We start from the raw sequence: 69804 nt of genomic DNA on the forward strand, positions 1-69804 counted from the left end.
CCCTTAGTCACTGATTCTGTTCATAATTTTTATGGACTGTTAGTAAATGATTTAATAATTGATCAACATATTGCACTATTCTACCTTACGGAAACCTGGTTACAGCAGGATGAATATGTTTGATTATATAAAACAGCCCCCCCCCCCAAGTCACACTGTCAGGATGCTCAAAGCACAGGTCAAGAAGGAGGATTAGCAGCAATCTTCCACACCAGCTTATATATTAATGTATGTGTCATGTGGGAGCGGTGTGGCAGGCAGGGTGGACACAAATCCAGAACTCCAAGGCGAACTTAATTTAAATTGTGGCTTTATTGATGATAACTAGAAACACAGAGGAATGGCACTGTAACACAACTAAAACTAAAACTGACAGAAACCAGAAACTGAACCACACCTCCATGAGGGAGGACACAACAGAGTAGGGCTGCAACCATTCATCGATTAACTCCATTACTTCGATTCTAAAAAATTATCAACTTAAATTTACTGTTTCGATGCTTCATTTAAACTCTGCAGTGCTCAGTTGTCTCCGTGTAAGCGGCGCTCCTCACTAGCATTAGCAGCATTATAGTGCTCCGTCGACTTTTTGTGGGTTTATTGGTGGCTGGCAAACCAACATACAACTGCATTACCGCCATCTACTGGACTGGAGTGTGAATCACGCATGCACACACAAAAAAAAAGCTCTCTGTTGCTGCGATGGATTTCCTTTAACACAGAGTGGATCATCGCTACAGTTGCCACCTGTCTCGTAAAATATCGAACCACATATGTTACGGGACTCCGTGGAATACGGCTCCGTAACATGCGGGGTTCCGTACTTTACGGGACGGGTGGCAACTATCGCTGACGTGCATTTCCACGCCTCCACTGCTCTCTGTGTGTCTGTGTGTGTTGTGCTCTCCGAGAATTTCAGCAGTTATTTTTGTCTTTACTTCAGCTGTAGCTACCAGAACAGGTTTGCTAGTGAGCGCGGGCCATTAGCACTAGCGATGGCTCAGTACTGGAAGACCCGCCCCCCAGGACCGAGGGGCTCCGTCAAAATATTTTTTATACTTTAATCCCTTATTAGTGACTAAATATAGACCTGCAGTAGAAACGTATTTTCGAGAATGCTCGTGAATACAAAGCATTACAACATTACTCACACATGCGCCATGGCTCCCGCAGCCACTAGTTTTTCAAAAACACTCATAGCAGGCAGCGGTTTTAACTGCGCAAGCGCAAAGAGACGAAGCTGTTACAGAGACGGTGAGCTCGAGTAGTGCAAAAGGAAACGTTTTTCCAGCGTCCAAAACAGCAGCGTTTTCTTTTAGTAACACCATTAAAATCTTTACTGGGAAACAGCTGGAGGTCCTTCATCAACCACCTGATCAGCAAGTGTTAAGGTGAAGAGAAGAGAACTTTGTACCCTGCCAGCACTCCTAGGTGGGCCCCATATGGGATAAGCTAGGGCAAACATTATGGGCCCCATAAGATTTTGTCGGCGGTTTCCATGGTGGCCCTACATGGGTTTGCCCAGATAGATTTTAACCGGCCCCGAAAATGTGTTCATTGGGACCCAGACGGCTGACTTACATGAGGCCCATGCAGGGTCCATGCATAGCCCATGCATGCATGGACCCAGGTCATACTCGGCACAGATGTTCCTGTATACTGTGCCGGCCACTTGGTTATGGCGTTCCATGTATGCCCTGCCTGCTAGCATCTTCCACCCTGCTGTTATGTGCTGGATTGTCTCAGGAGCATCTCTGCACAGCCTGCACCTGGGGTCTTGCCTGGTGTGGTAGACCCCAGCCTCTATCGATCTTGTACTCAGAGCTTGCTCTTGTGCTGCCATGATTAGTGCCTCTGTGCTGTCTGTCAGTCCAGCTTTGTCCAGCCGTTGGTAGGATTTCTGTACTTCAGCCACTTCTTGTAATTAATTCAGGGGCTCCAAGTGCAGCCAACAAATGTGTGCTTCTTCTCCTTGGCTCTGAAGGACACATCAGGTCCTTTGTGTATCCTTGGTAATATGGACCAAAATTGCTGAGGAATGTTCCCACCTTGTTGAATCAATGTTGCCAAGAGTTTCTTTCTGTATTGACCCTTTTTTTCATGATGAAAACGAGACGATAACTAAATAAAAACTACCTAAAAGGATAAAAACGATGACGAAATTAATTGATACTTTTGTCAATGAATGAAAACGAGACAAAAATGCTTGGAGGGGACAAAATCCAATCAGAACTTATTTAATTTTGTGACAGGGTGGGACAAGTTAGGAAAACATCCAATCAAATGCACAGTTGCACAAATTTGCTCTAAACCCGGGAAGACCAAACTAGCCTGTGATTGGTCGTTACTTCGATAGAACTAAGTTATGTAACCAATGTCAGCAGGGAGAAAGAGAAGAGCCGAGGGTAAAGTGTTTTTCCCTGTTTGTGTTTAGAGAAAATCTCCACACCGCGGTGGATTAGCCTTTATAGTCTTAGTCCTGAACACTGCCCTGTACCTTTCAGAGCGTCCTGCTGTAAAACGCTCGGATTATCTCAGTAAGGTGGTGTTAATGATCAGGTGTGTGGGAAGCAGGTGAAACGCTCATGTTAATATTATTAATAATATTCCATAACTTTTAATAAATGTTTAATTTTGTGTAAGTGTGTATAATGACTAATTCAAGGGAACTGAAGAAAAAACATTTACATTTTACACCCTTTATATTTTAGTCGACTAAATCGACTGTAGATTTAGTCGACTATATTCTTACCATAATTTGTCGACTAAAACTAAAACTATTCAGATGACCAAATTATGACTAAAACTAAATCAAAATTTGCTGTCAAAATTAACACTGCACTGTAGAAAATGTGTTGAACATCTCATCTGGCAGCACCAGAGTGGCCTGCTTTTACAAAAAAGAATATTCCTGCGAAAACTCCAAGAACTCCAAGACTCAGGCCAAGTCCACAGAAAACAGCCGGACCAATGCTGATCTCATCAATTTCAACCTCTGCAGAGGACAGCAGAAAGAAACAATGAATCTCAAAATCTTAAAATGATTTTACTACATGATGCTACACAATGTGAAGCTGCTTTCTTCTCACCCCAAAGCCTGGTCTGAGGTTCTTCCAGTGCTTCATGATCCACAGTGCAACTGTAGATGTCTCCTTTCTCTGGGACAAAGTCGAGGTAGGAGAAAACATAATAGGTCCCATCAGGATTGGAGAAACATTTGATGAAAGGGTCTTCCACGCTTACTACGACATCATTCTTGGTCCACGTTATATTGATTGAAGGAGGAAAGAAGTAGTTGATGAAGCAGATGAGGGTATTATCTTCCCCGGCTATCTCTTCATCTCTGGGGTAGATGATGATTTTTGGTGGCTCTAATTTAAATAAACACATGATCTGCTTCATTTCAGCTTTCTAGACTTTGAAAAACAACTTTGCTAAACAGAACAAATAATCAAAACTGGAAAGAAAAGTGTAACGGTTTGAGTATCACTAACCTTTTTTCTTTATCACTGACTTGTCTGGCTTCCATCTGCCGATTAAAGCTTTGCACATACTTCGGAAGAAAACTGCAGATTCGTAAGCGTACTCAGGACGAACACTTGTGGGTATTTTGCTGTCCCAAATCAGAAGATCTTTTTTAAAGTCAGCATAGTATATTTCATCACCATCCAGTGTTGCACTGATTTGAGTATCACTTGAGTCAAAGCATCCATAGCTGTGACAAAGTGAATCGCTTCCTACGATAAAGTAACAATGCAGTTAAAAACAGTGCTACTGAGAGTCTAAATTACAAATGAATCATAAATAAGCTTGCTTAAGTGAGCCAGCAGTCATACTTACGTTCTGCCTCGATGCAGGCTGCTGCAGAGAGAATAACAACAATTTTTAGGAACATATTCAGGCTGTACTTCCCAGTGTACTGCACCGTCTCTATTGTGTTTGGTATGAAAGTTGACTTTGTTACTGGGAACCTTCCTCATTCTTAAACAAATGATATCAATGTTGGGGAGAAAGAAGCAGGTGCTGGGAGGAGGGGAAGAGCCATGTAGAACTTGTTGAACCACTTAAACCAAGAAAATACAGAACAGTGAGCAGCAGGTCCAACACAGTTTGTTCCCCATGTAAATAAACCCATTCACTGTGGTCACTAGTTTCAGCCTAAGTAACACTCAGAAATAAAATATATTATAATATATTAAGGACACAACAGTGTTTTCACTGTTGTTGGTGAAGTTCTCTTATGTTACGTGGCCAAAGAGTCATGGGGCAGAAGGAAATAAGGCAAAAATTAAAGGCAAAAGCTGCACAAATTACAGTATTGGGTCTATAATATTGTGAACTGTATTTCATGTGGTTTTGAAAACTGAATTGTTTACAGCTCCAGTGTGATAGCTGTACTGTTGGTTCCAAATACCTGGAGATGGAAACAGCACAGCTCCAACATGCTAAGAATTCAGTGTGGAATTATGTTCCTTGCCTAGAATAAGTCCACAAACTTCTACACATGATTATCTTTACGTGTATGGCACTACGAGCAGACCGTTAACTTGGACTGACACGTGAGAAACTTGAACATAAACAGTACAGGTACCCATCAAATAATTTCTGTAATGAACAGTTAGAAATGATGAATAAATAACAGCATGATAATCTAAATCAGTGGTTACCAAAGTGTGGGCTGGCCTCCTGGTGGTCTGTGAAGATACTGCAGGTGGGCCGTAGTAATAACAGAAATCCAGTTTGAAATGACTCACATGAACAGTTTCATATTTATATAAATGTATTTACATATAAAGTGAATTAAAACTGGTAATATGAGGTGGTTAGTTTGTGATATCACTCATTACTCTGACCTAAATTTACCGCTCTTGGATTGAAGTTGGCAGGTGGTCACATACTGTATTGGCATTAGTACTTAATATATGACTGGATAGCATTAGCAATTTATAGCCAACAGTTTTTGAATACAATTTCCAAGGAAATACATCACTTTCTCTTGTATTTTGATTGGACTGAAGATTTAAGATTGGGTGGGCACTGTGGGATTTCTGGATTTAAGTGGGCCGCAGCACTCCTGACTTTGAGAATGGCTGATTAGACTGAGTATTTAGAGACTTTGCATTTAATTTTCTTCTGAAGTATGCTGCAATATTACATGACAGTAATTGTGTACAGAATAGGGGTTCATTGGTTCATATATTATAGTTTGCAATATGGACCCTGCAGTAAAATGGTCAAACATGCAGGATGAGAAGACAATGCAGCTGAGGCGACTGTTTGATGTGATTTGGTGCTATATAAATAAATTGAAGTGTCTGGCCCCCACACATACCAAAGGACACACTCTGGGCCTTGTTTTTACTCTGGGTTTAAATATTGATTCTGTTTGTTCTCAGGACATTTTTATTTCTGACCATCGCTGTATGCTTTTTATCTTGGTTAGATCTCGTATCTTAAATTCCTCAACAGTGAAGAAATTCTCTGATAGTTTTAATTTGTTTTAATCAGCCTTTAATGGTGTTGATGTTCCAATAAATCTGTTTAATGATCATTGTCTTTTTTCCATTTTAGATGAAGTCTGTCCTGTTAAAATGAGATTAGCGCCTGTTTCAAAATCTTCTGCTTGGATAAATGACAGCATTCCAAGTTTAAAGCGTTTCTGTCGGAAAGCTGAATGCCGTTGGGGAAAAACTTTCATCTGCTTCATTTCACGTCTCTGATTTTCTCTCCAACACAAACTAATCAAATATGCAGTCAGTTCATTTGATGAATATGAATCTTGCTTCGTCAGATTTGACATCAGAGAGCGCGACTCTGTGGTCAGAGAGGGTATTACATCCATACTGATAGGACTACCACAGATAATGAATGGGGAGGATTAAGAGAACTGAAGCACATCAGCAGAGAGTCTGTGCGTAACAGAAACAGATTATAATAAACTAAATATAAAATAAATGTTCAAAAGGAACCTGATGGTCATCTTAACATAACATTCATTTCTGCTTCATCCTCAAACATGTGAACATGTCAGAGAATAACTTTTTTTTTCAGGTTATTTTGTCTTTGTTTCAGTTTTGCTTTTTTTTGAGTTGTGTGTTTTTTTCCCACCTTGTTATTACCCCATACCTTTGTTATTTTGTGTGTAGTAGATTTTTTTAATTAAATCTTTTGTTTTGTTTGTTTTAGTATCTTTTTAATTATTGGTTGTTTAAGATTGTTCCACCATCAATTTTGGAAGTGTGTATGTTTGTGTGCATTTGAATATTTATTGGTTTCCACTGGTGTATTGATGCAGATCTCAGATTTGATGCACCATTGCTCGGTTATTAGTCTGTGTCCTTTTTCAGCCTGATGTGGGTTCAACTCCCACATCGGTCCAGAATTCTTTTGAGTTGAACTCAGGACCTCCTGCTCTCTAAAATGAATCCCCATTAAGCATTAAACCCAGTGAGTGAGCCAGCACTAAAGATGACCAGGCTTACTGAAGGCAGTGAAACTGTAAATGTTATAATGGAGCAACAGCAAAAACTTCAACAACCCATCAAAAGGAGGACGAGGAGCTGTCTCACTTGTGGTCGGCCAAAGCCGTGTTACTTTGGTGATGGTTCCTCCAGTTACTGCTTTTATCAGTCTGGAGAGGTGAAGTACTTCGACTGCTACACAAAAGTACAGCAGGCTTATGCAGAAGGCCTCTCTGATCCTCGAATGCCATTTGTTGGCTGTACTCTGACATTATTCTGGGAACCAGAGGCCTCAGAGCAGGGAAAGAGAAAAACCATGTGAGTTCTGCCACAAGCCATTAAAACAAACCTGATGAGTCCCCATGTTCATAATGATCTTCTTACAGCCTCTGACAGTGGACTCATCTCTGTTCTTGTCCTGTTGGACCTCAGTGCAGCTTTGATACTGTTGACCATAACATTTTATTACAGAGATTAGAGCATACTATAGGTATTAAAGGTACTGCACTGCAGTATCATATTTGTTAAGTGTGACTATTTTATTTTGGTAGCGCCCTTGCTCATTAGATGGGAAATGTTGGTTGATGCTTTTCGGTACGTCAGAGTGTGACGTCATTACATTCATGTGTTTGTTCTCCCCATGGTAACCGTCAACAAAGAGAATCGGACGGAGAAATCTGTGCTGTATGACAGAGGCTGTACAGACGAAGCCTGTTATGTTTAATAAATATGCCTAAAGGCTAAAAGGAAATGGAGTCCATCCACACGCAAGAAGAAGAAGGCTACACAACCAAGCTCAACAATATTTATCTCATAGACTCCAATTTGTTCATGTAAATGGGGAGTCTTCTTCACACACTAAGGTTAATTATGGAGTTCCACAGGGTTCTGTGCTAGGACCAATTCTATTTACATTATACATGCTTCCCTTAGGCAGTATTATTAGAAAGCACTGCATCAGTTTTCATTGTTATACAGATGATACTCAGCTTTACCTATCAATGAAGCCAGATGACACACATCAATTAGTTAAGGCCTGGATGACCTCTAATTTCCTGCTTCTGAATTCAGATCAAACTGAAGTTCTTGTACTCTAAACTCTGTCCTTATTATCACAGTGTTTACATTTTGTTCGCATCACTTAAAAGTCTTGCAGCAAGAGAGACTGAAAATCTGTGCGGGTGATCCACAGGGATGTGCAACCAGCTGCATATTGACTAAAACTCTTGATTTGGTCTGATGGGTGTTTCAATCTCTAAGGAGGCTCAGGTCCTTCCTCAATCACGCTGCCTTCAGAAATACTGCTTATGTAAAAAGTGTGGCTCAGCACTTTCTACAGAGGTTTCTCATGTGACGTCATGCTCGACGGTTGTCCACCATATTGGAGTGATACAACCATTGGTTCCAAGAGAAAAATGTATAATTCCAAACTGGTAGGCGAGCGGTTCCTGGTGGTTGCTATCACTGAAATCAGTTGCAAAGAGGTTTCTGCACCAAAAACCTCCTTGTGACCGCTTTGGTTGCTACCAGATGGTCGACTGTAGGTCGCATGGAAGATCCTGACTTGTCTGTATTCTCACTAAGTGAGTCATAGTAAAAGTTGAAAAAGTAGGCTAAAGGAAAAGTTGTGCCTCAGCACTGCAGCCGTGTTTCAAAAGGTGCAACTTTTATTTTGGAGGCAGATGCGCTTCATTTCCGGTTTGTTTTCACAGTTTTAGTGTGACTGAAATAAAAGAAATTTTCAGCTCTGGGGATTTATTAGAGGTTTTAAAAGACTTTTCTTACTTTTGTGACTGTTTTCAACATTTTTTATTACTATGATGCAAATTATAATAATGTAATAATAAAATTTATTTATGCAGCACTTTTCTCAACAAAGTCACAAAGAGCTTCACAAAAAAAATATATATATTAAAATTCCGAGAAATAAACAGAATTTTAAATGTTATGTTATTTTAATAAAAATAAAAGTGCTATTTTTGCAATAACCCAAACATCTGGAAAATTCAGTGATCAGTTAAATTACAGACAGACAGATGTTCAAACCTCTGGTCACAGCTGTTTGTAACAGCGGATAATTCAGCTTGTTGGTGTCTCCCATGATTTTAACCATGAATGTCAAGATAGGATGGATGGACGGATAACTTCATAGTGATTATAAGCATAATTTCTTACATTAGGAGAGAGTATTGGTACATTCGTTACATCAACGATAAGTATCGGTTCTGATTTGATTTTTGTTTCGTTCACTTCTACCGTAATAACCGAGCAGAGCCTGAGTGAGTCGGAGAGCCTAAACTTTACCTCCAGTCTCCTTTTAGCGCTTTAAAGCTGCGCATCTTGTTTTTAAGCCATCGCTGATAATAAACTTAGAAAAACGAAGATTCTGAAGAACAAAACGGTTAAAATATTAATCATAAAGCATCGAGTTGTTTCCGCTCACGCTTTTTTAAATTTTACCTGTCGCGGCTCCTCTCAGTATTACGATACAGTTTACGTCACACACCAACATATACCGTTCCCTGATTAGATCGCTGCTGTCACGTGATCCGACAATAGCGGAAGAAGAGGGCTCGACCGCAGAGAGACGGTAAGGAAATAAACAAAATAAAAACGCGTTGTTTTACCGGAGAAACCTGCCGGTGGTGTTACTCCTAGTCGACCCGGTACGGAGGGCGGCCCCCTGCTGACGGCGCCGGTGTCCCGGCTCTGTCTGAACGGCCCGTTTGAGCGTGTGACGCGGTTTTTATCGGCAGCTCCGGTCGTGTCGAAAGAAAAGCGAAAATAAGCCGCGAGCTGATCGGAGCTGATCCCGAATCGATACCCGACTGACAGGAGGGCGAACTGCGTGGATCGGCTGCTATTGTGAGGTCTGACAGCGCGCAGGTGGAAGGGTTCACCTGTTTCAGCGTTTAACCGGAAACGGTAAACAACAAACAGAAACGGAATAATTACGTCACCGTCTGTCCGGTAACGGCGAAAATCCGCTGAATCACCTTCGGGTCGCGCGCACTTTTACCTTTTTTCTTGTTTTAGGCCTCGAACGGGAATTTCCCCGGAGCCGCCGTGACGTCACGACGCAACCAGGGAAGCAGCGAGAAAATTTAATTTACTTTTCTTGACAGGCGGGAGTTTTACAGTCAGTCCAGCTTCGATTGATCGATTATTTATTGATATTTGTAGCAGTTTGACTGCATCACCTGTTTATCAGTTATTATTTTTTCCTGCTGTATATCCACTGTTTTTGCTTTGATTGATCAGCTGTTTGTGGTACATAAACCACAAACAGCTGATCAGTATAAACCAGAAATTACTGACCCATATAAACCATAATCAGGCCTGCCCAGTATTGATCAGTTGTGTCTAGTTTATATTGATTAAGTTGTTTGTAGTGTATAGCAACAAATCAATTTAAAGCAAAAACAATGGTCAGTACTCACCAGGAATCATATACCTGATCAGCACAGCGTATGCAAAGTCAGTGCAAACCAGGACCACCTGATATGTATCGATCAGTTTTTTATGCTGTATAATTCTCACCGGGGGAAAAAAAGGTCAACACTGACCAGAAACAATGATCGATATACAACAGACAATTCTTACATAGTGCTCAGTGATTGTTGTTTCTGGTTTATATTGATCACAGTCTCTAGTGTGAATTAACTGTCTGTCTGTGCTGGTTATTGCTCAGTTTGTGCTGCTGTATATTTATATGTAGTTAAAAATTAAAGACCCCGGTTAGCTATAGGGTTTTCAGATTATTTTACATTGCCAGATTGTTAGTGGTTTTGGTGTTAACTGCTATCTGCTAGCTCCTTTTTAGCCAACTTATTTACCTCCAAGTTTTTAAGCAGTAAGCAGCAGACCAGCCTGGTTCATATTGATCAGTTTGTGGTGTATATTGATCATTGATTTCCTTGATACTGACCAGTTTGTGCTGTGTCTGCAGGATCACCCGCAGCCTTCATGATGCAGAGCACGGCCAACTACCTGTGGCTGATCTCAGACCTGCTCGGTCAGGGAGCCACAGCCAATGTTTACCGTGGACGACACAAAGTACGGCAGTCTTTATTCAGTTTTTGTTCTTTTTCATTTCCTCTGTTTATGAACTGTGATCTGTTTTGAAGTGTTTGAACAGTGTTTTAGCTCAGGCGTGATGATGGACAGCAGATACGTATGATCACCGACGTCTGTAAACTGGCTGATATTCTTGAAAAGGGGCAACATCAGGACAGTTTATGGTTTAATTTATCAGAACTGGATTCACAATGAGAGTCGCTTATAGTGAAGAAGCATTTGTTTCCACCTTCTTACACCTGAAGACGTCACCTGGGCAGGTTCCAGAAAGCAGGTTTTAAAGCTCTGAGTTTGAAGCTAAACTGTGATTGATGAGCTCTGAGTGTGTTCTTGTCCGCAGAGTCACCGAATCCACGACTTTTAACTCTAAGCAGCAGGAGGAGAGTCTGTTACCCCGGTAACTGACCCGGGTTTAAGTTATCTCTCATTGTGGAACAGAAAACCCAGATTCCCTCATCTCAGGATGAGCAAAGTCAGTCTTTACTAAACCTGCTTTCTGGATCAGACCCTGCATGTATTTAAGGAGGGGTGAATTATTGATCATGCTTTTAAAAACTGGTCACACCAATATCTCCGTCAGTTATTCGTTCCAGGTTTAATTCATTCATAAAAACTTTGCTGTTGTGCAGGGAGAATGATTTTTCTCCTTTTCAGCTCTGAATAACTGAATCCAGTATTTCCAGCTGATGTTGGGTTGAGCTTCCTGTCTTCCTGCTGCCTTCAGCCTGTAGACTTTGCTGAGGGCAGATTTCCCCATCATGTCTGTGATGCTTTAAAAACAGCATTTAGAAAGTGTTGATTCCTGAGGCTAATGTACACGTCTGTATGTAGAAAACTGGCGACCTGTACGCCGTCAAGGTGTTCAACAACCTGAGTTTCCTGCGGCCGCTCGACGTCCAGATGAGAGAGTTCGAGGTCCTGAAAAAACTCAACCACAAGAACATTGTGAAGCTCTTCGCTGTGGAGGAAGAGGTTGGTACCTTTTTATTCTTATTTAGAATATTTGGAGCTCTCCTGACAGTCGTGGCTCCGTGGTCGACACATTCATCCAACAGAAAAGATCCCTGATTCGATTCCAGGAGGAAACTCGAATCCCTGCGGGGTTGTCTCAGGAAGGGTGTTAAACTCAAATCAAACATGTGGAGCTTCCTGCTGTGGCGATCTGTTGGGAATAACGGAGCAGCTGAAAGCTTTTTAGCACTCTCCTGACATTAAGCTAAGCTAAGCTAAGCTAATGGCTGCTGGGGAACATTCAGGCTGTGGTTGCTGTGGCAACCCTATAATGTATTTACTAGCAGATCATAATCTGTGGTGTCCTGCGCTCTTATTGGTAGTTGCTTTAATTGCTCACCTGGAAGCTGAAAAAAGTCCTGCCCACTTGATGTGACCAGCAGTTTTTTCGCCCGTGTTGTTTGAAATCGCCAAATGTCCTTCGTGTTCTTTGGTCTCTTGTTGCCACGTCGCCTCCAGGCTTAAGAAAACCTTCCAGATCCGTTTAGTTTCTTATGCTGATCCACTTCAGGGCAGCTGGAGCCTATCCCAGCTGTCATAGGGTCAAAGGTGGATGGGCCGCCCGTGGACGGGTCACGAGTCCATCACAGGGTAACACATTCACGCCTACGGCCAGTTTAGACCTGACAGCTAACCTAACGAGCAGGTCTTTGGACTCGGGAGGACCTGCAAGGTAAAAAAAAAAAAAAAAAAAAGTCAAAGCTGCAGGTTAGATGGTCCAGATGTGGTCCAGATGTGGGCTTGGCTGATTCCATTGATTCAGGATGAGTCTGGATGCTTTGGCTCAGTGATTTTCAGATTCTCCTCTGATCCGTGTTTTCAAATAAAATTTGAAAGGTGAATTAAAAGTTTTTCAGATGATTGTTTTGCTTGATAAAGAATCAGCAGAGCCAAACTTTCACTTTGATCTGCTTTTATTTTTCATCTGGGGTAACTTAACTCTTCAATATAGATCTGACATCAAAATTCACATTTCACAGTTTTCAGTTTTTGTTTTTTTACTGTAAAAGTTTTCAGTGAAATTTGTTCCAAAAAGCTGCTTTTAGGTGATTTTAGCCCTGAATTCAGCTTGACAGGCACGTCTTCCTCCTGACACTGAGCTCCGTGTTTAGTTTAGTTTCAGCTTTAATAGAGCAGGTCTTCATGATGCTGCTGTGACACAACTTAAAACTCGCATTCACCTTTCCAAAGCAACGCTAACCAAAGAGGAAAAGGCAGCAGCGTCTCTGTAACATGTTCAGACAGAAACATGCATCCTAACACAGATCGAGGTTCTTCCAGTGAATTCAAACTGAACTCAAATCTAAAGCGAGATGTCAGAAATCCTAAAACTACCTGAAACAATATTCTGTAGTTTTAAAAAAAACAGTAATGTAGCTGTCATAAATGAGAGGAAGAAAGATCTTTCTAACATCTTCCTCCTCCTTCCTCTTCCTCTCAGTCCAACACCCGTCACAAGGTCCTGGTGATGGAGTACTGTCCCTGCGGGAGTCTCTACACGGTCCTGGAGGAGTCATCCAACGCGTACGGACTCCCTGAGGACGAGTTCCTCATCGTTCTCCATGATGTTGGTGAGAGACACATTTAACTGTGACGCTCTGCGCTGATCAGCCAATCAGGCTGTTTTAAATCGAGTTTCAAATATCAGTCCTTGTTTCAGTGTGGAAAGGACTGCGTATAAAATGGTTCGATGTGAGATTGGAACTCCCTGATTGGCTGTTTGCCTCCTTCAGTTGCAGGTATGAATCATCTGAGAGAGTACGGCATTGTTCACCGGGACATCAAACCAGGAAACATCATGAGGGTGATCGGAGAGGACGGACGCTCCGTCTACAAGCTGACCGACTTCGGAGCCGCCAGAGAGCTGGACGACGACGAGCAGTTTGTGTCTCTGTACGGCACTGAGGAGTACCTGGTGAGCAAAACAAACACACCTGCTGAGCACAGACTGTAGATAAAAGATTTCACGCGCTCCTGGAAAATTCTTTAAGCATCAATACAATTTAAATGGGTGAGATATAAAATATTCACCCCTGTGTAGTTACGGAGAGTCCTCGAGGTTGAAAGTTCAGTAACTCTTCTTCACGTGGTTCCTGTGCAGCATCCCGACATGTACGAGCGAGCCGTGCTGAGAAAAGACCACCAGAAGAAGTACGGCGCCACGGTGGATCTGTGGAGCATCGGAGTCACGTTCTACCACGCCGCCACTGGCAGCCTCCCCTTCAGACCGTTCGAAGGGCCGCGCAGGAACAAAGAAGTCATGTAAGAGCTCGATGTGGCTGATTCTGATGAGAGTTAAAGTGAGCGGAAACTGAGCGAGCTGTTTGTCTGTCTCAGGTATAAAATCATCACAGAGAAGCCACCTGGGACCATCTCCGGGCATCAGAAGTGTGAGAATGGGAAGATCGAGTGGAGCACAGAGATGCCGGTGTCCTGCAGTCTGTCCAAGTACGAGACCTGCAGCACACCCTGATCATCAGACTGATGAAGCCACATACTAAAGACTTTGATCGATAATTTATCAGTGAAAATCTGTAGAAGTGTGGCTACACATACGAATCATTACTGATGCTATAACTCGTGTCATCTTTCAGGGGTCTTCAGACCCTCCTGACTCCAGTACTCGCCAACATCCTAGAGGCCGATCAGGAGAAATGTTGGGGCTTCGACCAGTTCTTCGCCGAGACCAACGACATCCTACACCGAATGGTCGTTTACGTCTTCAGCCTGCAGCAGGCCACACTGCACCACATCTACATCCACGAATACAACACGTAAGCACCGAGCGCCCGCCTGCTCTCTGACTCACAGTCTGGGCTGCGTCTGAAAGCTGCTGTTCCTCATGTGTCCACAGGGCGTCACTGTTCCAGGAGCTCTTGAGCCGCAGGACCATCATCTCCGTGCACAACCAGGAGCTGCTTTACGAGGGCCGTCGCCTCGTCCTCGACGCCAACCGCCAGGCCAAGTCCTTCCCCAAGACCTCCAGAGAAAACCCCATCATGGTCGTCAGCCGCGAGTGCGTCGCCACTGTGGGACTCATCTTTGAAGATCGTAAGGGACTTCCTGTTTTTCTTGTTCTTCTCATTATAATGTTTAATAATATCCAGTTTTCATGAACTCTGTTCAAAGATATGTTAGCCCTTAAAATGGCAGAAGTACTTCACTCAGTGTAACCAGCAGAGTTTAGTTGATACGCAGTTTGGATTTAAAGTCCTGAAATCAGGATTGTTTTTGTCCTCACAGCCAGTCCTCCTAAAGTTCAGCCTCGGTACGACCTCGACCTGGACGCCAGCTACGCAAAGGTACTGACCTCACAGTGTGTGAGCCACTGACTCAGCTGATTCATTCACATCTGCCGCTACAGGAACCCACACACACACACACACACACACACACACACACACACACACACACACACACACACACACACACACACACATTCTGCACTCCTCACCGCCTTATATGCAGTTAGCTCGGCCAGCTTTAGTCCACTGCAGCTGCTGCCTGCTCCTCCTCCTCCTCCTCCTCCTCCTCCTCCTCCTCCTCCTCACCCTCTCATCCTCTCCTACGCTCCTGCACAGGAAGAGTTCGCCAGCCTCTCCTGACTCCGCCCCATGAACCCACTGCACCACCCCATCCCCTGCAGCTGTGCCGCCAACCACACCCCACCACTATATTAGACTGAACTTCTTTAACCCATTAACCTCTCTGTGCTTCACTCATCTGTTGGCTTTTAGGCAAAAACACTCAATTTAAACTCTTGCCAAAAGACATGAAACCCTAGCAGAGACCTGACACAAAACTCAAGAAGGGCTTTGGTTACTGAGCCCTTAAACTACTGCAAACAGAGAGACTCAAAACTATTGTATCACCTAGAAACCAGGACACACAGTCTTAAAACTACCACAAAAGATTCTGAACTATTTTGAAAGGATGCAAAAGTACTGCAGAGACCACAAACTACCACAAAAACTGAAAATGTTTGCAAAGGGAGCACTACCACTGCCTCGATGCTCGCTGACCTTCTTCCTGTTTGTTCAGACTTTTGCAGGAGACATCGGACATCTGTGGAAAACTTCAGAGTCTCTGCTGCTGTATCAGGAGCTGGTGCGAAAAGGAGTTCGAGGATTAATGTAAGCTCACCTCACGTGTTTGGACGTGAAAAGTTTCAGATGTGGTGCTCAGCTGCTGCTTCTTATATGATGTCATCTCTGTCATTATGTGTCATCAGTGAGCTGATGAAGGAGGACTACAGCGAGATTATGCGCAAGAAGTCGGAGGTTTTTCATCTGTGTAAATTCTGCACACAGATGTTGGAGAAGACCGAGCAGCTGTGAGTGACACGCAGCGTATTTCACAGCCTGTGAACACACACACACACACACACACACTGCTCCAAAAGGTCCATCACAGACACACAAAAGCCAGCGTTTGATTAGATCACACTAATATATACCTGATCAGGTTTACCCAAAATAAATCTGTCATTTCTTTAAGGTAATTTAATCATCAAAACAATTGCAGTGAACAGCTGGACCAGAGAGACTCCTGCAGAGTCCTAAAACAATGAGACATGAAACTAGCACAAAGACACACTCGTAATTACTACAGAAATACTTGATTAATACAAAAACACAAAAAATTATTGCTAAGAGACTCAAAACTGCCAGAAAGCAACTTTAAACTCTCACAGAGACTGAAATCTTCTTGCAGAGGCTTCAGATTATTGTGCAGTCTACAAACAACACAAAAGGGACTCAAGACTATTGCACAGAGACTTGAGACTAACATATAGACTCTAAACTACCACAGACATGTACCAGGACACTTGAAATTACTGCTAAGAGACTCAAAACTACTGCAAATACTCTCAAAGCAATTGCATGCAAACTTGAGATGTTTAAGAATTTAAATTTAATCATTTAAATTAAACAAAATGACTGAAACTCTTCATAATCATCTTATGTTTCACAGTTTGGCTGTTTTTTGTTTTCTTTGCGTCTGATTTTTGTAATTCATCCTTTAAATAACTGATATAAAAATATAATCCAGGTCTGAGTTTAAATCATAATAAATTCTAGGTGTGATCCCTAATGACTTGTTAATGATGTGACCTGTGAGGTGACCTGACGCTCTCCCCGTGCTTCAGGTTCGAGGTGCTGCTGCAGGCCAGCGTGCTGTCGTCGGAATACGACGAGATCTCAGACATGCACAAGAAAGTTCTCAGAGTGAGTGCTCGCACCTTTCCCCATCTTCGTGGGTCACGTATGTTGGAGGAGGCTCCAGCTTTTTATCAGCGTGTCTTTAAGCTGTTTTTTTAAAAATGGGCGTCAGTTTTTGTTAAAATGCTGATTTTCTTTGTTTCTGGCTGTGAACGCAAATTTCTTTGTGCAGGAAAACCTCTGATAATGTGTTTCTGTGCAGATCTCTGGCTCCCTGGACCCCATTGAACGCACCACACAAGACATCAAGAGCAAATTTATTCCCGGAGGCCTGCTGACCGACACTTGGACGCAACAAGTCGGGACACACCACGAGGACAGGAAGTAAGTCTGCATGTATTTAAAAGAACTGGAAAGTCATAATCCAGATGTGACGTGTTGATGCAGTGTGTGCTGATGCAGTGTGTGCTGATGCAGTGTGTGCTGATGCAGTGTGTGTTGATGCAGTGCATGATGCTGGGCTTTTTCTCTGCAGTGTGGAGAAGATCAAAGTGCTGCTGGATGCGATCACTGCCATCTATCAGCAGTTCAAGAAGGACAAAGCGGAGAGACGTGAGTTCGCAGAAACACCTGGAGGCTCAGCTGTTTATCCAGAGTGGAGGAGTTGTTGTTTAATCTGCTGTTAACCAATCATGTAGCACCTCTAACAGTCGCTGACCTGCGTCAGTTTGAAAACTGTTGAGATTTGCTCAGAGGCTCAGTGACAGAAAGGGTGGACACAGCTGGTCTAATTGCACATGTATCCTGTCCCTTAGAAAGGACCTTTTTGGGTTTCTACAGCTCATATTACCTGTGGCGTTCCACAAGGCTCCATTTTAGGTCCTTTCTTATTTTCTATTTGTTTCCATCTGGTAAAATTTGATAAACTCAGAGTCTCCTTTCATTGTTATGCAGATGACACAGATTTATCTTCCCAGCCAAGCTGCTGTTTTAAACTGTCTCAGGGATGATAAATCTGTTAATTTTCTCAATACCAAAAAACCAGTATCATGATTCAGAAATCCTATTGTTGATTCCACAAATCAGATAAACATCACTGAGGTCTCTTGTCTACAGATTTTAAGCCCTTCATACTCTTGTTTGTTTTTAAGTGCTATATATATATATATATATATATATATATATATATATATATATATATATATATATATATATATAGCGACACTTCTCTCTGCTGTTGGATCTGTTACAGTGTTACTTCATGTAATAGTTACTTTAATTTCTATTTCCATGGCTTTCTTTAACAGGGACAGCTCGTTAATGAAGATCAGTATAAGATGGAAACATGCCAGACTTTAGCAGAACTGCTCATTTACATCTGTAGTGTTGGGGCAGTTCACATAAAACTTTACAATAAACAAAGACAAACAGATACACAACAAACATTTTGTTGTTGCTTTTTAATTTAAGGCGGTTTGAAACTCCTTTTAAACAGAGAGCGTTGCTGTGACATGAGTGAAAGTAAAACTTGTGTTCTTCTGCTCAGGTCTGCCGTACAACGAGGAGCAGATCCACAAGTTTGACAAGTAAGTCCCAGCGTTAGCAGGACGACATCCATCAGGCTCCGCCTTCTTCCTGACACCATGTTTGGTTTCTCTCTCACAGACAGAAGTTGGTCCTTCACGCGAGTAAGGCCAGGACTCTGTTCACAGACGAGTGTGCCATGAAGTACCGCCTCTTCATCTCTAAGTGCGAGGATTGGATGAGGTAATGAAGGGAGAGCGGGCAGCTCGGGCCGCCGCTCTTCCGGCTCGAGTGCTGAACTTCCGTCTGTGCTTGTTTTCAGGAAAGTTCATCATGTGAGGAAGCAGCTGCTGAATCTGTCCGGCCAGCTGATCAGCATCGAGAAGGAGGTGACCATGCTGATGGAGAGAACCTTGAAGGTCAGCAACAAACACAGGCTGGTCCTGAATACGTTTAATCTGCCTAAACATTTACAGCCCAGAATAAAACACATTATAAAGTGATGTCAGTGAAACAAAGAAGTCTCTGTTTGTCTTCCAGCTGCAGGAACTGCTACCTCAGAAAGTTCATCCTCTGGTGTCCAGCGGGCTGAAGCCTCAGACGGCGTACCTGAGCCAGAACACTCTGGTGGAGATGACCCTGGGGTTTGTTTCCTCTTCATCATCATGTTATAGCCCAGTGAGGAGGACGTGTGTGCTGACTGTGTGCTGCTGTTTTTCAGGATGAAGAAGCTGAAGGAGGAGATGGAGGGGGTGGTCAAAGAGCTGGCAGAAAACAACCACTTCTTAGAGAGGTCAGACCTTCGTGCTTTTCATTTAGGAAGGAAGTAGATGCAGTTTCTCTTTTCTAGTGTTTGATTTGGAAATTAAAGATAAACCCGAGGCGGGCTCTCAGAACCTGACGGAGGTTTGAAGATGATGATTATCGTTATCCCCCCAAAGTACCATGAAGTGAGTCAAAGCTGACGCCCTCACAATCACCTGATTTGTTTTTGCTGCAATAACTTGAGTATATTTATTGAAGCAATGCAACATTTTATCCGACCGACCCCCCCCCCCCCCCCCCCCTTTTTGCAGCATTTTTAAACCTCATCATAAGTTCAGCAGGTATCAACATCACATTTTCAGCTCTGTTTAAAAACTGCAACCAGATCAGTTTCACAGCCAGAGTCTGCAGTGTGAATGAAGTGCAGCACAAACCAGCGCAGGAAACTTCACACAGTGCATTCTGGGTAAACTGGTATCATGGAAAACCCCGATCCTGCTGAGTGAGCACAGGAAGGGCAGAGGTGGGGTTTACAGATGGGGTGCTTGTTGGTTACTGGCGGAGCATTTAGAGCCAGAGAAGCCTGTCGTTAGAGTCCTGTTTCACTTTTATTTTAACTTTAGTTTGATTGATGTTAATTTGTGGCACAAATGTGACTCCGTACGTCTGCTCTGTCACCTCCCTGCAGGTTTGGGACTCTAACGCTGGACGGCGGCCTGAGAGGTTGAATGAGGTCGAGTCTGTTTGTACATACTCTGTGTTTACCGTGTAAATAACGTCAGACTGTTGAAGATGAAGCTTTTTGTATGAATCCCAGGAAACTCTCGCTCAGCCGCTTCAGACACTCGGAGAGGTTTTCAGCCGGAGATCGGTGAAGGAATGCTGAGCGGCTTCGTCCAGATCGCACCTGAAACACCTCTGAGTAGAGTTAGCCCGACGCGGCCGCTAACGGGGAGTTTAGGGTGGGTTTGGGTCACGTTTGGGCTCAAATGTTTTCTGCTGCAGGTTCGAATTTATTGAAAACAACCAGTGTGTTAAAGATCAGCCCGAGCATGTTTAAGTTGCTCTCTAGTTTTTCCACATCAAGTGCAAATTCAGATTTAAATCCAGCATTCTGGTGTGTTTGGCTTCTTTAGTAGAATATGAAAACAGTTTTAATGGATTAAAAATAAATTATGCATTAACTACAGTGACTGAAGATTATTTACTGAACCTGCTTTTCAGATAAATCTGATTTTACTCTGTAAAAGCTCTGAAACATGAAGAGTTTAAGATGCTTTAGGCTATAATTCATATCATTTTTATTCAGAACATTTTTACGTTTTCTCATTAACTGTAACTGCAGCCGAAATATGTGAGATTCTAAACAAAGTCACAGCCTTATATGTTAGTTTTTTTAATATGTTCAGTTTTTCAGATTAAAAGACAAATTAAAGGTGTTTTGGGGGTAAATCAGGAACATTTTTTACAGAGTATATTAAGGGTTTTTTTTTTTTTTTTTGGCTGGATTAAGGAACATTTAAGGGTTTAAAATCTATGAAAATGTAAGAAACAGCATAAAGTTTGCAATGGAAACAGTTTTTAGAGTCTAATGGATGGATTTTAATTTAAATTTGAGGGTTTTTCTTTCAAAGTCATCTTGTTACAGTATGCTCGTCTCCCTGTAAGTGGCATTAAAGTACTGTGATTACTGGACAAACCTGTGTCCTCTCATAGAATATTACTGATGATCTCTGCTCCTGTTTGTTGGTCTTTGTCACTCTGTAACCTGCAGGAAGCCTCCATCCTTCAGCTGCTCAGCGCCTTTTACTCCTTTTTTTGTTTTCTGTGTAGTCAGTAATTAAAATGCACAGTGACTGTTTAATTGACCTGTAAATATGCCAATCAATCAATAAACCAATCAGGCATGAAGCTGTGTCAGTGTGACCTGTGAACATGTTTCTGATTTGAAAGGTTGCTTCCAATTATTGTTTCCAATCACTGGATTCACAGCATGTTTCTGATGTTGCAGCTTCATTGTATCCAAGTTAGATTTGGTTACTTTCCCCCCTGAGAGCTTGAAGCTTCAGAAGGAGAGAAACGGCTCAGGATCAGAAGGAAACCACAGCGCCCGTCAGAAGCAGCAGGATGAACTGTGAGGTGATCAGGGCTATACTCTCCGCTCTAGACTCAGAGAGCAGGTGGATAACAAGCCAAAGTAAACTAGTAGTTTCTCAAGGCAAAGAAATGGGATATTTTTCAGTGTCTGAGTCAGTCACCTGATCTCAGGCCAGCAGAGTAGCTTTTCAGTTAGTGAAGGCAGACACACAAGCAGGGCGGCTGCAGTAAAGGCCTGCAGAGGAGGACATGCAACAACTGGTCGTGTCCATGAGTTCTCTGCAAATGTGAGCCTGTCAATAAAAATGTAATTCCTAAACAGTTAATGCAACACTTTAAACCCCTGAATTGAAGCTGAAGTTCTGCACGTCAATCACATCTCAGTGGTTTGATTTAAACACACTTCCGTGTTTTTATTATTTGTGTAAAGCACGTTTCGAGGGTTTTAGAAACGTACAAACCAACCTTCACTGTGCCATTGTCCTGATTGGTCCGTTTGAATTTTCAAACGTCTTCCGTATTGTGACATACGCGCACAGTGGACCAATTAGCATTTGAGCGCCGCCGGCGGTGGGCTATAAAAGGGAATCAGCAGCAAAGCTGCTCATGCTCAAGAAAGATGGCACGAACCAAGCAGACCGCCCGTAAATCCACCGGAGGGAAAGCTCCCAGGAAGCAGCTGGCCACCAAAGCTGCCCGTAAGAGCGCACCAGCCACCGGCGGCGTGAAGAAACCTCACCGCTACAGGCCCGGCACCGTGGCCCTCAGGGAGATCCGTCGCTATCAGAAATCCACTGAGCTGCTCATCCGCAAGCTTCCCTTCCAGCGCCTGGTCAGGGAGATCGCTCAGGACTTCAAGACCGACCTGCGCTTCCAGAGCTCCGCCGTCATGGCTCTGCAGGAGGCCAGCGAGGCTTACCTGGTCGGCCTGTTCGAGGATACCAACCTGTGCGCCATCCACGCCAAGAGGGTCACCATCATGCCCAAAGACATCCAGCTGGCCCGCCGCATCCGCGGAGAGAGGGCTTAAACTGACCTGAGACCAGCGTATAATCAAACGGCTCTTTTAAGAGCCACAAACTGGGTCTGAAGAGCTGCAGTCCTGTTACACTAATAGTCAGGTTTTGAAAGCATTATAAAATGAAGTTATGGTAGATAAATACTGCGCACCCCCAAAAAAAATTCAGATTACCTCATAATACGACAGCACCGCATGTTTCATCCTGGAGTCAAAACTGCGGCACATTAAGAGCAGATCACTTATTTAGAAACTCGGGGGTCAAATTGTTGTGACACGTAAATCAGGTCTTTGTAATGTGTTTAGCCAAACTGATTAGTCGATTACAGCATGAACAAAGGATCACTCTCAGTAAGGTGGGTGGCTCTGAAAAGAGCCGTTGTGTTGGGAGGTCAGAGCAGATTTAGCCTCCGAAGCCGTACAGAGTGCGGCCCTGCCTCTTCAGAGCGTACACCACGTCCATGGCGGTCACGGTCTTCCTCTTGGCGTGCTCGGTGTAGGTGACGGCGTCCCGGATCACGTTCTCCAGGAACACCTTCAGCACACCGCGGGTCTCCTCGTAGATCAGGCCGGAGATACGCTTTACACCGCCACGGCGAGCCAGACGGCGGATGGCGGGTTTGGTGATGCCCTGGATGTTATCGCGGAGAACCTTCCGGTGGCGTTTGGCGCCTCCTTTGCCGAGCCCTTTACCTCCTTTTCCGCGTCCACTCATTTTCTCGAAGCCGTGTAGAAACACTGAAGGCGGACGAACCGGGTGCGTTGAGGTTTAAAGGCGTTCTGCGGACGTAAAAGAGAACACTGTTCTTCCCGCCAATTTTAAAGGACAGACAAGTCAGAAACGTTAGAATCGGTGTTTTGACCGCCTAATTTGTATGAGTACAATAAAATGCTCCATGCCCCTTCTGGAGACCACAAAACAAGGGCTTTCTTTAAATAAAGTGCAGTTTCACATTTACCTTTATTTTATATTTAACGTTTTCCCAGCTTCAACCTCAAACCTCTACCTAAAAAAAATCGCTGAAAGCTGCAGTTTGGTCGTTTCGTGGGCTCCGTTAACAGCACGTCTGTCATTAAACAGACTGCACAGTGAGACTGGAGGGCCGCTACTGTCAGAGTCACATTTTAAAATATTTAAGAACTTCTAAAAATATACAGAGTAAAATATACATAGTAAAAAGCAAAATCAGAAGTTTAATTGTAATAGATTTCTTAATGTAAGACATTTAATAGTTTCAAAAATGTATTAGAATAAAGAGGAACGTTAAGACTCGAGCTCTTCAGGTGGAGTGGGTGGCTCTTAAAAGAGCCGTTACAGGTGTAAAATGTTGGGGTGGGGGCTTATTTTGCCTTCTCGGTCTTCTTGGGCAGCAGCACCGCCTGGATGTTGGGCAGCACACCACCCTGAGCGATGGTTACTCCGCCCAGCAGCTTGTTCAGCTCCTCGTCATTGCGGACGGCCAGCTGTAGGTGGCGGGGGATAATTCTGGTCTTCTTGTTGTCGCGAGCAGCGTTTCCTGCCAGCTCGAGGATCTCAGCGGTCAGGTACTCCAGCACAGCGGCCAGATACACCGGAGCGCCGGCGCCGACACGCTCAGCATAGTTCCCCTTCCTCAGCAGCCTGTGGACACGACCGACTGGGAACTGAAGCCCGGCCCGGGAGGAGCGAGACTTCGCCTTAGCTCTGGCTTTGCCGCTTTTGCCACCGCGTCCAGACATGCTTTCGTCTTCTGCTAACAGCTGAAAGGAAGTAGAATGTTTATAGCGAAATCAAGGCTTCCTTATATTGACGCCAGCGGCTTCTTCCTGATCGCTCATTGGACAGCCTGCGCTTCGGCGGGATGGTCCAATCAGAAATAAATACGTGAAGTTAGCGCAGCTGTTTGAATGGTTTATAACCAAGACTTCAGATAAGATAAAACTTTAATGATCCCACGACGGGGAAATTTGCGCATTACAGCAGGTCAGTACAGAGAAAAAATGAAAAGGATGAGTAAGAAGAAATAATAATAAAATAGAATAAAATAAAATAAAATAGCAAAAAAAAACTATACTATTCCCTGAAATGTGAATTAAAACGAGTTTACTTAAAAATACACACCTGACACATTAGTTACACTAAAATAGTTTTTTGAAAGTGTTTTAATTTGTTTTTTTCCAATAACCAGGTTAAAAACATCACATTTATTCATAAAATTACAGATGACATGAGGACCAAGTTTATTATAGTGACATAGAGCTAAACTAAAACTGTGTGTGATACAGCTTTAAAAACAGACTTCTGCAAAAAAAAAAAAAGAAAGAAAAAAGAGAGAGAGAAAGATATAAATGAATTGAAAAAAAAGGACAAAAATGTTTTTAGTTTTTTTGTGTTAAAATTAATCATCAGGAGGCTTTGGTGTCCATGTTAACTGAGACTGGGACATCTACATGACAGGAAGTGTTGTTTGTATTGTAATGCTGATTTTGCACCTCACAAATACCACACACCTTATAACAGGAAGAAAGTAAAACAAACACTGAGACTAATAAAATCTAAACTGAAATGAACAAACCTGCTCTGGGAGCTAGACTCAAATTAAACCCAATATAAATAATTAAAATGAAAAATAATTAGAAACTTTAAAGGTATAACTGATCAATTACTGATCAATTCCGTGGCCTCCATTATTACAAATGGTATTTGTTTGCATTAAATAGAATATAAATGTAATAAAAACTTATTCTTTAATGTTTGTTAAATGATGCTACCTCCACAGGTACACAAAACCTCTGACGAACACACCTCTGATGCTGCAAGACAAAATCCTCATTTCCCTTTTTTGTTGTGTGAAAACAAAAATACAGAGCTTTACAGAAGCTTCGTTTTCAGTGACCTGAAACAATGATTGAAAAGCCGCTTTTTAAAAAAATACCCATGCATGTGTGGACAGAGCCTGAAAGATGAATAACTGCTGTATATGAATAGTTTCAGGTTTCTTTGCTGAACTTTGTTAAAGATTTGGAGCCAATCTGCCAGAAAGGCAGAGTGAATAACTGCTGCATGCTGCTTGTGCACCCACCTCCAGGAGCTCCCTGTGGTTTTCAGAACAAACCAGATGCATATGGATATTTTTTTTTTATATTATTATTGTTGTAAGTGATTCTCCAGGTTTAATATGTATAGCCTATACACTGAAAAAAAGTTTTATAGTAATGTGACCTTTCACCTTATCCTCTTAATTTTGCTGTCATTAGCTGCTAGTCCTGGCTGTGGATTCCAAATTCTAAAAGACAAAAGTCAGAGAGAAAAACAGAGAAACTAACAGAGAAAGAAATCTCTAAAACAAGCAGGATGTCATCGTGTTCAGGCCTGAGGGCTGATTGCTGTACCTGAAGGACAAAAGCAGATTGCAGCATGCTGGCATCTTTACAGAAATTTGGCAGCATTATGTTTTATTTAGCAGCAGAAGACAGAGGGTCTCATCTCTGCTTATGTGGTTCTGTTGCCTTCATCAAGATGGCCTCCAACTCACACTGGGGCATATTAGCAGCTGAGGGTGAAGTGGTGGGAATGAGCATCTCCAAATGTGAGACCATGGTTCTCAGAAGGGAAAGGGTCGAGCAGCCACGCTGGATTGTGGAGAAGTTGCTGCCAGGAGTGGAGGAGTTTAAGTATCTTGGGGTCTTCTTTAGAAGTCTGGGGAGAGTTGAGCTTGAGATCAACCGACAGGTTGGTGCCACCTCTGCTCCAGTCCTGTGTGGTGAAGAGAGCTGAGAGCCGATCTTCATACCTGGATCCAGTTTTGCAGGTTTGTGGTAACTGCTCACAAAGCAACATCATAGCCTGCAGCTGCAACTCTTTACGACTCAAGGTTCACCAACTCAACTTCATCCAGCTCAGATACAAATACCTGCTCCCATCTATGACCACAAGCTGTGACCAAAAGAACAGACACGAGTGCAGAAATGAGCTTCCTCTGAAGGACCTGTGGGCTCCCCCCTCAGTGATAGGATGAGGAGTTTGGTCACCTGGGAAGGTCTCAGAGTACCACACTGAAAGGAGCCAGTTGAGGTGGTGCTGACATCTGACCAGATGGGCGCCTACTAGGTGAGGTGTTTTGTGCGTGTCTTACCAGGAGGACGCTCCAGAGCAGAACACGTATTTTCACCTACACTTTACAAATGTTCCTTTCAAATGTGTCCCATTAATAATAATAATTAAAAAAAAAAACAATCAGAAAAGTAAACAGATGTTCCATCTATCTGTTTTCTTCCTCTTATCCAATTCAGGGTCAGGAGGCTGGAGCCCATCCCAGCTGTCATAGGGCGAGTGCAAGGCACACCTGGACGGATTGTCAGCTTGTCGCAGAGCTAACACAGAGAGACAGACAACCATCCACACCTATGGGCAATTTAGAATCACTAATAAACCTGATCCCACTAAGTGCCTGTTTTTAGACTGTGGGAGGAAGCATTTGCTGTGAGGCAGCAGTGTTAACCACCAAAGCTGAAGCTTAAAGGAACTGATGGAAGAGCACCACCAGCTTAGTTTGAATCAACACAGGAAACCTCACCATGCCCGGCCATGGAAACGATCTACAGATTGAAAGCATTTTCTCCAATCTGTGGGTGGTGGTGCCGTTCTTAGTTGGTGGAGCAATTTGTCAGGTTAATTCCAATAAACAAATGTTATTCTCTTTAATTTCATAAAAAAAAACGTTATTGTAATGAAAATGTAAAGTTAAAGTAGCAAAAAGCAACCACATATGGTAAAGGATTTACACCTGTTTGTAATGTTGATTGGCTAATTTATATTAATAAATATTATTAATTTATGTTGATGAGCTGCTCTCAGTCTCACTGTGAGTGCACCTCCTCACACACGGAGTGGAGCAGACAGGAGGAGGAACAGAAGCTTAATAAGTTCAACAGAACTGAACTTTATCTGTCTTTAAAGCTCTTGGGAGCCCTGGTGTCTGACAGTAGAGTACAGTAGAGCACAGTAGAGCAGGGCAGAGTGGAGTAGAGTTGAGTGATGGAGCCTTCCCAGCATCTTCCTGATTGGCAGGGAGATGTCGGCCATCTTGGATTGTAGCGGGGAAGAAGGATTGATGCGGTGAGCTCCTTTTTATTGCTTTAATTTCTTTTTTCGGCAGTTTCGTATCTGAGGCTCCTTTAAACGAATCTCGGCGCGTGTGCTCACCACACAAAACCGGGCGGTGAAGGGGGCAGTGGGGGCAGCGCGGCTCTGAACGGCGCGCTCCGCTTTCGGTGCTTTTTGTTGTTGTTTTGGGGGCTAACGGCGGCGGCGCAGCAGGCCCAAACCCGGACAAAAGCACACCTGCCCGTGCATCTCCTCATCGCCCGGCTTTCTCTCGGCATAACAGCATCCACACCTACGTTACGGAGCCGGTAAACGGAGATTGAACGACCTGAAGCTTTCCCGTTTGTTGCTTTTCGACATTCATGTAAATGAGCAGCTAGCTTAGCTCTCATGCTAACAGCCCCATTTATTCTTATGGAAGAAGCTGCTAGCCTGGGTACGCTGCTCAGTTAGCTAGCAGTAGCGTCTGATACATTTTCAACGTTTACAAAATAACTACAGCTGATAGCTGCTGTTTCCCGGGGCGCTGCAGTGAGAGCGGCACATAGCGGGATCAGACGGCTCGTTTAGTGCAGTCAGAAAACGCAGCTGTCGGAATTATCGCTAATCAGACAGATTAGCGGAGCTAGCGTTAGCCTGTGAGGCTAACAGTAGTCGTTTTTGCGACACTGCTGCGCCTTCAGCGCTGCTTTGAGACGGAACAGGCGGACAGCTGAACCCGGGCTCCAGTGGATAAAGAAAAGTTTGGAGTTTGTAAGCTCGTCGTGAAACATCAGAGCCGTATAGGAGGTCAGCTAACCGCTGTTAGCTGGACTGCACCTGCGTTAGGAAGTGTTGGGTTATCTCTGACATTGCTTTGTGTATCACAGGAAGGTTTCCGCCAGCTTTGAGACAGGATGGAAATCTGCAGGTACTTTCTGTGACATTTGTATGCGCTGATGTGCAGACTGGCTTTGCTCAGCTGCAGATGTTGGCAGGTTATCCTCATAAACACCAAACCTCTGCTGTGGGGCAGCGTAGGGCATCAGCGTGGTGAAGTTCTTACCGTGAAAAGTGTCCCTGCGGGAGTTTTGAACCCAGCAAAGGTTTTTAACACTGAAACTAGGAAAACAAAGCTTTCAGAGGCTTCAAGAGGGAGTTTGTGGTGGTTCTACTTGTTGTAGTTGGTTCATTTTCTGTTGATGTGTTAAACAGTGGAAGCATACAGTCTGCGCTCCTGTGTCTGTCTTTGTGATAGAAACCTGTCCTGGGAACAATGAGGAGCTGTGGCAGGACTAAAACCTCTCAGCTGCACATGTTTTTGTCAGTGTTTTAGTTCGGAGCTGTCCTTTAGTGCCTGTTTTGGATGCTTTGACCTTCAGTTCATCTGTTAAATTGGGTCCAGTTTTGTAAGGTTGTTTCTAAGTGTTGTTAAAGCAACATTAAAGTCTACAGCTACGCCTCTTTCCAGCTCAGGACTCACTGATTCAACTGTTTCAGCTTCTTATCAGTTTCTCCTTTCCCTGCTCTCAGTCTCACTCGGAATAAAACAGGGTACCTTTTGCCTGTATCTGCCTGTACTCAATGATACTTTGTTTTTTCCAGTGCTCTGCTCACTCTGAAATACAACCTTCAAAATTTTCACTGATAAAGTAAGCCTATACTTCTGAATTGAAACATTTTACTTATTTATTTAAAACATTTTACACACCACAGAAAATGAAACTTTTGTGTTTTGATCGTGTGGTTCCTCAGATTAGACACATGCTGCAGTAAGTGCAATAAAAGCCACCTGAGCATTACTGTCCTCTGAGCTTTTTAGTTGTGTTGACTCCCTTTATTTAACTGTTTGATTGAGGATGCACTGATCTGTATTTGGATCACACGTCGTCTCAAAAGCCTGTAGGTCTGACAGCGACCTGATCAGTCTTATTCTGTCCTTCCTTTGTTCTGTGTCTGGAGGCTGGAGGAAGTTAACAGCAGTGTCAGCAGTTTAAAGGTATTTCACACCTGCTACACCAGCAGCTTTGCTGTGGTGTTGTTAGCTGGATTAATATCACCTCTGTTCTCCATCACTGCTCCTCTGTGTGTGTGAGAGGAGGTTCATCACAGTGACACAGAGACACCAACAGTAAAGACTCTCACTGACCTGAAATCAGACAAGAGCAAATAAAGAATTTATTATTTTGATAATAAATAATAATTCACTAACTTCTGTTCTTGGATATGTTTGTCACATATTTTAGTTTGAAAGTTTCAGTGAAGCCTGATATTGTCTTACACGAGGTGTCTTCCTCACAGTGAGGAGTACAGCTTCTTGCTTTAACGCTGGTATCAGACGTGCACTCTGCGTCAGCTCAGACTCAAAGCCGAGGTGTGAGCAGCCGACACGCAGCACAGCGTAGAACTAAGATGAATACCTGATCCAGAGTTTGGAGCCTGGATTGGACCAATATCTGCTCAGTGCGTCTTTACTTAGAACCATCTGAAACTGACTGTGTTAGAGTTGATATTTGTTTATTTTAATAAATTTCCTTTAAAATAGGAAACTTAAAAAAGTTGCAATTAAATAAAATCCAATTCTTGCAAACGTAGTTCCTTAATGAGAGTCTGAGCACGTTCAGAGTTTATGGTTTCCAGAGTTTTTATTAAAAATGAAGATAATGGCTTCTTTACAGGTGTGACAGGTCTGACCGTTTCCTGTCGTCTCGCTTCCCAGGTGACACGCGGCATGTTTGGTGCTAACCGGAAGAAGTTTATGGAGGGAGGGATAGAGAGCGACTACGGGGACGACTCCAGCCTCTACTACAGCCAGCAGTCCATGTTCCCTCCTCACCGTGCAGACAAAGACGTAAGTCCGGCACGCTCAGGAATCACTGTTGGTTTGTTGTTGTTTACTAAGAGCTCCACATCTTAGGGTCTAAACATCAATCACAAACTTAAAGCTTTTTATGGGTCTGGAACATGTGTATAACACAAAATGGCTCTTAAGTGTCCCTTAAAAAGATTTCAACTAGGTAGCCATGGCGTTATGTTTCATCTACACGTATGAAAACCAGTATCCTCATGTAACGTTCCCTAATGGCCTAAAGCCAACTGGAAGTTCACCATTGATGACGATGTCTTGGTGCCATGTTTGGCACTTTAAAGGTAGTCATTCTAAATTTAAGATGGTTAACTCTGGAAGGTTGTAAACTAACGTTATCAGACTGTGAAGAGACAGCCGCTCTGACTTTATATCCAAAACATATACGTTGTACCGCAAGTCGCTTTAGCCTCCAGTCTGGTCCAGCTGGAGAGGAAGAGGAAATGTTTAAGAAGAGGCAGATGTGGAATTGGACAGTAAACTCACAGAAAGCCACTTTTATCACCACCAGAAACAGCTCCCCTATAGAAAAAAAAGAAGATTAAAACAGGGTTGATTTTTATGGCAGGAGCCAGCTCTGAAAGGATTAGATGAACTTAAAGGTTCTCCCAGACTAACGCCATCTGAGGAGATGAGAGTGTATGAAGCAGCTTGAGCAGACACAGCTGCTCTCCCTTTTCAAAGCTATTTTGTCTCTGCGCTCTTTTCTTCATCCTCACTTTGTCTTCACTGTTCCTGAACGCAGCACAGAGCCCCTCCCGGCTAACACATGGTTAGTGAGCACGTACCTGTGTAGCTCTAACAGAGCATGTTCTTGGCAGCTCCTCTGTGTGTTTTTGTGGTTTGGAGGAGAGCAGCTGCACTCTGAGCTCTTTGTCTGTGTGTTTCCTCTTCCTCAGATGCTGGCGTCTTCCTCTGCCTCCTCAGCGGGTCAACTGTCACAGCTTGGAGCCAGCTTATATGGCCCGCAGAGTAAGAGCGACACACTCTGACCCGTTTCTGCTGAATAATGTGGACTCGTGTTACCCTGATGTTATCAGAGTAAACGTGGGCGAGTCCAAGCTCAGGATGATAACGTATGAACTGCTCCCTCTCTCTGTAGGTGCTTTGGGGTTTCCCATGAGAGGCATGAACAGCAGTGCAGCTCCTCCGTTGAGTCGCAGCGGGTTGAACCAGTCTGCTGGTCAGCTCTCCAGTACGCCCAATGCTGGCTCAATGCACACGCCCCCCTCACCCAGCAGGTACCTCATGCTCACAGTGTGCACTGATTCTTAAAGCTTCCCACTGTGTGTTTCCAGCTCATCACAGCTGCACCCGTTCTGCTCATTCTGCTGATTATAATTATTTTTGGAACAGCTCACTCATATTAAGCACAGCTTCTAAACTCTGTCGGCGTTCCTGCTTCTACTTCAAGTCTGCAAACTTTATTTATCTTCCTTTAAAACCACAAACTTCCTCCTGCAGGGGGATCCTGCCCATGAGCAGCCGGAGCGTGCTGAACCACAGCCAGCAGGTAGGGGGTCCAACGGGGCAGGCAGGTGGGATGGGAGGTGGAGGAGGTGAGAGGGGAGGCGGCGGCGGTGGAGGGAGGAGTGGCAGCATGGGGAGTCCCAGCCGGTCGTCACCCAGCATCATCGGGATGCCCAAACAGCAGCAAGCGCGGCAGCCGTTCACCATCAACAGGTAACTCACATCACTGTGGTCCAGACTTGACCTTTGACCTGACCCTATTATAGATACTTGATGACTTAAAGCAATGACTGTTGAAGGGATGACTGTGGAACATTTCAGCAGTAGTAGAAGATCATCACTAAGCACCACTGCAGCCTTTGCAGTGGATCAGTGTTAGTTTCGGCTGCTGCCTTTTTGTTTTTTTGGAGCCAGAAGTGACCAAGTTTGGACCAGAGAGTGGAGTGTTATCAACTAATGCTGGCTAGCTTGGTTATCAGACTGTATGGGAGCATCACACAGACACAGATACCTGCTCCTAATCACTACATCCAAATAAAATCCTAGAATTTCATCCTCCCAAACTGGAGCTCAGACTTCCTGGACAGTCTGTTAGTACAATTAACCGCAGAGCAGCCATATTATTGGTCAGGTCACTGCATTAAGAACAGACAGCCAGCAGCTACACCTCCCTGTGTCACCATCCACCTGTCAAAAGAGGCCACACCCCTAAAAAATTAAAACTTTAAGCCTCAATCCACTTTAAAGAGGTGAGTTATAGACACCCCCCCCCCCCCCCCCCCCCCCCAATACAGCTGTTATGAAGGGGGAAATTAGCCACAGAGACCGAAGCAGTTTCTGTATCTGCTGCAAACGTGTTGATTTCTGCTGTAAGGTTTTAACATGTCAGTCGGGGCTGACTCACTGCTGGCGCCTCTGCTGGACTGCAGAGGAACTGCAGCTTCATTTTCAAGCCCCTGAGGTTGTCTAGTCTGAATATGTGTCTTAAAAGGACTCAGGATTATTGCTTTAGCGCAGGGATCCTCAAATCCAGGCCTCGAGGGCCTCTGTGTCTCTGCTTCAACACACCTGAGTCAAATATAGAAGTCATTAGCAACAAAAAGTCTGTTCGGTTCATGATCTGATATTAGCTAAATATCCTCTAAAGCAGGGGTCTCAAACTCCAGGCCTCGAGGGCCAGTGTCCTGCAGGTTTTAGATGTGTCTCTGCTTCAACACATCTGAGTCAAATATAGAAGTCATTAGCAGGACTCTGGAGAACTTGACTGCATACTGAGGAGGTAATTCAGCCATTTGATTCAGGTGTGTTGGATCAGGGACACATCTAAAACCTGCAGGACACCGGCCCTCGAGGCCTGGAGTTTGAGACCCCTGCTTTAGAGGATATCAGATCATGAACCGAACAGACTTTTTGTTGCTAATGACCAGCAGGTGTGTTAATATAAAATATTAGAAACAAGAAGCAGTCTGAGAGCTGCAAAGCTTGATCAAAATTCATTCAAAACTTTTTGAGCTCAGACAGACTGACACACACCAAAAACACAACCTCCTCAGTGGGGTTAATGAAGATGTGTTGTTACAAATGATTCAGCAGCATGTCGAGTAATGGAAATGAGCTGAGGGAGAAATGTTAAGTTGATTAAGTTGAAGTTAATAGGCAGCACAGTTTGACTGTGTGACAGAGAGGCGGGGAAAGCGTTTGTGTCCATTTGATTGTGTTTTTGGTCATTGTGCTAATGTGGGATTCTCCCCTCAGTCACATAAAGCTGCCTCACAGCTCACTGAGGTCACCGTTGTCTTTGGGTGCTGCCGGCAAAGGATGGGAACAAACAGAACAGCACGACAAATGGAAACAAAGGGACGTATCGCCTGTGATCAGAATGAATAATTAACAAGTCATTTTTTTATTGTATTAATGGGTACAGCACACCAGCTGTTCTTGTAAAAATGTATTTCCTGTCCTTTCAACCTTTGCTGCTTTAAGTCACTTAAATCTGTGAGTTAGTTGCTTTGATCTGGCCGATCGGGTTTTTAATCTTTTCTAAATTACACGTTAGACAAAGATGATCAAAGTCCTTCAGATTTCTACAACAGAACAGTCACACCTGCTGAAACCTGTTTTTAAATTACATAAATGATTTTTTTTTGTTGTTAAATTTTGTTTAACCTGACAAAGATGACATCATCAGTCCTGACGCTGGTTTCAGGAGTCGTTAGTGAGACTCTTGAGTCGTGTATATTCAGGAATTATTATTTATGATTTTTTTACTAGAAACCATAGAGAGGAACCTCATAGTGGCAAAAACCTGTATGAAATCATTTATGTTGAACAGATATTTGTGTGTGTGTGTGTGTGTGTGTCAGTATGTCGGGGTTTGGAGTGAACAGGAATCCAGGCTTCATGAACAACTCGATATCCAACAACATCTTCAATGGCACAGGTAACAGAAGTGAATCCTGAGTGAAATCACATCAACAAAAACATTTTAAATCTGTCAGCAGCTAAAATCTGTGGTCATGTGACCTCCGTGGGTTCGTTTCAGACGGCAGTGAGAATGTGACGGGGTTGGACCTGTCGGATTTCCCGGCGTTAGCCGACAGGAGTCGGAGGGATGGAGGTTCAAATCCCACCCCGCTGCACAACCCGCTGACCGGTCGGGCTCCCTACGGTAACATTTTATTTATGCAACTGTTACTTGTGTTGAAATATATTTTCCCCCCTCTTCTTTTTTTTTTTTTATACTGATGTCTGGTGGTGTGCTGCTGTAATGCACCTCGAAGCTTTAATTAAACAACAAAACAGAAGAAAATAGCTGAAAGCTGCCAACAGTGCAGCAGTAAAGACAGCTGCAGATGTTGAACCCCTGTCTGATTTTAAAGTATTTTTGTTTTAGTGGCAGCATGTGTAGAAATCAGCACAGTGTGTATAATATACAGTGTGTATAATATACAGTATACAGAAAATAAATGATACACCTCCAAAGTTAGTTCCTGATCAGTGTGTCTGTGCGGTTCATTTTGTCTGTTGTGTGTTTGCTGATGTTTGGTGTGTTTGTGTTTTACATTAATGTTTCATGACTGGTCCATTTCTCCAGTTGGCATGGTAACCAAGCCGTCCAGTGAGCAGTCGCAGGACTTCTCCATCCACAACGAAGATTTCCCAGCTCTCCCTGGGCCAAACTACCAAACGAAAGACCCCACCAGCACCAGCGAAGACAGCAAAACGGTGCTCATTCTGCCTCTTTCTTAATCTGCTTCCTGCTTCTTTAACTTCCCAATTTTCCCTCATTTTTGCCATCTGTTGCCATCCGATCAGAATCTGAACTCGTCGGGAAAGTCCTCCTCCAACTCAGACGGTCCAAAGTTCCCTGGTGATAAGAGCTCGGCACCGAGCAACAACAACCAGCAGAAGAAAGGGATTCAGGTGCTTCCTGATGGTGAGACAGTTTATTTCCAGCAGATAATCACACACAAGCTGATTTCTGTCATGTTTGAGAATTTCCCTGAGCCTGGTCCTGCTGGAGGTTTCTTCCTGTTTAAAGGGAGTTCTTCCTTCCCACTGTCACCAAGTGCTGCTCACAGGGGGTTCGTCTGATTGTTGGCCTCCTTTCTGAAATATTGTGTCATCTTTACCTTTATGGTGTAAAGCAGCTCGAGGCAGCTGCTGCTGTTGTGAAGTGGGGCTGCATAAAAACTGACAGAAATTGCAGTGAGATTCTCATCTTTGTCCTCTACCTGCTTCCCTTTTCTTCCTTTTTTCATTTCAAATATATATCCATCCATCTTCTTCTGCTCACCCAGTGTGGGGGTGGGGTGGGGGTGATGGAGGGAGAGGGGTCCAGTTTCTGTGTCAGGCTGTTTATTTCTGCTGTAAAGTTGGACATTTTAAAGGGGAGTCCATGAGGACTGACAGCAGATTTCAGGTTAATCCGTCCTCCTGTGTTGTCTTTGCGTCCCAGGCCGAGTGACCAATATCCCTGTCGGCATGGTAACAGACCAGTTTGGAATGATTGGCCTGCTGACGTTCATCCGGGCGGCAGAGACTGACCCCGGCATGGTCCACCTGGCACTGGGCTCTGACCTCACCACGCTCGGCCTCAACCTCAACTCGCCTGAGTACGACTGGCACACGGAGACATCAGCATCTTTAGAGTTTCTGGTTTTCTAATAAGCAGCAGCTGAACCTGATCAGAGTGACCCGTTGCTGTTCTCAGACTCAGATCCTGTTTCTCTCTCTCTCCGTCAGGAATCTCTATCCTAAGTTTGCGTCTCCGTGGGCGTCGGCGCCGTGTCGACCGCAGGATATAGGTGAGTTTAAGACCTGAAGCAGTGACTGAGACTGTTTACTGTGAGCATCGTTTCCTCGCAGACTCCCAGGTTTTGGCACTTCAGCATCCCAAAGCTCACAAACGATTTCTGGAATTTTTTTTTAACAGTTATGGAAAACTCTGAAGGCTTTCTGCCAGTCTGACAGATCACAGCACTGATGGTGAATTTTAAAGAGTCCTCTGAGGCGCCGCAGCCTCTGCAGGCTCAGACGGCAGGATTTCTTCTCTGAAGTGTTTGCAGGGTCAGAAACTCACATTCAGACTCTTTTAGGGATGCCTGAGCACACTCCTGTTAGTGCCCCCCCCGACTGTAAAACTCCACAAATGATGGCCAGTAACCCCCTAGATCACCTGATTACGTTTTTTTCCATAATTGGGTCAAGGTAAAATAAATAAATAAAAATCTGGTCTTTGGCCCTCTGGAGTTGACGGACATGCTGGTGCATCCAAATGATCCTGTCAGTTTAAGATGATGTAGCAGCAGGATGCAGCCTCAGCGAGTCTCTTTCAACTTGTATTGAAAGTGCAGACTTCAAACTACGCACCAGTTTTTAAATTGTGTTGATAGATGAGGTAAAATCAGAATTATGATCAATATTTTACACCATGCTTTTTCCTGTATATTGTCCTCAGTGAGATGAGCCTTTGTGCAGGAAGAAATGGTAAAAACAGGATCTTTGCTAGCAGGAAGTGCTGGTGAGCAATTTAAAAAACCATCCCCTTTCCTATTGGTGGAAAAATGCTCCACATCAACCAATCAAAAAAATTATATGGCAACATGCAGCGTTTGGTTGCTGAGGAACAGGTGAAAGACAGATATTGATGGTGAGTTTTGAAATTTGACAGATTTTAGTGTGATTGGAGTGTGTAGTTAGTGTGTAGTTAGTGTGTTGTGTAGTCACCAAAGGCAGGCTCCTATATACACTGTCTTAAGGTGTACAACAGGAAGAGGGACACACCTGGAAGTGTCAGGCCTGTGATGGCGCCCTCTGTCTGTGGGGACAAGAACTGTTTTTGGAGCAGCACAAATAATTTGTGGCATCTTATTGTGACACCTGATTGTCTGTAAATAGCTGTACAAAACGCACCTGAGGCTCTGCCTGCATTTAATGCAAATAGTTGTATTTAACTTTACAATTTACATTTGTGTGTTAAGGTATGAAAATTGTTAAGCATGTTTGTGGTTTTCACAGTAAAAGAAACCAAACTTTTTTCTATGCAGAATTAGGATTGTGCGATATTGACAAAAGAATATCTTGATATTTTCTGTAATTTTGACGATGCCACTAAAGTTAGCTGAGTGTGTGTTTGCCACCTTAGCTGATGTGGGTTTGTCTTGGACAGCGGGCTCCTGAAGCATTTCATACTCTGTGTGGTGGTTTGTTCAGAGATGATGGCACAGGTTAGTTGTTGAGCTATCTGTAACGGCAACCGCTTTCTTACTGCAAACTGTCGTCTTCTGATCAGCGTCAGTCTGTTCAAATCCAAACCACCTCCACGTGAGTGAAGACGATCCTCACCTAGGAATTAAATCTAAGGTTCACTCTTCCAGCTTTAGCTGTGTTGTTTATGCTAGCACACAGTATGGGCACTCTCAGTGCGCACACAGCAGCCTATACTAAAGCATGAAGTAGTGAACGTGTGGAGCCGAGGTGTTTTGATTTTTGTTTTTTCCAGTCAGTAGCAATTTGATAACGTCAGCTCGCACATCGTTAAGATATTATCGTAGACGATTTATATCGCATATTGTGTGGTTTTATGTCCAATGTGTTAATGCAGTATGGCTGTACAGTGACACAGATACAGTCTCCTTGGAAACCCATGAATGTTGTCCCCAGACAGCCAATCAGGAGGAGTCCAGTCCATTACTAGAATCACATTTTCACAGCGTGCCCTGGAGTCCCACAGTTTAGCTTTTCTCTGAGCTCTGTCTGTCAGCCCCCGCCGCGCTCAGCATCAATAAGCTCCTCCTCCATTTCTGATTGTCGGTGGCAACAGGAGAAATCCTCTGTAGCATGAAGCTAATTTTTCTCCAAAGGTGGAAGTTTTTAACTCGTGAATGCAGCTTTACCTCCAGGGTGTATGAGGTGTACCTCCATCAGCTCCATCAGCAGGAGTTTTTCTGCCCCCGTGTGGGCAGAGTGTGGTAATGCACCTTTAATGCTGCATGTTAGTTTTCCCTACATATAAAACATTTCAGTGCCCACCAAAGAAAAATCACCAGGAAAGTATCAGTTTTAATAAGCAGAATATACTGAAGCTTAAAATGTTTTTTTCTTTTTCAGACGTCCAAATATAGGAAAACGGTCCAGAGTCTGTTCAGTCTGGTGCTGCAGACTCTTCCTGTTAACTACATGTAATTTTTCCTGTTAATCCCTTTTTTGCTTTTCTCAGTATAGTTTTTTCTTTTCCTGCAGACTTCCACGTCCCCTCAGAGTATTTAACCAACATCCACATAAGGGACAAGGTACATCCTTCAAAAGACAGCCCAAAGGTCCTTTTCATGATTTTAATGAGACTGATCACCTGACAAAGGTGTCTGTATTAATTTCACTCTCTCCTGTACAGTTAGCAGCTATCAAGTTGTCTCGGTATGGTGAAGATCTGCTGTTTTATCTCTACTATATGAACGGAGGAGACCTCCTCCAACTGCTGGCTGCTGTAGAACTGTAAGAGCACCACATCATTACTGCGGTCTGATCGCACAGTAACTCAGGAACCACAAACAAAACATCTTTAAACAAATCAGGATGTTTGCGGCACCCTTTCTCTTAAAGTTGTTCGTCTTTTCCAAAGTTATTAAGTGTGATCGTTTATTTTAGAACCATTTTCCCTCATCAGCTTCTTTCCTGCTGTTAACGCCTTCAAAATTACCACCTTTTAATAATGTGCTGACACAAAACACATCGTTCCATATTCAAATGTCTCTGTAACAGTTTTTAATGACTGAGTCCTTTTATAAGAAGCATCCAGGAAAACTGCAGACTGTCTGAAACTGTCAGAACTTCTCTTTGAGTTTATGAAGGTGTACGAGATGTTTGAAGAGTGTGTGTGTGTGTGTGTGTGTGTGTCCAGCTTTAACAGGGATTGGAGGTATCATAAAGAGGAGCGGGTTTGGATCACTCGAGCTCCGGGGATGGAGCCCACGCTGAAGACCAACGCCTACGAGAGAGGGACCTACTACTTCTTTGACTGCCTCAACTGGAGGAAGGTGGCCAAGGTGAGTGCGCACGCACACACACGCACGCACACACACTGTAGCATTTTTTTAGGCTGTCAGGATGTTTGTGAAGACAGGTTCTGGATAGGAAAATGTTTCCTGAGGTTATTGAAGTGTTTAATATCTCCTGATAGACTTTAAACTTGGTCATATCAAACGTTTTACTCCGCAGTGGAAAAACGCTGATTCAGAATTTGTTTGATTTTTAATTAACAGATTAAAGTTGGTGAATAATGATGCCTTTGAAACCAAGCCAGGACTGCAGCAGAACATCTGCATCCAGATGTGCTGTCCTCCACTTTGTTTCAGACCTTTTCATTCAGTGAGGCTGGCTCCTGCAGCTCTGTGCATTTACTCACTGATTCCAGACACAGCTGCAGACCTTCAGGGCACAGATCAGGAAGTCTTTGTCTGGATATCTGCTGCCTTCTCTGAAAGCCTCCAAAGTTGAGTCATTAGTAGCTGTCGGGCTAGAGGGACTCGCTGATTGTCGGAGCTGCTGGTTAACACTCCAAATCTGGGATTTCAGTGTGGACATTTAGTTTGGTCCTTTTTCAGCGTCTTCTTCCTGGAATATGATGGAGTTTGTCTCTGCCTGAGAACAATTTAACCCCCATCCTCCGTCTTCCCGGTGCTAATCTGTTCATATTAGCTGGTTAGGCTAATGTGTCAGCTAGCCCAACTTCAGCAGCCCTCCACGTGTTTGTTCTGTCTCCATTTGCACCAAAGTTGTAGCAGAGCTGCAGGTTTTAGAAATGCTTCAGTCAGAGCATGGTGTATGATGTTTAGAAGGAAACTGATTTATAAGTAAAACTTTACTGGATCTGCTTTAAGTCTGCATTTTTATTCCAGTAAAATAAAAGTCTGAGTGATATTTTGAAAATATCAGCAGAATATGACGAGCAGACTGCTCCGTAATAAATTCCCACTTTCTCCCTCCTCCTCTTCAGGAGTTTCATCTGGAGTACGACAAACTAGAAGAGCGACCTCACGTTCCCTCCACCTTCAACTACAATCCTGCCCAGCAGGCCTTCTGATTGGCTCTCCCTCCTCCTGCCTGCCTGCCATTGGCCCTCCTGACCCCGTTAGGTTTTTCCACCTGCACACACTGAACAGGGAGGACGTCCCGGCTCCTGTCCTCTTCTCTGAACAGACTTCATTGTTTTATCTTTTTCAGAGTTTTGTTCCTTCTTTACCTCATTTATTATTATTATTATTTTTTTATTTCCCACTTCTCCTCCATCAGTTTGATTTGGCTGGTCTGTTAAGTGGAGCACAGACACAAGCACTGCAAATAAGTGTCCATCTGATCGAGTGATTCATGTTTCTTAAGAATCGACTATTTTTGTCTCCAGAAGCTTTTAAGAAAACCCAGATTTTAACCCAGGAAGTGATCACCTGTCAGGATGGATAATTATTTCACACCGTGTCGCAGCTCTGAAACATTTTTCACCCTCTCTTTATCAGGTTTAACCTCAGCATTACAGATCAGAACACATCATCGGACAGTCAGGAGAGGAAATGCAATGTACATTGTAGCACTATTTCATAATAAAAGAGGAAAAAATATCTTTTTTTTTTTTGGTTTCTTCGTGTTATGAAGCGGGTTTAATTTAAACAGACAGGTGAGAGTGCAGCAGGTGACGTCATACTGCAGGGAAATCTTTCACAAGTGGATACAAGTACTGAAACTGGCGTCAGTCATTTACAAATGAAAGGCTGAAACTGTCTCATTTTCTTTTTAATAAACTCTTTGATACATGGATTTGTCCATGCAGAGGTCAACTTTAGAATGATTAAATTATTCTGGCTCTTACTTTGTGCCATATATAAACATAAGTACAGTAAAGGGGGTGAGCCTGTGTGGCTTCATTTGACAAGAAATATGTGCATTTCTCTGGAGTTCTTCTTGATTCAATAACTAGAAAAATGTTTATTCTTGAGTAAATTAAACTCCGTTTACCATAACTGCTGATTGGGCTCCGGGGAAAACCTGAGTGGGTGGCACCAAAAATTGTTCTAAGCAGGAAAAATCCTGTAAAATGCCAACAGGGCTGCAGCGTGATTCTGAATGTCTCTGTGTTAGCCTGCCAGGGTTTACTGTAAGCTCACAGCTCATCCCACTGTCGGCTTATCCTGAGAATAAGTGGGCATAAAAAATGAATATGATAGATCAATAGTTGGATAGCTGCTCCTGCTGATCATCTGTGTGTCTATAAATCAAGGAAATCACTTTAAAAACCTTTTTAGTTTGCTGTCGTGTCCGTACATCACAGTAAGTTCAGGTTTGAGTTTTGTAGTTAAACACATTCTGCTGCTTGTATCCACTTTTTGAAGATTAGTTACTTTCTGCACTGAAAGATCAGAGAAGTGTTCACAGTTTGCCATCGAGCGGCGGTCAGAGCGGTGAGGCGGGGTTTGGGGTTTAGTGAGGTAACCCGAGGTGTAACCAGCGCACCATCAGCCGCCCCCGCCCCTTCCCATCCATGATTTTATTCTAATTTTACCCCGACTTTAAACACTCCTGCTTTTGAAGCTTCCTGTTTCTTCACCTTTAACATTATTTTCTTCATTTTCCGCCTGGTAACAGTCAACCCAATCAGATCCTTATGGTACCACCGCCATACCTGTAAGCTGAATACAAAGCTGCATTCAGGAGCTAATTAGCATAGCTTAGCATAAACACTGAAAGCAAGTGGAAACTGCTAGCCTGGCTCTCTGGAAAGTCCCCATTTAAACATGTTTTAATTTAATCTGTAGAAAACAGGAAGCAGAAAAACTGTAAACTCTTTTTCTGCTTCATGTTTTTCTGTTGGGACCAGTTTACTCCAAGGAAATTAGGATTTTTACATTTTTAATGCCGCTTAATGTAATTAACGTCTTAATCATGAGTGGTGCTTTTATGCTAACTGTTGAAGCCCATGTCAGTCTTTATGCTAAGCTAATTAGCTCCTTGCTGTAGCTTCAGAAAGTGTCGCTGATCTGACTTTGAAAGTCTTTCCTTTAAAACTTCATCACAAAACAAAAATCATCCCAAAACCTTTATTTTAAGGCTCTTTGAGTTTTCCTTTAAATGCCCCCAGGAGGCGCCACTGTTCGGTTATGTACACGTATTTTAAATGCGTGTACATAAACATGAGGCAGCATTTTTAGGAAAAACAAAAAGGGGTAAAACAGAAAAGAAACCCCTCCCTCTTCAGCTGGCCGCCACTTAATGATGCAATACTCTCATTTCCTGTTACGGAGCCGGTTTCCAGGGGACCACGCCCGACTCCGCCCACCTAGGAACAACAATCACGGGAGGAGGGGCCAGCTCATTCACACTGCAGCAGCAGCAAAGCCAAGGACACGCCCACAGACCCGTGTGACCTGTCTGAGGAGTTTTGATTGGAGGATGAGGACTGAGGCACTTGGCCGTTGGCTGTTTTATTAAATATGGCAGCTAGTGTTTTAATAGAAAAAGAAAAAAATAAATATTCTGGTAATGAAACTGAAACGTGGCTCCTGGGTGTTTATTTTTTAGTTCTGTGTTTATGAACAAAAACTTCCACTTCAGCCTCTCAAAGACGTTTTGTTGTCAGAGCATCCCTAACTTAAACTCAGCCAAATGTAGTCAGGTCCATAATTATTGTTATATATGAAATATTTATGGTATGTGTAAAGATGGCTGTAATTCTTAAACAGTTAATGCAGTATTTTCCTGAAACCCTCAGATTAAAGCTGAGGTGGAGTACACGGTACTTCTGGACCTTCCTGTGGGTTACAGTGAGTCTGTTTGTGGGTCTGACTAACCTCACAGGTCTCACCTGGTCGACCTGGATCTTTATCTTACGTTGCATTTTGTCCTGTCAGTTTACTGCTGAATATTTGTATTTAAAAGTCAAATACAGGATTGCAGCTATATTATTATCTATTTAAGATCATCAAACCAGCAGCCTCCTGCTCGCAAAGCAAACGTGTTAACCACTATGCTACAGCACCACAATTTACAAACTTCAGCTCCACTGTATTTCAGATGGTGGCTGTGTCCTCACCTGCTGCTTCCTTTCAGGACTTCCTCAGGTGAGCATACTCAGAGCTGACTGAACAGGAACCACGGTCGTGTTTTTCCACGTGATTATTCTCTGCTTTCTGTGAACGTCGTCTCTCTGCTCCGGTTTGTTTCTGGATCTTTAGCAGCTTCATTTAGCAATGGCACAACAGCCAGAAGGCGGTTCATCCACAGGTGACCTGTAATTGCTGGTGACCTGTTAACAATCCACTGAGACTTCTATTACAAACAGGAGAAAGCCATGCAGGTTCAATATAACCAAACGTCAGACTCAAACTGAGTCAAACATCATGCAGACGTCATAATATGAACCGTGCTTGGATGTAACAGGTGCAGGTAAATGTGAAAGGGTCAGAGTGCCACAGTCCCGAGACGTAACTCTGGCTGTTTATGAAGGAAGTAAATTATTTTTTAATCCCTGTCTGCAGAGCTGCTAAATGGACCTCAAAGTTTGACTGCAGTTTTGGGTTTTGTCCACCAGAGGGAGCCGTGTGTCAAAGGAAGACGAACAGGAAGCCCGCTCTTCACCGTGGAGGTCAGTAAACCAATTAATCTATAAGTTATCAATAAAAATAGCTAAAGTCTGTCATTCAGTACGTCCACACAGTTAAAAGGTTCATGTTAAATAATTTGAAGCTTTTTCTTCAGCTGCAAAAACTCAATTCTGTCATCAGCTAATCAATGAATTGACTTTTCATTGCAGCAGCTGAACGTGTGATGACTGATGGAACTGAAGAAAGTGAAGTTTGATGGAGACATCAACCTGCAGGAAGAAGATGGATTTATAACCCGGAGGTAACTACGCACCCTGTAAACGAATAAAGAAAAATGAGTGTGAAGAGGTCTGTGTTCAGTGTCTGTGATCAATAGTTTTTGATTACTTGGAAAATTGTGGAATCAATCTCAGCGTTAAGCATTTAATCTCAGAACCAAATCATTCCTGCTTCTTCTCTGGTTTAATATGCTTCTATATTTTTATGTCACTGCCATCTAAGAGTTATGTAACCAAGTAACAAAATAAAGTGAAACAAAGAGTGTGAGAGCGAGTGGGTGAACGTGAGAAGCTAAAACTTCACTTCATTTGTTAATTAGCTCATTTCTTTTTTTACTAAAGCAGAAAAAAATTCCATCAAGCTGATTCCTTAAAGAGTCGCACAACATTAACCGAGAACGACGTCGTGACTCCGTGTTTGCTGTCTCTGACCTGCACACAAAAACTGCACAAACAGCAGAAACATTAAAAGGTGAGCGGGTGCAATTATTTGTCCTATTATTGTAAAACAGTCGGGATGTTGGGAAAGGAGCTAACTTTGCTCTGCTGGTTTCATTAAGGCTGCAAATAAGAAACATTTTCATTTTTAATATTCAGTCTTTAGTAAATTAAGTTCAGTTTCATGAAGTCGCCCTGCGGCTGATAATAACGTGAAGGGCAGAAAGATTATTGACACCTTAAATCAAAAATGTTTGTCCCAAATAGACTTTTTACAGTAATTTGGCCACATGAAGCAACTTTATTAGTCTTTATATAATTTATTGAAGTAAAATAACCCGTGCCACTGCAGTTCTACCAAAACCACACAAAACTTTATGTTTACAGCACATTTCCTTCCACCTCAGACTGACAGCACTAAAATGTAAAACTTAATAGATGTAAGAACGTGAATCAATAAAAATACCAATTCAAAAATCAATAAACCAGTAAAAATGATAACAAAAATCATAATTTAAAACTAAAAAAAAGAGGACTAGAAAGACAATTAAATAATGATTATTAGAAATTAAGATTAACAGAAATTCAGTAAAATTATTAAAACCTATGGATGGATGGCTCTACTCATAATTCCAACCAATAGAAAAAATAAATAAATAAAGGGGCCCAAGATAGAGCCCTGTGTGGGCTCAAATGCTAGTGAAGCACTTGTTAATAAAGTAATGAATAAATGGTAGAACTAGCTAGCTAGCTAATTACAGCTAGAAATGCTAAAAGTAAAAATCAGCGTAAAAAATCAACAAATGTTTCATAGCTGCTGTATCACCTCATTTCTATTTTTTCCCATCTCATAGACTTTAAAGAGATTATTAAACAATTATACTGATTAATTTAAAATAATATTTTAGTATGAGAGCTTGTTTTTGTTTGAGGTGCTCTTTCGAGGTACATCAATAATTGGAAAGACTTCTTTGAACAGTCTAGTAGGAATGGGATCTAATAACATGTTGCTGGTTTGGAGGAAGTAACTATTGAAGTTAACTCTGAAAGATCAACTGGAGCCAAAGAGTCTAAACAAATACCAGCAGTGCTGAAAGCAGCCGAACATGAAGAATAATCTTTGAGATGGTTATGAATAATTTTTTCTCTAATGTCTAAAATTTTATTTGTAAAGAAATCCATGAAGTCACTACTAGTTAACGTGAAAGGAATACTCGGCTCTACAGAGCTCTGACTCTTTGTCAGCCTGGCTACAGTGCTGAAAACAAACCTGGGGTTGTTCTTATTTTCTTCAATTAATGATGAATAGTAAGATGTCCTAGCTTTACGGAGGGCTTTTTTATAGAGCAACAAACTCTTTTTCCAGGCTAAATGAGCATCTTCTAATTTAGTGAGACGCCATTCCCTCTCCAGCTTTCGGGTTATCTGCTTTAAGCTGTGCACCTTTTGAACCGCGCTGTGACGGTGAGATACAAACATGCTCCGATTCTGGTTTGTGTCACCAGAAGTTTCTGAGTGTTTGAAGACAAGTTCTCATCTTCCATACAAACTGCTGGTGACCACAGCAATCTGCTATCCATCAAAGCAATCAGGAGGAGTTTTTTGGTGCAGCACCCTCACATTTGTCCTGTGACCGGGACTTTAACCAGGACACAGTGGTTTGTGATTTTTAATTGATTGCGCGTTCATGTTTAACCTACAAACAGACTCATTTCATCAGGACGTTTCACCAAAACTTCCACCTGAAGTGAGTCCAGTGGATGGACTCTATCTGCAGGTTCCCGGTACAGGAAAGAAGAAACGGAAGCTCGGTGCTTCAGAAACAGACTGAAGTGAAGTTTAACACCTCACAGATTTTCAGATAAATATTTCTGATGTGGTGTTTTTAACAGCAGAAGGAGCCCAAACAGGAAGCCGTCTGACTCTTTGTGTTCTGCAGTAAAATCATGTCTGCAGAATCAAACCCCGCGTCCCTGCTTTCAGCGAGGCCGCCGTCGGCTCCATAATGAGGGATATTACTGTGTTGATGGTGGGATTTTCAGCCAAATGTTGCCTCTGCAGCGGCTTGTTGCGGCCGCGCTGTTTTGGTGTTATTTCAGGACAGCTGGAGCAAATACTCTGCAGCCTAATCGCATCATCTGAATGTTGATTTCGGTCACAGGATGGCCTGTTTTTTTTTTTATTTGTTTTATTTCCTGAAAGTCCAAATCTCATCCACAGAGGATGCCAACTGTCGATGCAGCCTGCCAAACGTGTAACGCTGCCTCGGTCTGAGTTTAAATCTCAGATGTGAATCGAGGCAAACTTGTTGAAACTATTTCAAACAGCTGCTTTCTGCTGCTGCTGGTTTGAATCTGCAGAGGCACGCGGCCCGTGTTCTTCCTCGCTGATGTCCGTTATTATTGGTAATCTTTTGATCTGCAGAGATGATAATAATCCTGCCACATGCCTCTCTCTGATTACCAGTGCGTAATGCTGAGCCTTTATTCCCGACCCTTTCAGCTCTTCACGTTTATGCAACAGGCCGAGGCAGAGGGAGATAATACCGCACACCCACTGCAGATTGAAGGATATCATTATTTAAAAGGTGATATTTTTACTCTGCAGCTGCAGGAAGCGGCTCTTCTTTCCATGCTAGTATTTATTCTTTGCTGACCTGCTCTGCTTTTTAAAGGTTGAAAATATTTAAAAGACCAAACTGATAATTTCACTAAAAGTCAGTCTAGTCGCTAAATTTAGACAGCCGGTGAAAGATCACGGTCAGATCTTAATGTCTGCAGCAGAAAAAGTGAAACAGTTTCCTGAAACAGCTGCAGGTTTTTATCAAAGTGTTCTGGGACTATTTTTAGTAAAGGATTAATCCACACTGGTGCTCTAGTTTTTGTGTATTTGTTATATAAAAGATGGATGCAGCTTCTGTCTATGAAATGTAAATCTAATGTGTGATGTTCTGTAGTGTCCAGCAGGGGGCGACGCCTCTAGTCTGATTGCATAGAAAAATTATCCTTCTGCTCACCTGACCTCTGACCTCAGCAAAGACTGAGCGGCTGGTCTCAGTCCAGTCTTACTGAATAAAACATGATGTTCATTTTTTAAATTATGGTCCCAGTCAGAAAAGGCCGTGAAGCAGGGGGAGGAGTCGGGGCTGAGGGCGGCCTCGTGATTGGCCGGTTGAGCGTGCCGCGTCCCTCGGTCTCTCAGACCCACCCTTCGCTCTTCACGTCTCAAAATCAGAAGATAGTAACAGCAAAAAACTCAACTCACAACAGGAGCTCGTGTCTTTGAAGCTGTTCGTCTCTCTTTTTGGTCCTTTTACGTCTGTTTTCAGCCCGTTTGAATCTCCAGTTTTTTCCTCTTTGCAGATCTTTGCATCTAATTTTAGTCATTTTGAGGCTCTCTGTGGTCATTTTGTGCCTTTTTAGGATTGTTTTGTGTCATTTTGGCCAATTGACATAAATTTTAGTCACTGTATTTGTTTCTGATTTTTTCACATCAGTTTTTGGTTCACAGGACTGATTTAATCTTTCTCCTGATAAGAAAAAGTGATAAAGACTTCAGATGGTTGAAGTGAATATTTTTATCTTTTTTTTTTTTTTTTTGCTTTGTACCAAAGGAAAAAAAAAAATTTTTTATTATAAAAAGTGGCAGACTGGTTCTTAAATCTTTAAGCTCTGGATCACACTGGCTTTGAATATTTATCCAGCACAAAACTGATGCGACTAATTGGATAAATATCAGCGACAGACTTTGGTAAATGTGTAGTCACGCAGACAGACTGGTCGATCATCAGATGCTGGGCGGTGTTCGGCCAGTTCACTGATGGTGCAGCAGCAATGAGATATTCTGTGCTGATCTGGGAGCGTACGCTGACACGTTTCATGTGTCCAAACACCACAGCTGTATGATTGTATGACAGCACAGCTACAAAGTAGTTTGTTCAGGAGCAGGTGGAGAACAAAAACAGAGCAAAAAGAGCATCGAGGTGGACGTGTTCGGCCCATTTCCTGCTCCGTTTTTTTTATTCTGTAACTCTTCAAGGAGAGCTTTGCATGATTTTTCAGTCCAGGTCACAGACAGTATAAAAGATGGAGCTACCAAGACTTCACCCACTGATTTGTGACGTGCTGTTGTGAATCTTTAATGTGCTTTTTCTACGTCGCCAGCTGGATATGACAGGGAGGGGTGGGTCTGACTGTGAAACTACATGCTCACTGGCTAACGACTTGTCAATCACCAGTCATCAGAAAAAAAGCACACCCCCAATAATCCTCCTTTCTGAAGAATGATATGATTTACAAAACAGACTTCATTTTTTTTATTCAGTATGACCAAAAATGAGTGGCTGAGCCCATAAACTCATCAGGGAAGTGTTTCCATAGCTGAAGACAAAAAGGCGTTTTCCCATAGACTTCTATAGGTCAAAGATCTTTTTGCAACCTCAGGGGTCGCCACCTGGTGGCCAATATATAGAAAACGGGTTTAAGGTGCTTAATGTTTCAGAGCCAGAAGCTACGTCCATGTTTTATACTGTCTGTGTTCTCGCTGCAGCTCCTCAGTTCAAGATAAAAAGGCAGTTTTAGCTCCTCCCCCTTTAAGGCAATTTTCTTCTGATTGGCAGTCTCTTATAACCAGAGGTGGTGGGTGGGCTTCTGTGTGTCTGAGATGACCATATAAGGACATCACCCCTCTGTGACATCACACAGATCCAAGTGTAAAATGTTTAGAGCAGCCTAAGCTTTTGGCTCATAGGGATTAGTGTTCATATGCTGATCTCATTATATTTAATATGGATATCCACCACTGGGACAGGACGTGTACGACAGGAAATAAAGAAAATCAGAATAAGCTGCTTTGTGAGCACCTCAATGACTACAACATGATATTTAAGGCTCTAACTAATATTTATTTAATTTTCTCATTTAGTCTGCAGATTAATTTCTCTAATATCTACAAATATGTAAATGCTTTATAACCCCAGGGCTCTAGGTAACATGCTCAGGTGTCCCAAAGAGATTCATTTTACTGTCATGAAGTCCCAACAAAGCATCTTTGAAGCAGGAAACATGGGGTTTGGTTTGCTGTTGGTAAACTGTGATTAACTGGCTGATCTGTGGTCACTGGTGTGATTTCTGTGACTGGTGAAGTCTTTCCTTCCTCTGTAGTTGAAGGTTTCAGCTGAGGCTCTCACCTCCACTGAGACAAAATGCAAACAGCGACTGCATAAAAACCCAATAGATTATTTGGAGGGTGTGACTCTGTGTCAACAGACACTGTTTTTAACACTCTCTGGGCTCCTGATGCCAGCTGAGAGGGAGAGAAATCAATACATCTCAGTCAGCTCATTGATCATTGGGTCCTTGGAGACCATTGTGGTCGGCTGTTTTCATCTTTAACAATCGGCCTCTGCTGGTCCACACAGTGGCGTAAACACACTGTGTCATCACAGCAGCAATAATGAAGTTCTGAGAGTTTAGAAACCCACAAACACACAAAGACGGGCCATCTTTTCCAGGCCGGTAATAACGGAACGAGTGGGAAATGAGAAGAAAATCGACGATAATAATAAATGACAATAAATGCTGTGATAGTGTACAGTACATCTGTTTATTCAAAGAATCTCTGCTTTTATGTTTCTCGTGTTTTAGATCCTTGAAGGCAAGACTGGTTTTAGTGTGAGTAACTTTAAATGTTTTAGACAGAAATAAATGTCCATTTTACCCCAAAAGGCTGGGGCAGAACGCCAAGTTTCTTTTTTGTCCATCCATCCTCTGCAGCCTATCCCAGCTGTCACAGTTCACCTGTACAGGTCAAAGGGCTAACACAGAAAGACAGACGACCCTTTCTTTTTTGTATCATTGGCGGAAAAAAATTCATAATAACCTTTCAGCTTGTTGTAATTTAGTAAATCAGAGACTGCACAGGCCTCCTCAGGGTTCACGTTTCAGCAGTCAGATCTTTACTGACCAGGTCAGCATGAAAACATCCAGATAGGAGCAACATCAGGAGTTCTCCTGTAGCATAATTTACCAACATGAACGAGAAGAACTATCTGAAAAAGTCTGTATGAATCTGTTGCTTTAGGGGCAGTGGGAGGCTTGAAAATAAGTTGAAACCTCCAGGGCTGAAAAATAAAGTGCCAAAAACTGCAGTTCCTCCAATGTCCACTAGAGGCTGACTCTGAAAATGAGTCTGTTCATGTATCATGTTTGAACTTTACAGCAGAAAAAAACGTTTACAGCCTGATTAAAAAAAACTGTGAGAGGGGAAATTATCTACAGAGACCCAATTTTATAACTCACCTGTTTAAATTGTATTAAGGCTTAAAATTCGCATTATTAGGGGCGTGGCCTCTGTGACTGACAGATGAATGGTAAAACAGGCGGCTGTAGCTGCTAGCTGTCTGCTCAGCTTCCCCTCAGCTGACTGGAGTCCCTGAACTGGACCTCTGGACCAGTTTTTGCTGTTGGAGCCTTTTGGAGCCTTTTTAATGCAATTATCTGACCAATCATATGGCTGCTGTGGCTTCATTGGACTAACAGACTGTCCAAGAAGGCGGAGCTCCAGTTTGTGTGAAATTCAAGGATGTTATTTTAATGTTACTGAGCACTGATTAGCAGGCTCATTAGGAATAGCTGATAACTCCACCCTCTTTCTCTGTCTGCAGGTTATGAAGATGTCAAAGCAGTTTTTGGTAGCAGGAAGTAAACATGTTTCTTACTGCTGTAAAGTTTTAACATGGGAGTCTGTGGAGACTGCCTCTAGTGGACGTCAGACAAACTGCACTTGGAAGTTTTGTTCAATCACAATCAGAAACTTTCCCGTGAAGTGAAATGTGGATGTGTTTTCCTCTGAGTCACAGTTTCAGTGTCTGAACTCCATGAAGAACCTCCATCATAAGCTACAGTGTCAGCTCTGCAGAGATTCAGGAGTGTAAATCCAGCTGTTTTAGTCTCATTCAAATTTGTGAACCGACCAAATGAATGTTTATCAAGCTTCTCGCTTAAAGTCATAACTAGTGACACTAAGTGGAAACAGATTCTATCTCTGACTAAATGCTGATCTTAGCTTAATCCTGATCTTTGTCTCGTCACCTGTGGTGTGTTTTTAATCAAAGTCAAATGATGCTCAACTTTTCTCTGCATACAAATAAAAAGAGACAAAACGTCAAATATTTTGTTGCTGTCCAGAAAAAAGAGGATGTTTCTGAGAGAGTGATGTGCTCTCTCCCTCCGCTAAGAGGCTTATCTCATGCAGCATGTAACAGTGAGAGAACAACAAGCAGCCAGCGGCAAAATAAAACACAAATCTGGATTGAATCATCAGGACACCGGAGCGACCGAGCATCACTCAACCTGCAGAGAGAGAGAGAGAGAGAGTAAGAGAGAGAGAGAGAGATGAAACCATAGAAACATGCCACGTAGCCACAGGCTGCACCACATGACCAAAAGTATGTAGACACCTGAGCCGCTGTTGGACGGAGTTCAGGAGAGGGCAGGCCTGTCAGGGTTTCCACCTCAAACTGGGAGGGCAGAAATTTGTCTTCATCAAACTGCACAAAGTTGGAAAGATGCTGCAGCCCAGAGTGAAGCCTTTGCAGCAGAAAGGCTGAACTCAGGACGGTTCTGCTGGGTTTCCTCACTCCATAAGTTCAGCAAATAACCCACTAAAGGGGGCGCTCCACCCATTCAGGACCTGCGACAGGTATGTTTTGGAAATGCTGCTGACCTCTGCCATCCTGTTTCAGTTTGGAGGGGTACAAACATGTGCAAAGAAGGTGGTTCACCTGATCAGGTCGGGTCGCCCGTGACCTGTTGGATGTTAAGTGAGAATAAGATAAAGTGTATCATAGACGACGCAAACAGAATCCTATAAGGATTTTTCAGTATGACAAAGCTTGAGCTTCCTCTGCAGGGTGTCTGGGCTCAGCCTTAGAGATGGGGTGAGGAGCTTGGTCTCTCAGGAGGGGCTCAGAGCCCAGAGCTCCTCCACCTCAAAAACAAGATAGCTGAGATGTTTCACCAGGACTCCTCTTGGACGCCTCCGAGGTGAGGTGTTCCGGTCATGAGAGGAAACCCTGGAGAGATTGTGTCTCTCAGCTGGCTTGGAAAAATGTCTGTGTCCTCCCTGAGGAGCTGGAGGAGGTGGCTGGGTCTGCTTAGACTGCTCCCCCCATGACCCAGCTAGCATTAGCTGATAACTTAGAACTCCCCCCTCTCATCCAAATATGGCCAATTTGGGCTCTTTCAAAACTCCGTGGCTGCAGCCAAAGCAGTAAAATTGAGTCCAGAGGCTAATGGATGATGTCACCGTGGTTGTGTTCTTCGTTTTTATACAGTCTTTGCTTAAAAACCCAAATCACCAACTATGACATCACTGCTGCTGCTGCTGCTGTGATGCAAAAACCGCTGAAAGCAGAGATTTACACAGACATGAACATTCAGGTGTTCCAGTCCTGGATGTGGACAGAGGAGCAGACTGGAGCCTTTAAACTGCTTTTTAAAAAAAGACATTTAAAACATGAAGGCTCAGAGGTAATGAAGGTGTCTTCATGCGTTTGGTCGTGAAACCAAGCATATGTGTTGTAATTTTGGGTGAACTGGGCCTTTATAATAGAAAGTTCCGGGTTGTTTTGGCTTTTGCGATAAAGATAATGAGAATTAGGAGAGTGGGAGGTGAATGGGTGAGAAGGAGGGCAGATGGGGGGGAAATGGGCGATAAAAGAGCGCAGACGGAGAAAATCGAGCTACGGAGAGGGAGGGAGGATAAATGAAGCCACGGGGATGAAACACATTCAGAGACCGAAAGCAGTCGGTGTTTAAACTCAACAGTTTCTCAGCAGAAAGCGAACAGCGTCGCCTCCTCCTCATCCTCCTCCTCTTCCCCCTCCTTCATCCTCCGTGCATCCATCCATCCTCCTCCTCCTCCGTTCCTCCTCTCCATGCCGGCGGAGGTCTCCGCGGGGCTGCCATGGCGAAGATCCGGGTGTCGTACGAGTACTCCGAGGCCGAGGACAAGAGCATCCGGCTGGGCTTGTTCCTGATCGCCTGCGGGATCCTCAGCCTCTTCATCCTGGGCTTCTGCTGGCTCAGCCCGACCCTGCAGAGCCTCCAGAGCAAGCCGGCCAACTGCACGGTGAGCACGGCTGCGAGCTCCGAGCTGCCGCCGCTGCCGGAGCTGCGCACCGTAGTGGACTAGAAGAGGTGTAGTAGATGTAGTAGTACTAGTACGGTTAGTGGTAGTTCTAGTTAAAAATACACCCTGAAATACACTTTTCTTGTTATTTTGAGCAGGATTTGCACCGTTAATCCTCTGCGTGTTATCACAGCGGTGTGTTTGTGTTTGCGCTGCAACTACAAGTAGTTTTAATCAGGCTCAGGACGCAGCTGATTACTGTACTTACTGTAATACTGCCAGTTCAAAACGCTCTCACTAATAATTCTACAATAAGCACCAAGATTTTACTGTGAAATATTATTTTAATATGCAGCATATTAATAGTTCTCCTATAAAAAGAACAACAACTTGTAGCCCACTGCAGGATACTGAGAGCTCTCCTGAATTTCAGCATTTCACAGGAGCTGCTGACACAACTAAGGTCTTGATTAATGAATTATATGCAGTAAAAATGCATCAATCACAAGTGTGCAGTGGAATAAATAAACTCATGTCTGCTGTAGTGTTGTTATAAGGATTACTGACACTAAGTGATAGAAGGTGGTGTTATAGCTGGAGCCTAAATTAGTAGTAGATGTGGTAGTAATGGTTGGTTGGAGTCGTCATAAATAGAGTAGCAGGTGCAGCTGATTCAAGTTTTCCAGGTCCAGTCTGGCTCTGGGAATCTGCAGAGATCGGGGTTAAATTAATGAGCTGTACTCTGCACTGAGAGGAAGAATCGCTTTTATGTGTCAGGTTCAGCTGAAACATTGCTTCACTGATAACAGCATCAGTAAAATAATAAATGAAGACGTACGTGCACTGGTTTGCTTTCAGCTCAGTGTGAGAGTCTTTCCTGCTGTGATTTACAGTCTGGTTAGTTTCTGCTTTCTCTGCTCCCAGTCTCGCTGTGAGTGCACCTCCTCTCACATGGAGAGGAGCAGACAGAGAGAAATAATATTAATCCAGCTGATGACTAGATGCATGTCACTATAAGTGCACTCAAAGCTGCACAACAAGTGTTGAACTGAACACAGCGAGAGAAACGAGAAACTTTTGCAAACATACAAAAAAAAAATCTGCTGTTGCAGCAGATGAGAAAATCTGCAGGCTGCCGACTCTCTGCTGCAGGTGCATGATGTAGTAAACATGGAGCTGAACTGATAGGCTGTTTCCACCAACACCCAATATCCCAATGATTGAGTCAGGATTTGAACACAGCAGCCTAATTGGAAATTTTCTTAGTGTATTGGAATATTAATTGCCGGCAATGCCAGAAATGCAGATTCAGGGAAAACAAAAAGTAATTAATTGAAACAATCGTGATTTTTTTTTTTTTTTTTATTAATGGAAACTTAATGAACTCAGGTTTTTGCCATTTTATACATTAACTGATAATCAAGTTAATTAAAAATATACTGATGGATGAAGCACTAATTAATACCATGTAGAGATGCAGCTTTACTTTGTTATGCTAATGTTTTCTAACAACATCCAAACTGATTACTTTCTTAGACCCTGACTGACATATTTGTCTGACTTTTTCACCGAGTGCGCTGGCGAGAAACGACGTGTCAAAGATTTGCTGCTGTTAAAATCAGTAACGAGGATCTCTGTGAGTTAGACTCAGATTATTTGTGCTAATCTCCTTCAGCCGCTCGAAGTGTCCAGTAAAAAATGAGGACAGACTCGAATGCAGATCAGTTACCAGACATTGATGGACAGCGAGGGCGATCGCGCCCGTCTGATCGATGTGATCTGACAGCATCTCTAACACGAGCTGTCAGTCATCTGTTGGTGAATGTGTCACTGTTGGGTTTAAAGTCGCACCGACAGCTGAGTTCAGCTCCTTCCTTTACTTTAGTCTGTGCTTTTGCTGGTTTTAACCTCACAGGTAGCAACATCATGGTTCAGTAACCAGAGTTCAGACATTCCTGATCCCCAAAGAATTTATAGCCTTTTATTTTGAAGTTCTGGTATTTTTGCTTCCATTTCCTGGAAATTTTCCTTTGAAGTTCCAAAACATTTGGTAAATTACAAGAATATTTCCGAGAAAGCTCTCCACATGGAAAGATAATAAGTTTAACAATGTGATATTTGAATGTCAATTATCAAAGTATGCAATCTTTTATACTACTCTGTAGTAGAACTACTAGAAAAGACCCTCAAATACTACTTGTAAGAACTGCAGTATTCTCTGCAGACACATGATCTCCAGCAGTTACTAGAACTATGAAAGGTTCTTGTGGTCCAAAAGTGCCCACTGACCATCTCAGAAACTTTCTGCACAGACTGAGAACATTTTAAGGTGCTACCTACATTTCTAGCAAAGGAATCAGGTTCTACATAAAGTTCTATGAGATGGTTGATCTGCAGAAAATAGCTGCTTAGAGGGTGATACTTTATTTGAGGTAGACGTTTTCCAGCTGTCACTGCGAGCTGCAGAAGAAGAACTTTGAACTGCAAAGTGAACCTTAATGTTTCCTGAAGCTCGTCGACTTTTTGTTGCTGGTAACTCAATTAAAAGCTGGTTAAAAAATACATTTAAGAGTAACAAACTTTTAAGAAACTACCTTCGTTTCTAGTGGAGGAACCTGATTCTACATGAAGGTTTTCTGAGCGCAAAGGAACTTTTGGGGTAGACCTAGAAGCCGACTGATATAGGATATTTAGGATCAATACAGATATTCAGTGATTTAAAAATCCAATACTCGGATGCATTGGTCCATATTTTTTTCTTTCTGACACATGAAACATAAACAGGTCGATGGAGCTTGAAAAAAGGCGACTGGGCTTCTTTAAGTTTCTTGAAGATGTTTCACCTCTCATCCGAAACGCTTCTTCAGTTCTCAAACTAAAAGGTGGAGAGACCCAGGTATTTAAACCCCTGTGGGCGTGGTCCCCTGGAGGTGGTTATGACCCTCTATTGTTCATGTGTGAGAGGAGGCAATGGTCACCACAATCAGTGGTTCTGGGTGAAACCAATGTGACCTATTGAGATCACCTGAAGAAAGGTGTGAGTGGGGGTTGAGGCCCTTGGGGAAGGAGCTCAGGGCTGAGCCACCTCAACAGGACAAGACCCAGCTGTACATCTGCACCTAAAGGTCAAAGGTCACTCTTTGTTCACCTTTTGGCCCGGGAAGACAGATGGTTTGAAAGAGGAGTGACAGAAGCATCTTTGTCCACTGTGAACAGCCATCACTGAACAGAAGAGGTGGATTACATCACCAGCTTTCCCCCCGTCTACAGTCCAGTCCTGCGCTCCCTCCCCAGGCGCCTCAACCCTCACGACTTCCTTTTATCCAGAGGAAGACTCGCGGTCAGAGTTTGAGCCTGTGAGCCTCAGCAAGTTAACATTTTGCCACGTTCATCATCATTTTGTCTCTTTTTGATGCTTCAGCTGACTCATTACCCTGATCTTCGCCTGACGCTGCAGTTGCCTCTCAGTAACTTCTCAGTTATTTTGCATTGTCTTGTTGCTGAAAGGAGGCCACCGCTGTGCAATCAGAGGGATGATTGCTGTGAGAAGAAGGCATCATAATTTCTTTGGGAGATATTTTTACTGAAAAGGAGACAAACTTCCTTCTGTTGCCTTCGGTCTTGACAAATTCCGCTGCCATCAAACATAAAATCAGGAAACAGAAGCAGCCAATCAGTGTCTGTAGTTACTGCTTTATGCACGTAAAACAAACCCAGCTTTAATTTTAAGGAGATTCTTCCTGCTCACAGAAGGTGTCTCTAAAGTATTTTCTGCAGTTTGTATGCAGCAGGTCGGTCTGGTGTTTTGCTCACTGGCAGCTGTTTCCTCAGTTGGTGAAGCCGAGCGGCATCGGAGCTCAAGAAACACTGACAGAGAAATGGCAGCGAGCCTGAATGAGGCTGAGACAGCTGCGCCGGTTGTTGAATTCCCAAAATAACAACTCGTAAATCTTCATATTTCTTCAACCATCCCAGCCACAGATTCTCTGTCTTTAAAATGAATAAATTAGATTGAATAGATTTATTTATTTATTCCACTGAGTGCTCCTGCTACTCTCTCAGAATGAAAGATTACACCTAAAAAGCCTCTCGTTGGCTTAAAACATCCCTGTTCTTGCCGAACACGGCGGGAGGAAAACATGACCTTTAGTTTTGACAGAAACTAAAACATATTGTTTGAAATCACAGCTCAGAGCAACCCGAGGCCTTTCTGATTGAGTTAGTCATTTCTTTTTTTTTGCCGTTCACCTTCAGCTGCTCCGTTCGCTCGTGCTGCGTCACTTTCCGCTCCGAATCGTTAAAAGTGTTTGCACAGCGGTCTGAAGCTGCTGGGACTTTCCGTGGTATAAATTACAGGCAGCCGCAGCCTGCACTCCCAGCTGTTTACCGTGGATGATAAATTCATGCCGACCTGATTTATTTGGCTGTTAGCTTATTGCATCATTTGGAATAATGTTCATGCATTATGTAGAGTGGAAGCCTTTAGTTTTTTCTTCTGGTTTGAGAATGGCGCAGTCCAAGGTCGTGGCGGAGAGCAGATCTCCTCCGTCATTCACTAATCCACCGCTTAATAACACATCAGTCACAATACTTGGACTTTATTGCTGCTTTGTGCCCTCTTGAGTGATGAAGAGGTCTGACTTTATCAGATCTGCAACGACTGATTGATTGTTTTTCATGTTCTTTGATATTTATTTTCATGCCCGAGGTCGTAATGAGCGAGGAGAAAAGTCGCCGCCATCGCTCATCTGTAGCATCCTGACGTGTGAACGATTCAAACTTTTGTCTGCGTCCACACACATTCTTATAAACGGCATGAACAAAAGTTTCCACAATGTAAATTTTTACTAAAAACTGCAAACTTTTCCTCATTTATTTGTCTTGTTTTTGGATGGGTGCCTTGGTCACCCTCCTTTAGAAGTATCTCCTGGTTAATGGAGGCAGAAGCTAGTTAGCCAGACGTGCTCACATTACCATCTTACATCACAGCCAAAAGCCCAGACAGGAAGCTCAAAAAGTTCCAAGTTTACTATCATGGAAAACTGGGAAATTAGTAAATCTTTATCTGTGAAAAATGGTACAAGTAACATTAGACATTTCTCAAAGAATCAGTTATCGGAGGTGTTGCAGTTTGCTAACACATGAATCGTTAATCACATCTGGAGTTCTGGTTGGTGTCTGAGGAATGAATGTGTCTGTGGTGCTCTCCTCGTCCTGCAGGTGGTGTCGGTGTTGCGTCCAGAGGAGATGTTCGAGTGCGTGTTCACGTGCGGAGCGGATTGCAAGGGGACGTCTCTCTACCCCTGCCTGCAGATCTTTGTCAACAACTCCGAGTCCAACTCTGTGGCGCTGCTGCACTTCGACGAGCAGCAGCTGGTCCTCAACCCGAAGGTAACGAAACGCCTGTTTTACCTGCTACGAACAGCAGGTGTGCTTTTATTACTGCTGGAGGTCGGTGTTCATTGGACCGCTCGTCTCAGCACAGTCAGGTGGTAGTAGTGTAATGTTTGCACTGTAAAATGCTGCAGAGTAGTGGTATGCAAATGTGTTTCACAGTCACAAAGATCAAGTAGTCCCCCCATAAAAATGGAAAAAAAAACAAAACAAAAAACATCTGATTTTAAATTGGACTGATCTCCACTTCAAGGTCATCTTCGTGTGCACCTCTGGGATGGACTGGCTGGGATGTTCAGTACTTTCAAACAAGGTCAGAATAAGAAGAAATTCACCTGCTGTTTGTAGATTTCAGCACACAGACTGTAGAGAAACTACTGATCGTTTCATTTTTTTAACTTCACCTGGTTCGGCTCTGATGATGCTGAGCTGATGTCCTGATACCTGGTTCTGTTCTCCACCTACTCAAACACTCAGACTCTGTATGTTTTGGCACTAAAGAAGCTTTTATTGAACCCATTTATCTCTTTCAGTTACTTTTTTAATTAGTATTCAAATCAGATAATCTGGAATTGCCAGGTTGTGGCCAGCTAATTGATTAATCCTTTAAGCTCATGTCACAGCCTTTTTCAGATCATCTTTGTGGAAATGAATCAGATGAGTTTTATTATTTTCTGTTTCTGGCCTTTTGCCCATCAACGCCTGATCATCTGTAAGCTGCGATCAAAAAGTTTGATGAATTGGTCCGTAATAATAAAAAGCTTTGATTTCATGTTGTCTCCTGTCGCCTTTAAGGTCATCCTCACATGCACCTTTGGACTACTTTAAATGTTGCTGCTAATTTAAGATCCCTTCAGGAAACTCTGCTCATGTACATTCACACGCTGTGATTTCACCTCAGACTTCAAACTGCACAAAGTTAACGTCACTTTCATGTTGAAGATTATTGCTACAGCCCAGAGACCAGCGGGGGTGCAGTCAGTGTTCTCAGGTTTGATCACAGTGTAGTTTCACTGTCGTGTCCTGACGCGTCTCCTGAAACGGCAACACAGTCTTTGTCCACTTCCCAAAAATGAAACGAATCGCTGATCTTGGTTCACTGAAAGAGATCCAGAGGCACAGGTACAAAGGGATGTAAGAGGACCAGATCCAAGAATAGCAGCCAGGCAGGAGGAGCGTGTGAAGATGGGTTTGAAGGGGAGATCTGAACCATTAACGTGGTTAATGTGGTGAAAGGGTCTTAATTTGAGTCAGGAACGTTTACTAAACCCAATAAAGACTCGAAACTGTAACTGTAACCACACAGGACCCAAACCTGGTCTCCTGGGTGAAAGTGCCATATTTGACTGATACCAGTGCCAGCTCCATATCCCATAGCAGACATTAACAGGCCAGTTATACAACCTTTGTATGAAACTAATAAACTTTGCACCATGAATCAGTGTAAGTGTTACACACCTGAGACAGGACAGACCTGAAAACTGATTCAAAATGTCCATAAAAATATCTGATTAGTGGTGATGATCAGTCATGCCATGAAATAACATTTAGGACCCTTAAGCTCAACGAGTGCTTTAAAATTAGATTCACCAGATTCTCTCGTCACGAATATTTTAGTACAATAAACTTCACCTGTTCATGAGGCTGTGTGAGAGATTTCACTGTGAGCTTTCAATTCAATCCAATTTTATTTATATAGCACCAAATCACAACAAACAGTCATCTCAAGGTGCTTAATACTGTAAGGTAAAGACCCTACAATAATTACAGAGAAAACCACTGACCCTTAATGTAGCCCTACAGGGTGTGCTGCTGCCAAAAGTGCTTATTTAGAGTATTAAAGCTGGCAACCACTCAGAAAAAAGTACTATGAGTACTCTATGGTGATATCTTTTGTGCATGATCACCCTGAATCAGGTGTGACTGGGTGAAAAACTTTAATTTTAAACACCTATTTCTGATTCCTGGTTTAAAGTTTTAGTGTCTCGATGCCGTGTCCAAAAGTTGTAACGATGGCGACAACATCTGAGGCTCGGTGTCCTCCGACACTCGGTTAAAAGCCGGTTGTGCGCATACGTGGAACATCATCAGGTTTCCAGTTCGTACAGGCACACGACAGCAACCAGGATATCTGCTCTTGATGACATCATACAAAGAGTAGGAAAACGTGTGAAACTGAGCATTCAGAGCAGCCTGAGCTTTTGGCTCATGGGGACACAGTTGAAGTATTTCCTGAGTTGATGTGGATGGATTGACACCGCAGTGGTTCAGAGGTTAAGTGGCTGAAATGAGGAAAAAAATGGAAGTCTTGCAGCAACCTTGTCACATATCACTGTTCTGGTCCCATCTGAGCGTCGGGAGGGTTTCAGTCTGATTGTTCTTTGAATCGCAGCGTCTGAAGTCAGAGGGGAACCTAAATAGATCCACAGAGCCACTCAGGGAGCGCCATTAACAACCAGCTGACGGTAAACACTGCACAGCTGTGTGACCCTGAGCCTCAGTGCTATCTGTTCACATACATGTTTGAGCCCTTTTGGGATCTCCGGGTTTCCCCTTTAGCTGCATGGATCATAAAAGAGAGCACATTCCTGCAGCCAGGTTCGATATCTGGAGAAACCAAGACAGCTGAGGCTTTTATAGCAATCCCACACTGCTGTAATGTTGAGATACTTTGGGACAGTTAGTGTAGAAAGCCCCCATGAGAGACTGAAAGGAGGAGATACAATAAAATAACCCAACACCAGCAGAGATAAACACAGAAGTCTTTGCTGTTCCTTCTTCTTCTTTGGTGCATGCCTGGGTCGTTGCTACAGCAACAGAGTAAATATAGAGGGGAGAGACGGCGCGTCATCGATGCTGCTCAGTCACCATGGCAACTCATGATGTGGAGACATAGGGACAGAGAGAGAGAGAGAGAGAAGTCACGCTTCATTCAGAAATCCTCTAATGTCGAACAGAAAGAGGCTGAAAACTGGAAAAGGATGGATCGCTCATCGGCTCGGTGACCTTTACATGTAACTGAAGGGGGAGGGGGTGGAGTGTGTGTGTGTGTGTGTGTGTGTGTGTGTGCGTGGGGGGGTCCTCGCTTCAAATAGAAAACCTTTATTGCTCCGCCTCCTTCAAGACCAAAACATCATTAAGATGTTGGCAAAAAGGCAAAAATCAGCTCGTGTGCTGATCCTCAGCCATCCTCACAGGCAGCATCAGCTGCTCTCTGATACCTCAGCAGAAACATTCAGATTAATAATGTGAATAACACGCACATGTGTGTCATGTAGGTAGACAGTAATAATAAACAGACAGAAAGATTCACCTAATCAAAGGAAGTGTAATATGTTTTAAACAGTCAGAAATGATTTTGGTGTGACCTCTTATTAAAGGTGAACTGCTGAGCTCACTTTCAGCTCCATCCTTATTTTGGGACTCTCTTACAGTAACTTTGCATGATCCACAGTTCAAAATAATCCTTATCTGATCCTGGGCCTCAGTGCAGCCCCTCAGATCATCCTCTGTCTGAAATAAGCTGTTTTAGCTCCTCCCCCTTTAAGACAACACAGAATGTGGGTGGGGCTTCTGTGCCCAAGGTGGCTACATCACACAGATCCATGAGTACAAATGTGAAACTGAGTGTTTAGAGCTGTGCTACACACAGCGTTAGCTGACTGTATTACCAGTGTTAGTTTGTGTCCGTACAACTGACGTGTCTCATTCAGGGCGCCTGGTTCAGAGCTCAGCGTTTAGTAAAGTGGGTCCACTAGCAATCGGAAAGTTTGTGGTTCGACCCAAGTTCTCCAGTGAGCATCTTTAAGTGTCCTTGGTGGCAAAACCGCTGCACGACGGCTGTAGGTACACAGCAGACGGTGACGGTGGAGAGTTTCCCTAGTCGCTATGCTAACATAGCTGCTAACGTTTCATTGTTCCGCTGTGAGAATTCATCCCATGTTCAACATTTGTCCGACATGACCTTTCCACAAGGTCATTCATGCACCACCTGTCATCACCCTGCGCCCCTCCAATGGAGCGCACCCCACAGTTTGAGAAACACTGCTTTAAGCAAACTTTCTAAAGACTGGCTGTACCTCATAAACAGCAAATGGGTGGAGCTTCCATGCCTGATATTCTTGTGGCCTAAGACCAACCTTAGAATCGTTGTAAAAATGCATAAACCAATAACAACCTTGGTGCTGTTAGCACTACAGGGGCATAAAAAAGATGGCCCTGGGGTTTTAGCCAATCACGATTTTAATAAATGACATATCGCCAGAATGTCTCTCCAGGGCCACGGCAGACCTGAGACGAGCAGACGCGTCTGTTTGATAACCTCTCAGAAAGTTATTGTAGACAGCACGCACACACGTACTGTAGATACACACAGTGATGCACACCTGCTGAACCACTTCACATTTATTGGGGTCAGAAGTTCATTTCATTTTTGTTGGAGCAAAAATGAACTGTGAAGACACGAGCAGAGAAAATAGCTGAAATAGATTTTACACTGAGTGTGTTTAAATGTGCTTGTCCAGCTATTCTCGTGGGGACGCGTGCCTTTTTCAGACCTTGTGAGGACTTCATGGTGCAAAGGGAGGACATTTGGGCCATTTCTGATTTTGGCTTCCTTCTGGTTAAGACTTGGTTTCAGATTTAGTTTGGGGTGAGAGCCCTCACAAAGACAGAAGTAAAAATCTGTGTGCTGGCCCTGCCTAACTCTCAGCTTGTGTTTAAACATGAACTGATAAGCTGGTGTTTCTGATCAGATAACGACTCAGACCTGCAGCTTTAATTAAAACCTGACAATCTCTTACGTGTGTGCCCACATTAGTGTGTGTGTTCATGCATTACTGCGTAAATCCAAGCACCGTGTTCTCTTGATTCAGCAGGTGTGAAAACAAATATGTGACTGGATATGCTCTCCATCTTCTCATTTAAATCTCTGAAGGTGACATTAGAAGTGCAACAGGAAGGTTGTTTGAGAGCTAGGAGAAGACTGCTGCATTTTAGTCCCATGAAATTAAGTTAAATTGAAATTAATAAGTATTGATACAGATGAACAATGCCAGTATAGGTACTGATAAAATCCTGATGATAGCCATCCGTAATCCTCACACCACATATTGATTTGACTTCTGTTTACTGCATTATTTTTAAAGCACCTCAGTTTCCCTGCCTTTGCTCAGTGCTTTACCTGAACAGATCCAGTTGGTCTGTGCTGCTGTTGATCTTAATGTCATGTCAGTCATCTGGTCCACAGGCGGCTCCGTTAAGTAATGCCCCCCTATAGACACAACACCAATTAACTCAGGGTGTCTGTCTTCTTCTTCTGTCTCTCAGTTTGCTGTTTTACAGCCACAACGTCCATTTTAGACACAGCTGCAATTAATGTTCCCGTCTGTCTGTCGTTAAAAGGTCATGAAGGAGCTGAGTTCAACCAGAGGCCCTTTAAAAGGGGAAATTTGTTTAGAGGGGTTCCCTGTTGGTTCTGTCTGGGTTCTGTCCCATGCCATTTCAGGTTTTTGGCCTGACTTTCTTTAATTTCTTACAAATATTGCCACTAATCAGATCCAACAACCAACCAGCTTTCTGCAGTGTAACTCAGCACAAGCTTTAATTGGGGTGACCTTCATAAAGTCATATGCAGGGGTTAATTAGATATACAGACCAAGAGGGGTTTTTGTATCGGGCTGTAAACACTTGTATTTCTGCTGTAAAGTGTGTGTGTGTGGGGATTGACTTATGGTTTGACTCTTAGACATAATAACTCGATGTGGACAAAAGTTTTGGGCCACACTTTTTAATTTCAGGTGTTCCATTGCCACAGGTGTATAAATTCAAGCACCTGGACATGCAGTTGGCTTTTGCAGAGATTTGTGAAAGAAATTGTGCGGTACTTTAATAGGATACCACAGGATCAGCTTGAGAAATTTCTTCCCCCCTTGAAACCCAAGGACCAACTATAAGTACTACTGCACAGTGGAACTCAGCCACACAGTGTAAAGTTAAAGTGGGATCACTGAGTGCTGAGGTGCAAACACTGCTGCCTCAATAACTGCAGAGCTCCAGACCTCCTTCTGCATTAACATCAGCACAAAAACTGTGCACTGGGAGCTTCATGAGATGGGGCTGCATGGCCGAGCAGCTCCTGTAGGTGTAATGTGTAGGTGGGTCAGTACTTTTCTCCATGCAGTTTATGTCAAAGTCTCATAACTCAGCAACATCTTGAAACTTAATTATTTTTTATTTGAGCGATTACCGGGACATAAAACTGCATCTGTAGAATCATGAGGGAAATATCGTGTTGGTAGCTTTAATTTTATTTTAGTGGAAATGCTATTAAAGCTACCAACATGATCTTTTGGTCCCAAAGTTGTAAGAGTGGCGTAAACACAGAACAACCGGATTGGTTCGCTCTCACCAATACTCGATCAGAATAAGAACGATATCAGTGCATCCTGATCGCTGACCTCATCGATTATGGGAGGGGCTACTGAAGGAAATCCACCAGTGATTGGCTGATTCAGTCCACGGAAATGACCCCACTCTTCTGCTCATGAAGCTAATATTTGGCTCTCAGACCTGTTGTAATGTGAGACGGCTCCATGCTGCAGCAGCAGCACCGATAAAGACACATTACAGCATTTCAAAGTTCTGCCAAATGTCTCGAGCTCGAGGTTGTTCGGTTACAGCGCTGCTACTGACTGAATTTAGGGAATAATTTAATGCTTAAAAACTGTTTCTGTCTCATCTTTGTGGAGCTGAGTTTATCGTCAATTAGTTAAAAAGTCATAATGTTGATTAATTGATCAGTTTGATTAATTTCTCTTTGCTGCTTTGTTTCACTCTTTGCTTGCACTTCGTCGGTCTGAGCTCATATTGTCCCTCTGGCGTTCTCTCAGTATACACATAAATCTCTCTCTCTCTCTCACACACACACACACACACACACACACACACACACACACTCACTCTAATGTAACCAGCCTAGCTTGGATGGGCAGACTCCATTAAATTTGAAATGTACTGAACCGAGTGTGTGTGTGTGTGTGTGTGTGTGTGTGTGTGTGTGTGTGTGTGTGTGTGTGTGTGTGTGTGTGTGTGTGTGTGTGTGTGTGTGTGTGTGTGTGTCCACCACATAAAATATTTCATGAGTGCTGAAATCCGTCTCTGAAGTCTGAACAACAAAGTAAAGCAGCTTTGGCTGCAGCTGCAGATGTTATGATGGGATTACTCCTCGGGCCCTGGGAGCTGCAGCGCTCGCTGATTCTGCTGCAGATGTTTCTGCTGATGTCCACATGTTAAATCAACAGTGTGTCGGGTTAATTGGTTGCTGCACCGTATGAAGTTTGAGCTGCTTCTGGAGTCAGCAATTACAGTGATGACTTCTTCTTCGTAACTTCTGCAGTTCTCTGTGGCATGCTGGATCTCAGCTTCTGGGCTAAATCCTGATTGATGCTGATCCATTCCTGCTTCATCAGCGCTCCAAGTTGATTGGTTTGTGGGCTTTTTATAAATTGACCATAAATTCTCGATTGAATTTAGATCAGGGGAGTTTCCTGGTGATCTCTTAGTCTCTTGGCTATCACTTTTGCCTTGTGACATGGTACTCCAAATGTTTCCTCCAAGGATGAACATTTTCAAGCTGCAGTCACTGATTGAAATCCCAGAATTTTACCCAAACTGGAGCGCTGCCTTCTTGGACAGTGGGTTATTTCAATGAAGCCACAGCAGCCATATTATTGGTCAGATAATTGCATTAAAAATGCTCCAACAGCACAAACATGGTCCAGAGGTCCAGTTCAGGGACTCCGGTTAGCTGAGGGGAAGCTGAGCAGACAGCTAGCAGCTACAGCCACCTGTCAGTCAAAGAGGCCACGCCCCTAATGATGCAAACTTTAAGCCTCAATTTAACAGGTGAGTTATAAAAACATGAGCCACAGCAGAAGTGAGAGCTCTGTTTGCTTTGAGTTACATGTTCATAGGTCTGTGTTAGTGTACGCTGTGTTGGTGATTGAGCTGTTTACTTCAGATTTACTCTGACTTTTTTTCTCTGACGAGCAGCAAAAGAAACGTCTCACTCTGAACTCCTGCTAGGCAGATTGATTTTATTCTCCCCTCTCCTCCAGTTTCTGTCATGTGAGGAACAAATGGGCTCTAAATCATGTGTTTTGAGCAGTAAAATGAGGATCTGGCAGCTGAATAAAGCGATGACATGAACACAGTGTGACAGCAGAGAGAGAGGAAGGAAGAGAGGAGATGAAGGCAGGTGGGCGGTTTCACTCAGCCAATTACTCGCCGAGTAATTTCCTCGTCCATGACTTAATTATGTCATAAATGTAAATGACAAGAGCTGTGGGTAACCAGAGGACACAGGTGCACACACACACACACACACACACACACACACACGTACACACACACACACACACATTTTGTATTAATCTACCCACCCAACCTCCAACCTTTAGCCTTATTTCAATATTAATAATGAACTTTGACCCCAAACTAATTTCTAAAGACAACCAGAAAAAAGTTCCTTCTGTAGACTTTGTGTTCTTATTTTTCTATCAGTCTGAGGGCATTTAAACTGATTTTACTAGAATATTTAAAAGGCCTTAAAAACTTTTATTTTTTCTGTAATTTAATATCAGAAAACTTTTTGAAATTATTTACAGTCGTGAAAAGTCTTGAATTTTTAGGTGATGCTCAGAGTGTTCCTCACAGCTGAAGCCAACAGGCTCCTTTAAAGGTTTCTGTTTGTGTCGCACGTTTCGCTGCTGCTCAGTGTTCGCAGACAAGTCGCAGCAACCCGCTAACGACCGCAGCAACTGCAGTTAGGTTTCCTGTACGGCCTCTTTGTGACTATCAGCAACTTCCAGCAACCTCTCACCAGCGATTGGGTAATTCACATTTTTGCCTAGTAACGGGTGGTTGTCAGGAGGTTGCCGACTGGTCTCTAGGCCTTTGTGAGGTCTAAGGATTTGAACTAGACCGGAATATAATGAATCAAAATAATAATAATAAAATACAGTACAAATAAAAAACAAAAAAATGACCCAATTATAAAATTAATACCATTATGTACTCAAAATGTTACATTTCTGTTTTGATATATCTTTGTATGACAACTTATTTACTTAATCCTCATTTCTTTTCCATTTCATTGATTGATTTATTCTTTTTTAGTGTATTTATGGCTCATCTTTTTATATATATCATTATTCTTTTTTTCCCCTTTATTTATTTTTTATCTAATTCTATAATTTTTTTGCCATTCTTGAAATATATTTATTTGGGCAGTTTTGGTCCTCCGTATTTAAAATGTAGTGCAGTTACTCATGATTTTCTTATTAAATGTGTAAGTTACACTTGTTTCATAAATTAATTTATAACACTGAAACATCTTTTTTTGGACTGCCTTTTTATTGATTTAATGGGACTTCATATATCAGGCCTACATCAGCACATATACAAATATTGGAGCATCATATTGTGGTCTGCTCTTCTTCATCGAGGGTATTAAATCTTTGTCGCTGCGGGAGATAAAATCTGACATCTAGAAGTGTGCAGCTGTCATGTTTTAATAATGACAGTTTTACATTTTAAGTAAAAATTTGCTTGATTTTCTATCCATATTACAAAATTTGGAGCTTATAAATGTAAAAGTACTGTGAGCAGCCAGAGAGATCTGCAGAAATAAGATGAACTATTAAAGTATGTTTGGTTCATGAAGGAAGGAAAAAATAGTTAATATAATCACAGAGGAATGACGACAGCAATAATGACGTGTGTGTGTGTGTATGTGTGTGTGTCATGCTAAGTCAAACTAATGAACTGTGATGAGGCAGCTTCTGGAGCTCCTGGATGTGGTGGAGGTGGGAGGCGGTCGTCAGTATCTTCCTGCCCAGCCAGGAGCCACCGTCCCTGGGGACAGATGCTGCCTCTCTCCACCTCTCCTTCACCTCAGAGGAAAGATTCAGCTGAAGCTGTTCAGACATTGATGTGTAAGAAAAAGTCAAGAAGTGTGTTCAGCCTGTTGCTGAATTGCACTAGTTTCTACTTTACTCGATTTCTGGCCCTTCACTGATCTTTGACAGATGACAGATGGTTACTTCTGGCTCTGGAGGCATTATAGAAATCTTAAACTGTGTGTGTGTGTGTGTGTGTGTGTGTGTGTGTGTGTGTGTGTGTGTGTGTGTGTGTGTGTGTGTGTGTGTGTGCATTTCCAAAGACCAAACCTGAATTCATGTTTGTGGAAACATGAGATGCATATTTTTTATTTGGATCTCCTTTCGGTGATGATTGGATGTGAATCCATAGTGTTGGAGCCTCTGGTGGCCGTTAGAGGAAGTGCAGGTTTTGGTGCAGTTATTGGATTATTTTTGGTGGAAATGGGAAGCGTATTAAGCGCGCAGCAGGATGAGAGCACAGCAGCGCTTCTGTTCTGAATTGAAGCAGATAATCAGGATCTCTGAGGTGTTCGGTCTTCTGTGACCTGCTGTTGCCTTTCAGTCTGACTCGGCTAAACTGATTAACATGAGGTCACGACTACCTGTCTGTCCACCTGTGAGCCTGTCTGTGGATGAACAGCACAGTGATGAATCAGCACTAAAGGCCCGAGCTGCTTCATTAACCCCTTCACGCGTCGTCTGGCAGTCACAGTTTTTATTAGAGTCTATACAGGCAGGAATGCAAACACGAGCCTTTATGGAGCGCTATATTCTCCTCCTTTAATAACTGATTCATATGTTTGCTGGAGCTTGACTTTCTCTGCCAGGACCTCACAGTATCTAATAATGAAGAGCAGCGTGGGTCAAACAGCTCATCATTTACTGAAGGTCTCAGTGAAGAGATGAAAAGGTGGAGATGCTTTATTCCATATGTGGTCAGCCTCTCTGAGGGTGAGCTGATGCAGTGAGAGCTGTAAAAACAGCTGACCGCCTGATTTTAGTGTCTTATTGAC

At 43.1% G+C, this 69804-nt stretch overlaps 6 protein-coding genes and 1 pseudogene across 8 annotated transcripts in view; 4 read left to right on the plus strand and 3 right to left on the minus strand.

Annotated features, from left to right (window-relative positions):
- Positions 1–2746: 2746 nt before the first annotated feature.
- LOC115773786 (H-2 class II histocompatibility antigen, A-U alpha chain-like) lies at positions 2747–3980 on the minus strand. Its single transcript, XM_030720704.1, has 5 exons — positions 3965–3980; positions 3841–3861; positions 3495–3737; positions 3090–3371; positions 2747–2995 (listed from the first exon to the last, which is right to left on the minus strand). The coding sequence occupies exons 1-5, from the start codon at positions 3978–3980 to the stop codon at positions 2865–2867; spliced, it is 693 nt and encodes a 230-aa protein (XP_030576564.1). The 3' UTR covers positions 2747–2864.
- Positions 3981–8983: 5003 nt separating this feature from the next.
- Positions 8984–20915, plus strand: tbk1 (TANK-binding kinase 1). 2 transcript variants are annotated; one of them, XM_030720078.1, is made up of 22 exons: positions 8984–9051; positions 10411–10517; positions 11370–11510; positions 12991–13120; positions 13283–13464; positions 13651–13811; positions 13887–13997; positions 14144–14323; positions 14404–14600; positions 14793–14851; positions 15591–15682; positions 15781–15882; positions 16699–16777; positions 16974–17095; positions 17247–17323; positions 18258–18297; positions 18377–18478; positions 18558–18654; positions 18776–18879; positions 18957–19028; positions 19689–19733; positions 19818–20915. In XM_030720078.1, exons 2-21 carry the CDS (start codon positions 10428–10430, stop codon positions 19726–19728), a joined length of 2178 nt encoding a protein of 725 aa, XP_030575938.1. In that variant the 5' UTR covers positions 8984–9051; positions 10411–10427; the 3' UTR covers positions 19729–19733; positions 19818–20915. The 2 variants fall into 2 exon arrangements, with proteins under 2 accessions (XP_030575938.1, XP_030575937.1); XM_030720077.1 differs by having other exon boundaries at positions 19689–20915.
- Positions 20916–21716: 801 nt separating this feature from the next.
- On the plus strand, positions 21717–22168 carry LOC115773386 (histone H3). The gene has a single exon (XM_030720095.1). It carries the CDS (start codon positions 21717–21719, stop codon positions 22125–22127), a length of 411 nt encoding a protein of 136 aa, XP_030575955.1. The 3' UTR covers positions 22128–22168.
- Positions 22169–22458: 290 nt separating this feature from the next.
- Positions 22459–22830, minus strand: LOC115773387 (histone H4). Its single transcript, XM_030720096.1, has one exon. The coding sequence runs from the start codon at positions 22828–22830 to the stop codon at positions 22519–22521; it is 312 nt and encodes a 103-aa protein (XP_030575956.1). The 3' UTR covers positions 22459–22518.
- Positions 22831–23379: 549 nt separating this feature from the next.
- LOC115773384 (histone H2A-like) lies at positions 23380–23933 on the minus strand (annotated as a pseudogene).
- Positions 23934–27039: 3106 nt separating this feature from the next.
- LOC115773375 (CCR4-NOT transcription complex subunit 2-like) lies at positions 27040–42519 on the plus strand. 2 transcript variants are annotated; one of them, XM_030720080.1, is made up of 15 exons: positions 27040–27213; positions 29900–30031; positions 30946–31018; positions 31149–31287; positions 31511–31729; positions 33880–33956; positions 34059–34184; positions 34611–34741; positions 34832–34952; positions 35475–35631; positions 35762–35823; positions 38261–38337; positions 38412–38512; positions 38919–39063; positions 40014–42519. In XM_030720080.1, exons 2-15 carry the CDS (start codon positions 29912–29914, stop codon positions 40098–40100), a joined length of 1635 nt encoding a protein of 544 aa, XP_030575940.1. In that variant the 5' UTR covers positions 27040–27213; positions 29900–29911; the 3' UTR covers positions 40101–42519. The 2 variants fall into 2 exon arrangements, with proteins under 2 accessions (XP_030575940.1, XP_030575941.1); XM_030720081.1 differs by having other exon boundaries at positions 27047–27213; positions 38261–38310.
- A 10613-nt stretch (positions 42520–53132) lies between these two features.
- Positions 53133–69804, plus strand: part of LOC115773380 (calcium-activated potassium channel subunit beta-4) — a 29958-nt gene continuing 13286 nt past the window's right edge. Inside the window, exons 1-2 of the mRNA XM_030720087.1 lie at positions 53133–53456; positions 58677–58847. Of these exons, the coding sequence (XP_030575947.1) occupies positions 53292–53456; positions 58677–58847 (336 nt within the window). The 5' untranslated portion in view covers positions 53133–53291. The remainder of the gene's footprint in view (positions 53457–58676; positions 58848–69804) is intronic.

The sequence above is a fragment of the Archocentrus centrarchus genome, chromosome 23, assembly GCF_007364275.1.
Source record: "Archocentrus centrarchus isolate MPI-CPG fArcCen1 chromosome 23, fArcCen1, whole genome shotgun sequence".
Taxonomy (NCBI): domain Eukaryota; kingdom Metazoa; phylum Chordata; class Actinopteri; order Cichliformes; family Cichlidae; genus Archocentrus; species Archocentrus centrarchus.

Bases quoted from the DNA above. Each gene is read 5' to 3' on its own strand.
- tbk1 (XM_030720077.1), top strand. From the start codon at position 10,428: ATGATGCAGAGCACGGCCAACTACCTGTGGCTGATCTCAGACCTGCTC. The intron at 13,121-13,282 runs GTGAGAGACACA...TGCCTCCTTCAG, and splicing joins CATCGTTCTCCATGATGTTG to TTGCAGGTATGAATCATCTG. The intron at 15,883-16,698 runs GTGAGTGACACG...CCCGTGCTTCAG, and splicing joins TTGGAGAAGACCGAGCAGCT to GTTCGAGGTGCTGCTGCAGG.
- LOC115773786 (XM_030720704.1), bottom strand. The intron at 3,738-3,840 runs GTAAGTATGACT...ACTTTATCGTAG, and splicing joins AGCCTGCATCGAGGCAGAAC to GAAGCGATTCACTTTGTCAC. The intron at 3,372-3,494 runs GTTAGTGATACT...TATTTAAATTAG, and splicing joins GTCAGTGATAAAGAAAAAAG to AGCCACCAAAAATCATCATC.
- LOC115773386 (XM_030720095.1), top strand. From the start codon at position 21,717: ATGGCACGAACCAAGCAGACCGCCCGTAAATCCACCGGAGGGAAAGCT.
- LOC115773387 (XM_030720096.1), bottom strand. From the start codon at position 22,830: ATGAGTGGACGCGGAAAAGGAGGTAAAGGGCTCGGCAAAGGAGGCGCC.
- LOC115773375 (XM_030720080.1), top strand. From the start codon at position 29,912: ATGTTTGGTGCTAACCGGAAGAAGTTTATGGAGGGAGGGATAGAGAGC. The intron at 31,019-31,148 runs GTAAGAGCGACA...CTCTCTCTGTAG, and splicing joins CAGCTTATATGGCCCGCAGA to GTGCTTTGGGGTTTCCCATG. The intron at 39,064-40,013 runs GTGAGTGCGCAC...CCTCCTCTTCAG, and splicing joins ACTGGAGGAAGGTGGCCAAG to GAGTTTCATCTGGAGTACGA.